The following is a 72089-nucleotide window of genomic DNA, read 5'->3' as shown; positions in this document are numbered from 1 at the left end:
CTGTCCGAAGACCAGAAGGACCTGATGAGGTCACCGTGCACACCACACGTGGAACGGAGGGTGGACGCGCCGACACCGAGGAGGTGTTTGAAAGCCGGAGTAAAAGGCACATTAAGTCTCATGCGGTGGAAGACTGTGGTAAAGGAACGCGGAATTCGGCGGGAACAATGTGGGGTCAACGGAGTAAAGCTCAGAGTGGGTGGTGATGTCACGTTGCCATTGAGACTGGGTCATGGGGCCAGTGAGGCTTGAGACGAGGTAAGGGCGGTCCCCCCAAGACAAGATGACGGGGGACACGCAGGGTGTATTGGTGCGCGCCTGCGGCTGCTCGATCTGCGTCCTCGTTTCTGCTGATGCCCGCATGGCCCGGACATCAGCCGATAGAGTGGCCCTGTGCGATTGCTTTTTTATATACTTGCAGAATGTCAATGACCGCAGGACTGAGGAAGCCGCGAAGTCTCATAGTTGCCACACAGTGCAGCGCAGATCTGGAATCCGTAAAAACGACCCAGGAGCGAACGGGGCTGTCAGTAATCTTCCGCAGGGCGAAAAGAATTGCATAAAGCTCAGCGCATGTTGACGATGTTTTATGTGAGAGATGATGGCCATCTGAAATTGACTTGAAGGGAATGACAAAGGCAGACGACGAGCTTCCACTCGTGGTTGAGCCTTCCGTGAAAACTGCGGTGGAAGCCTCATAACACGAGCTTATATCGAGAGTGAGCTGCTTCGTCACCCATGCAGCAACGTTGCCTTTCTTCCCTGTTAGCCGAGGCACCGACAGGGAGAGGCAGGCTGTCGGAAAAGTCCAAGGAGGAGTGCTGGGAGCTGTGGGTGCGACCACAAAGTCAGGTATACTAGTCTTCATTTGAGAAACACATAAGTGTACGCTGCTGTGCTTTCGTCTCCGGAGCTTCTTAACTAGCGGATGCCGCCGATGGTGAGCTAAAAGGCGGAGGTACTGCCGACACGTCTCCCCGTAGCGAAGAACTTCAAGCGGGCTTCCTTAGCCTCAGCAACGACCATATGGGTCTCTGCCGCTCGAGGGACTCCCAAGCACACTCGGAGACTGCGCGCCGGAGGCACTGAAGCTTATGGACTGAAGAAGGTGGAAGGTCATTCAACACATACACATACTGTATGCAAGTGACCCACTAACCAAAGCTCGGTGGACGGCCGAAAGCGACGCCATTGCTCTGTCCCATTATTGTAATGAAAAAAACAACAACAAAAAAAAACAAAAAAAACACAAGGACATCAGGTGTTGGTTCACTGTGTGCATGGCAAACTCCCGTAACGTCCCTCGCCGGTTTCCACCGGGTGTCTTAAAGTTTCAAAATGTTACCAACGAAAGACGCCGATTGCCGGTGGGCCAAATAGCCACCGATTTCTCCCACCGAATCTCCGAAAAACTAAGCATCGAAAACCGGGAACCTTAATCATGGCATAAATACCCAGGTAACACATCGTGCGCTACTATACGGCTAAAAATGGGCTAACCTGAGACTTTACGGATACCGATAAATTTAGACGTCTACAAGCTGTCCATAACGCTATACATTATTTAGACGTTTAAGTAGGGGTGGTCTACGTGTATTGGCCGAGATATTTCGCAGTAGACGTCTACCGTTAGAAGACTAAAAGCATGTCACATGTTGGCCACATTTAGGCTTGCATCACAAATTTATGCAACCAGTTTCACAGAAGCTATAACACAACGTTGCCTCTGTGCTCTGCGAAAAGTGACCAAAGTAGTTTGTTTTTGCTGCCGTCATGACAGAGCGACTATAAACCGTGTGTCTTGCAACCGTGAGGCTCAACGTGATTAAATTCAATAGTTATTCGCACTGACCCCATGAACAACCGGGTCTGAATAAAGTTACAAGCAGGCAAAAGAAAATGGGACTGCGCAAGAATGCTGCAGTGAGACGGAAACATGAATGCGGGGACGCCCTCGGTGCGCCAGTTTGGAAACAGCGTCCGCAGAGGGAGCGGCGCAACGCATCCAGAGGAGGCACAGTAAGCGGGTTTCGCCGCCGCGAGAATAGTGTTGCCGCAGGCATTTCCCGCCAAATTCCCGCTACTTGCTTCATTGGCTCCGGTTCCCCACGTGACCGTTCTCGATCATGATTGGCTGACTGTCATTTAACCGGTGGTTCGGTCGCGTCCGTTTCTTCCGAGGTGCTGACCCGTCTGACCGTTTTCAGCTGGCGTCTATATGGGCAGACGGCGATTTCGTTTCATGGATTTCGAAGATGGTTCGAGCCAGAGCCCAACGCCGGAATGAAAGGTAAGCAGACAAACGTATGATGCATGTCAGTGGTTGGACGTTTAATACTGCCGCCTAACAGTGTGCATAACTGAGGTACGCCTTGTCCCGTCATCACTTTCTGCCGGTCATCAGTCATGACCTGGGTGATGCGCTATTCTGTATCGCGTTAATAGTTGCGTTTTGTTCTGCTATTCGAATGCGTCTGATGTGTAATACACTGGTGTGCAGCATGTATCGCGTACGCCTGGCTCTCCGAGTTTTATCATTAGTCGACACGTCACTACGTAACGGTAGCATATGTCTTACATAGCGTATAACGTTGCTTATGCTCTGCTTTACCATATCGTTATGGTGGGCTAGAAGGACTGGTGAGCCGTTCGGCGGTTGTCATATGTACCCGCCGATGTTCCTGCCGAGAGATGGCGCCAAGCGTATCTCGGCGCTATGCGATCTAATCGCCTCTGGCGGCTCATTTCAGTGCTACTCGTCACGTGATTACACACCTGCCGTTAACCCATGAGCGTGCCTTTTCTTTGCTCTGCATGCAAAATGCCCCTTGAGTGTCACCTGCAGGAGCAAACGAATGGCACACCCAGATATCAGTGCTGACATTCGTCGGCGCGTCCCTATCAGCCCTCGGGTCTGGGACACGTGTACTTTGATAACGATAAAGACGTGTTCGAGCAGCCGGTTCTGCCTTTGGGTAGTGATATTCGTGATATGTGCTCATCGTTCCCTTCATCTGAGCGACCTTTACGTACAGGTTGCGAGGTCCGGTGACGGGGGATTGTGATAGAAATGTTTAAGTCGGTGGTGGGCTATAAGCGTGAGATATACGTTAACTGCAGCTAACCAACGGAAGCGATAGAATTGCTGATTACAGTCTGCATATGAGCAGTCAGTAGAGGGAAGGAATCCGGAAGACAAAGGGGACGACACGAAAATATAATGATTTATACATTTATTTAAGAATACTGGTCCCAGAAGGAACCTGGGAAGGAGTAGGGAACGTACATTAATTATATAATATATACACGTAATACACTCGTATAGTGGCGACAATTCGAAAGAAACCCGCAAAAGAGACGCAGCAAAGGGGTCCCAAGTTACCTTCGCGAACGTGACGATCGGTAACACGAGTGTTCTATATACCGGTAGTCTGACCTAAGCAGTAGCATAATGAAGTGTTCTTCTGAGATAGGAGGGGCTTTCTCTTGACTGTGATGCCTATTAAGCGCACGTGAAAATTCCATCTAAAATCGGACGGGACGGCGACCCCAAGATATTTGTACTAAGCTCCCTTGCAAGTATACTATGATGTTGGCAAAGCCATTGTTCTACATATAACAGCATAGACACAGTTTTGTCGGTGTTCAAATTGATTTGCAATTTGTAACACCACTCGTTGATGTGTTCTAAACTGCTTTGCAAAGGTGCGTAATATAAGGCGAGCAAGGTGAGCCATAAGCAAAGCACACAGAAAAAAAAGAAAGAAAACAGAGAGAGAACGATCGGCATATTGAGGACGCACGTTCAGACATCCCTATGTTTTTCGGAATATATCGCGCGATATGTTACGCAGTCATCAGTGAATAAACATGCTTTACAATTAATGTTACTTAACATATCGTGCATATAGACAAGAAACAGCAAAAGTCTCAAGACTGACTCCTGTCGTATACCCCAGGTGTATGGGGTTCGATCAGACAGGGAATCAGTCCCGAAGCCAATCCATGATCTTGGTATTATGTGTCAGCCTTCTATAGGGTACGTACACGGTCAAATGCCTTGGAGAGATGCAAAACCAATATTTCAGTTTGTAGGTTATTATATAAAGCAAATGCAAAGTCGTGGATGAAATCAAACAGGCCCATGACAGCGGAGTAGCCCCCACGAAAGATATGCTGCAAGGAATGCTGTTACTTGATCATGATGTTAATTGTTTGGAAAAGATGTGCATTAGCAATTCACAAAAGCTGGAAAGAAGAGAAAATTCGAAACCAAAGTCGGGACTCCTGCCTTTCGTATCGGTTTTATACGAGCGCATTTCCATTCGTTCGGGACAGTCCCTTCGTCCAGCGATATCTGGAAAATAATTTTGAGGAATTGCCCAGCTTACTCGGCGTACCTTCTAAGAAAATCATTCGGAATATTGTCTTGCCCAGAAGACCACAATATCGCGTCCTGAAGTAATCAGTCCCGAGACTTTTTGGACTGGCATACCCTCTTTTTTCCTTTGCCAATCTACCCGCAGAAGATTTCTTCATATTTACCTCCCACAGTGGCGTAATAAGAAATAGAGATACAAGTGCTGCTTTAAAGCAGACTTGTACGTATTTGGAGTATTTTATTTAAAATACTGTATTTTAAATACAATTTGCGGTATTTTGGTACTCTACTCAATACTTTTTGTTTTGTGTATTTGTACTCTATTTAAAATACATTTTACGGTATTTTCTACTCAATACTCTAATTACATATTTTGGATCTCTCTCTCAGACTTTCTGTGTCTCGTCTTTCCATTATCTTGCTTGTTTAGTGGGAATTTCCTGAGTCCCTTGGACTTGACCCGGACACTGGCCCTTCTTGGAAGTTCCCATTTAGAGATCTTGCCCCGTGTGTACTAATCCTTGGCCAGTCAGGGTTCTATTATGTGTGCGTGGGCCATGATATGATGATGCCGAATTCTGACCTCGCCGAGCAGGGACCTGTTAGAAGTTTGCTTTGTTCTGCGTCACATATACTTAGTGCAGTTATGTGGTATCTCTTTGTCATCTTTTTGGGACTTGTGTTTAGTTGACTCCTATCACACAGCGGCGGTTAGCGTAGTGCGTGGGGTTTAGGTGATTCATGTCACGTAGCGGCGGCCTGCCGCATTTACCAGTGACCGGTGACTTTTTGTGTTCAAGGATAAATAGTATCTTAATTGTATTTCAAATACTTTTTGAAGTATTTTGTACTCTATCTTAATTACATTAATTTTCATGTATTTATACTCTATATTAATTACTTTCTAACGTTACTATTTATTATCTTATCTTAAATACATTTTTGAGTATCTTGTACATGTCTGCTTTAAAGTAATGTCATACTAATAATAATTCGGAAGTTTAAGTTGTGCGACAACGGTGATAGATCTATTAGGAGTTTCCCACAACTTCTATATAATCTGTTCACTGCTGTGCGTCATTTTGTTCCTCTTTTGCTCGATACTTTGAGTAGTCATATGCCAAATTTGCTGGGAGTACGCAACAAAGACGTAGCTATAATATTTCTTTTTAGTCTCACTTAATTTCCTCATTTCCTCCTTCAGTGCCTTCGTCAAACCTGAAACCAGGGTTAGTCTCCATAGCCGTCTAATTTTGTTTATGCGACGTTTAAGATGCTAAGCTTCGCGTGTCAGCCATGGTCTTTGAGTGTAAACCTTGTCTTTTTCGTTTTCTCCGTTTTTTTCCTTTATCTTTCCTTCCTTCTCTTTTTCGTTTTTCCCATTTTTTTGGAATAGCAAGCCGGCTCTTTGCCTGGCTAGCCTTTCCTTCTTTTTTTTCTTAATAAACATATTTCCCCCCTCCCCCTGTAAGGCTTCTTGTACACGAACTTTCTTGTGGACATGTGTACAGTGGCCTTGAAAAAATTTCAGGCCATGTTAACATTTCTCGAGATGCTACAGATCCAGTTAAAATGTGTACAAGGATCTGCCCAAGGAATATCGTGGAATATCTGGATTTTAGGTCTGTCATGCTTAAATTTTATATGGTGCATCTCAAGAACCATCTTGTGATCTGAATGTCAACCAAGTACTTGGCAGTCCCATTTCCAGTGAAGGGTGTTAGGCACCAGGAACAGATCACGTACTGAAGCAGAAGACTCTTGACTTCTAGTGTACCTCATAGCAAAAGGCAATATCAAGTAGTGCATTTTCATTTGTGAAGTCTCAAACTCCGGTTGGGGTTTCCTAATTTACACTTCAACATGGGACCATATACTGAACAATCATGACATCATATCCTTAACCGTGTTAAATGTCAATAGGTTTCATCTGTAACTATGTTACACCCTTTTTAACATAACCTGATGATGTCGGTGATGAGGTAATAGGAAAAGATGGGGATATGAGTCGCGACAGAGTCGGGGCCACCCCAGGACGCCTACAAGCGACGAAAATGCAAACAGATGCACATACGGTGAACGAATCAATTGCAAAATGTAGGACAAAGGTCTCAGAACGAGTGAGGGTAGTATGACACAAGCAATATGGCGGGGGGGGGGGGCGCACCAAGCGGGCACTTCGCAAGTCATAGGGCACATGTGTATTACGCTTTTCAACTTGAATCTTTATAATCTATAATGACGGCATTAAGGCTGCCGGTTGTGGGCCACAAACCCAGGTGGCAAATTTCCCCGTTTATCATCATCAGTGTATTCGTTAGTATTGTATAATGTCACGCTAGCAGCACTCTTAGGCCGCTCAATCAGTGGATAAAATGAGTTTAACATGACGTTCTAGGAACCCTTTGTATAACATCAATTCCATTCAAGCATTTTCGGTTAATAATACAAGTGTGGCATTTTTTCTTCTCTCTCTGTCTATATATATATATATATATATATATATATATATATATATATATATTCCCGTCGAAGGCAGCGCTGACTGCCGAAACGTCGACCCCTATCCCTATATGTGTTAATAAACTCCCCTTTTTGTTTTCCTGTAAGCTCTTTGTCGTCTTCTGATTTTCCCTGCTTATATATATATATATATATATGCAACAAAATAAGGAGCAAGGAAGAAGGAGCAAGGAAATAGGGAATATATCTTTCGCGATATATATATATATATATATGACTCGGTCGTTCTACTGGTCAACAGTAAAACCGTGCGTGCAGAGAGAATACTACTGCGGTGCTACAATTTCGTTTTTTATGGCCGATACCATGTTCCTTTATAGTTACATAGGGAGCAAAAGAATTACATAACAACTAAGATGTGCGGCGAGGTACACTGTATGAAAGCGCCATAGTTTAGCTAAATGACAATTTAGTTGAACAATCTACCATCGGCCTATGTTCCGTGACAAAGTGTTCCCAGCTTCCTGTACACAGCAACTCGATATTCTAGACTGAAAAGAAAGAGTGAAGAGAAAGAAACCATCAAGGAGGCGAGCTCTCGGACGCAGTAGCGGCTCTTTATTTTGTTTTTCGACCCGTCTGTCATCATCCAACGAAGATAAGACATGCGGTCACGTGTTTCGCAACATTCCGATATCTTTCACTTGCAGGGATCGTCGGCTAGGCAGACGTGACGGTAGCAAATGTCACGTGGTTTAGTTACAAAGAACTGCGGATGCTAGTAAACAGTCAGTGCGGCAAACCAACGTAGTGCTGGTCCAAATATATTCACTATAAAAATAGCCAAGCACACATACACCGTCACACACGGCACATGTTGGACTAGTTCAACGAGAACCCGCTTGGTTCGCAGCGAGCGCATAGCGCCGGAGCTCAGGAGCTTGGCTTCAAAACAGGGGCATCGCGATTTCCATGTATTGAATATGGCGGTAAGCACACCAGTCTTTCTAGCCCACCATAATATCGTTAACAGGTTCTTTCTTTCTTTCTTTTTTTCATCATTCAGAAATCGACATCCGTTCGTGGTCCTGCGAGTAACGGAAAAGGTTAGCCAGAATATAATTGTGGGCCGGTTCCACGTTAGCTCAGACAGGGAGGTCCCATGGACCTCTTGCATTTTCATTTTTTTATATATATTTAGAAGCTCATCGTGCATGATGATCAACATGGGTAAAATTAATCATTCCTACCGAATACTTTCCGTGCAAAATATCGAGAAATCCAGCCCTAAATTCGAGTGTTGCAATTTTGCCGTGTTTGCACGCGTATATCTCCTAAGTTTTAAAAGATATCGTAGTTAAAATTTTTTTTGTGCTTTTGTATACCTACGGGTCGACTGCAAATTTTGGCGCACAGGTACAACACTGTGTTGTATAAAAAGCGGCCAACATGCTCTGTCGCGCAGTTTTGTTCCAACTTCGACCCTTCTTGCTCTAGCTGTAGATACCTATCTCCGACACGTTCGTACGCAGAGTAGGGCCGCGTTTTAACGCGCTAATCAGCGGTATACGCCTTTTGAAGAATTTTTTTGCGTTAGATGAAAGGCCTAACATCGGGCCATATTCTGCTTTTTGAGAAACACACGCGCAAAATCCATGCCGCTAGGAAGTATATGCAGGATAGATATATCAGAAGAAAGAGCATTAAAAGCTGAGTGAGCTGATACCAAGTATGGCCATCAGGGACATCTATAGCCAGATATATCACGCGTCGAAATTGGGACAAAACTGTGCGAGAGTGCATGTTCGTCATTTTTTATAGCACACACCGTTGCACCTGCGCGCCAAAATTTGCTCTCTGACTCTCTGCTCTATATTGCGATTCAAAGGCCAGCCTCCAAGCTATAACATCATTCTTGGAAAGTGGCTGTACCAGGCTCCAACAGCTCCCCATAGAGCCCATAGTTTGAGATAATTCACACAACACTGGGCACAGCACCAATGAGAGTGCAACGTTGTAGAAATTATGCAGTGCCAGTCGGCCAATCAGGAGCCTTAAAGGTCAGCTACGCCGATTTCCCGATGTGTTGAAACGGTTGTGATATTCAGAACGAGCACATCCAACTGCCCCCGAAACGTACCTTCGTTTCTCAATTTTGTCTTCCTATTACGAAAATTAATTAATCAAAGAAACCAAAACAAGCCATGGGCGCAGCCATTTTTGTGACGTAGATGGGATAAACCTGCTCCATCTACGTAGATAGAGAATCGTGCGTCTGATTGGATGAAAGCTGAGGCTTTCTCTGACTTCCCTGGCGTCTTCTCCCGTTTGCGAGGAAATCCAGTTATGGCCGCCGGCTACGATGAATGTTTCGTCCGAGGTAATCCCGAGAACTATTGAACGATGGAAACAACAACCGCGAACTCACCTCAACATCATTTGCGGCGGGAAATTGTGATTATGTGCTCGAGAACTTCGCAGTTCAACCGTTCAGCTGCCATTCATGTCAACCCGTACGCTGCTTTTACTACAAGTGCAGGAATGGGAGCGACTGAGCAACAACGTGAGACTTGGTGATTGTTTGAGCATATACCTGCAGAGGACTGGTCTTCAAAGAAAGAAGGCCGTATTTCTGCCCATGCACATCGTGCGATTGCCAGGCTTGTTACACGAGATACATATATTGTGCAGCATCATAGCACGACTGCAATGAACGACGTAGGAATGTATCGTGATCACTCGAACTGCATTCGTTGAACCATTCGTCGGTTATATGAAAGTGCTCATTAGAGTTGCCCCGCACAAAAAGTGTTGGATGTAGTTTTGTAGTGTGTTGTTTATCTCGTAGAGCGCATCGCGGCATGTAGGTCGAGGGCCCTTATACGTATTTTTTGCATGTTTACTTGAGTATGCGCATTGTTCTATACCACACAGCCCATATTTCATTCATAATAGTTTTGCAAATAAACACGTACGGGTCGATCTCATATTGCTTTTGAGTTAGGCATAGTGTCTTCAGATCAGGGTATGTGTATCCTGTTTGCTGGGCCCAACAGATGTTATTAAGGGTAGTGCAACATTTCCCACTTCTTGAACCATGCTAACATTGCCAGAATAAGGAACATTACACTGTGCTGTGTATTCCACACTCAGTTGTCTCGCGACATAAACCCCCAATTATTATATTGGGTACTCCACATGTTCAACCAGTCAGCACTTACCATATCCTATTTTTTTTAAACATGTGCTTAAAATTGCACAACTGCCACTCAAGTAACTTTGCCACGAAATTAGTCAGTGACAAAAGGTATATGTACTTTATCACAAATTTAATAACCTTGGTGGAAATTATTGATGGTGTCCTCTGCCTTCTACGGTGCACTTCATAACAAAATACACAATAGTCCAAATGTTTTCCTTGTCCACAAATGCCCTGTCAAAGCTGAAAGACTCTTATCAAAATGGGGAAGCGGGCTTGCTTGTCCAGAGAAACAAATATGAAACTGCAGTGCTCAACGTAAATAACTGCATGATCAGCAACTAAGGCTAGTGATGCTCAAGACCTAATATTTCTAGGTTAAAAGGAACAAAGGAGAAAAGACCACTGCAGCGTATTAATGTTGTTTCAAAAGTATAACACCACAAAATTTGTGAGAGTCAGTTGGTGTGTTTAGTTATGTTGGTCACCTCCTGCACCAATTTTTAATAAGATTCAAATGCGTTGCTACCAACCAGGACCTAAGCCTGACCTATGATCTAATAATAATAATAGTATCTATCTATGACCTATATGGACCTTCACCACTAGTTTGGTCTAGGTTTCACACGTGGCTTCTAGTGAAATTCAAAGCTGCTCTGTAGAGCTGACAGGAGACTTGCAGAGTAGAGAATTTTTTATTTATATTTTCCAAAGAACATGTAAAAAACAATGTGCTGTACCAACTGTATTCAAAGAAATACAAATATACTTTGTTTTAGCTATGTGCATATTAGCAGATTACAGGTGACCGATGACACACAATGTGCGTCAAGGGTGAGAACACAAGAACACTACCACTGCAGGCACTGTCCTGAAATTCTAAGTCACCATTTGTCAGAAAGCAATGACCACGCACAGCCTAAGGATCATATTGAGCTCCTTCCATTATTCTTTTTATTGACAGCATGTTGGCTGCCATCCAGTCCATGAAAGTGACCCTTATCGTTGAAAGAATGGTTCAACAGCAAGCGAGCTGGTGATAGTGTCCATGATGGCCAGACCTGAAGAGGAGATACAAGAAGGGACATAAACACGCTATGTTGAGACATTGTTTATGTCCCTTCCTATCCCTCGTCTAAGGGTTTTTCGCTATGGACCTTCATGATGTTTCCTTCCGGAAACTTTACATATTTTTATGTACAATTGTGAAGGTACAAATGACACAGTACTTTTCTTGAAATAAGAATCCATAGAAGGTACACAGTCATCTTCAGCATTGCACACATCTATGGTACATGTTAATCACCTTGGAATGTCACAGACATGTCATGGAGGCCGGCACGTGATTAGTGGTGTTGAGCAGACAACGATTTGTCATATTTTAGGCACAAAAAGCAGTGTTGGCACCTGCATGTTGAGCCAGATGTATCTCTACATACTTTGCCATGACACAAATATATGAAGCAACAAATGTACCCTCTACTTTATTATGGTTATTAGTCAACACTGCCAAGAATGTGGGAACACAGTCTTGTACAACCTACACTCTTCAAAATGACCTTCACACACGACACACTGTAGGTCAACGAGACTCCAGAATGATGTCCTCTCCCTCCCCATTGGCTGAAAACATTTTTCTTTTACTTTGCATAAGGGGAAGTTAGTACAAGAAACGCACACGTTCCTTTTTTGAGCAAATCAGTATTCAGAGCGTTACCATACTGTGGTGGGCCTGCAGTGCATTACGTGGTACAGCACATACTGCAAAAAATTTATGTCCCCCATTCTAATGACAGTCTTCTCCAGTTTTTCAAACTGCCATTTCCCATAGTGCTTTATGGTATGACACAGCATTTCTAAATCTTTACTGTAGTTTACCGATTGTAGCAGAAAAAGATACCACTGTTTCCGATCACAGGACGCAAGCCATAAGTGCTATACGGCAACAGTACATGCTGCTGTCTAGCAGTTGTTTGTGTTTGGACATGGTATGGTGCATGCAGGGTAAATTGCATGGTTAAAATATCCAAACGTGAACAACTGTTAGATTACATGATGTAGAATGCTCTATAGTACAGTAAAACCTCCAAAGTCGGACACGTCCCTACCTCGGACAACTCCCCATGATTTCATTGCACGGGCAGGCTCCCATTGAAACTACATGGGGACGAAATTCTCTATGTCGGACACCTCCCTATCTTGGAAGTAGGATAGGATTTTCCCTGCAAAGTCGGACAAAACCCTGACCAAATTACCTCAATATCGGCCCATCTTTGCACCAAAAAGACCCAAAAAGAGACAGTGGCCTTGACTTTTGTCCCTTTTTCCCCCTATACTGGTCTCAGCATTTTGTTGCTTTAGTTTTTAGAGTCCAAAAACAAGTGCTGTCAGTCTACATTGTAATTCCTTATGTGAGCACTTGTCTTCAGTTTGTCTAGAGCCTTTGAACGAGCACTGCACCAAAGCTATGAGAAGTGGGCTGACGCTTCAGAGACAACTCCTTGCTGCTCGAAAAGCTCCAGAGGTAATGCCATTGAGTAGAATCTGAACGGAATTGAATATACTAAAATCAGTAATAATTATTAGTGAAGAGCGGGTAGAGGTACCACTACCAGGTACCACTAAGGACCTTAAATTGAAGAAGAGGGACATTTCTCACAGCTGTGATCTCTTCCATTTTTTGTTGCCATCATATTCTGTAACTCGGACACCTCCATAAGTAGGAGACGCTTCGGCTGCACCGCGGGTGTCCAACATGGGAAGGGTTCACTGTATTTATGTTCCGTGTCATGTGACCACAAACAATATATGCTTTTGCTCATGCTGCACAGCAAGGCGAATTGAGCTGCATGTGAGGATAATAACATGAAATCCGAGGCGCGGAGGAAAAGGCATGACTTTACGGTCTCTGTGTCAGTTGTTTTCATCTTGTAATTGTGTACCAGCTCGCCTGTACCTGAGAATAGGTTTGATGCATTGTACACGCACCATAGACATGCAGTATGTGGTGTGTTGTGATAGTAATGCCACTGCCAATTGAAGAATAATGCTCCAGGTGGATTGTTTCGGTACAATATTGAACTATGCATACCAAGGGGTAGGGCATCTGCGTGACAGGTTTACCTGGAAGTAAGAATGTAAATGTTAGCTGAAGTCATTGAATAATTAACATTATCAATATACTGCTGCAGATGATACAAACAATAGCACACAAGCTGCTCCGATATGTTCTGCAGGAATGTCTCTGTACTCACAATATTAGTAGAGCAGCTACAGAAAGCCATAAAAGAAGTTTTTGTATATATGATACCACTTGAATGCAACAAAAGCTGCTGCTGCACTGCCAGAACACCACGGCGGACAGATTTACCTTACTTCACCTGAGAAAAAGTATCTACTGTTGCACACATGATGCTGTTTGAATGTCTCGAAAAACATAATTTATGACATCAACTGGAAGATTTCGATATACCTTAGTCAAAACTGAGAAAAAGTATGTGCTGTTGCACACATGAAACTGCTTGAACTGCCCTTGAGCGCTCTGGAAGAACACCTTATTTGTGACTAAAATACAACAGCTGAGCCAACATCGAATTTATACCTTACTCAAAATACACAAGATGTGCTGCCGTGCATATGATACGATGATACTGCTTAAATGTACTCTGAAAGCGCTGGCACCTCAGGCATGGTTGCTCTAAGCTAGCGAGCAACAGCAAGGGTATACGAACACAAGAAGTCGAGCACAAGTGATGGAATGCACTTGATTAATCAGAAAATGAAATGTCTCAGTACCAGGTGTCACTGTTCCGTCAACAAAAACAGATGAACTTTGAAGGGGCGTCTGGTTGGCACTGGTGACAGCCTTCAGCTTGAAACCCAGACGGTGATAGTTGCGACGTGGAGTGCAAGCTTTTCGGTGGTGCCAGAATGCCTGCGAAATCATTTAACAAATAAGGCAATTCCAAATCTGTACTGAGAATACACCCGCTGGGGCGTAATATCTAAAGGATGAAGCAGTAACTGACAGATAGCGTATTTTTCTCTTCTACGCGATGCAATTTGCACCGCATGACTGACTTGTCTAACATTAGGCGTCTTACCTTTATCTGCTGCCTAGTCCTGCCCCTGCAATCTCCTGCTGCAGATAAGGTTGGCACAGCATCCCGGACGAGACATCTTCGGCTTCTTGTGAAACAAGTTGTGTATTGCTTCCGTAACATTCGTATGAGCCAGATGAACAGATCAAATCGCTGCTTTCGAAGGTGGCACCCAGTCGGAGTTGTAACCGATTGTTGCAGTCAATAGATTTCTCTTTCGCCTTTCGGAAAATTGTGGTTTGAAACATTGGAACTGCATGCTGAAGTGTTCTTGCAGACGGCAGCAAAACGCTCACGCATTCTCGGCACGCAGCACAGAACACGAATCACACCAGGAAGTCTGTACTGGCCTAGCAAATGCTTTGCAGTCAAAGGAAGCGAAACTCACGTTCCTCGTGGGTCCAGAAATATACTGGCTCCCTAATAGCTAACTGTTTATCACTTCCCCAATGTGAATCTGCGCAGCAGACGGCTCGGCAGAAGAAACTGGCCGGCTTGGCGGAAGAAACCAAGCCAAAAGTCATGCCAAGCCGGAGCGCGGGCAGACCACGAATGTGTCGTCGACACAGGGTTTGCGGGCCACAAGACGGGATGTCAGTGAAACTAAAAATTCACTTTTTCGGAAAACGGCGAGGAGTTTGGGATAACTATTTTGCATACATAATCAGTGTTTCCTGATGAACACATCGTGTGAGTACCATTCCATTCTGTAACACTCGAAAATCGGCGTAGCTGAGCTTTAACTTTGGCTGACCTTTCGACCGGTTCTGGCTACCATCGACTTCTACTGGATTTCACGCTACCGCCGTTACCCGATATTCAATAATAACTGAAGCTTCAGAGGGGAATGGTCACAAGTCGACTGGCGGTCATCCTTGCTTCATGAGATTGACCCGGAGCCGAAATTCCGTGTTCTGTCCAGCATACCGCGACCTATACAAACACTTTTGCATCGGTTTCGTCTTAACGTTCCGTATGGTCAACAGTTTCTTCATGACGTCGGCAGGGTTAGTTCAGCAAACTGTCCAGTGTGTGCATCTGTGGAAAACACGGAAATAACGTTATGCACTGCACATGATATGCATCCCAAAGTCTGCTCTAGCCCGCTTGGACAATAGAACCTTCGATACAGTCAAGGTGCTGTGTGTATGGGAACCCAAGAAGAGAGAGGTGGCATTATCAGCGCTTGTTAACTTCATAGTGAGCAGTGATATGGAATCTGTATTTTAGGACCGCATTCTAGGCATGTGTCGTCGAGTTCCCAGTTCCTGTTAGTTTCTTGCAATTCAGTTCACTTCCACGGGATGTAGCTACGCATGTGCACGTACAGTTCGGTGACCGAGAGGGATGGTGTTTTTCTATTCTTACCTTTTCGTCTTTTCAGTTTTCTTTCTCCTTTCATTCATTTCATTTCCTTTGTGGGAGTAGCAGAATACGTCAGGTGACGAATTCAATATCTCCTGTTTTTTTTTCTATAACCAAACTCAAACTCCTGGAATGATGATGCCAGTGAAGGTGAGGTGGATGATCGCGATTATGATGCTGCTGCTGATGACTAGTGGTGGTGGTGGTGCTTCCGACAGAAAGCAAGTACACACACACACTGAGATGTCACAGAACGCGCGAACACGCAACACGCAAACAGTCGAACAGCAAAATCCACAAACACACATAGGCTCAAAACAATTGTTGTCTGCATCAATGTCCCGGAAAATTTTCACTATGGCGGAGAACGCAGGGTGTCCGACACTGTGATTCCGGGGTCCAAGTACTTTCGAAACGCTGAGCTGACGGCCGACCACTGCTGCCAGCTCCGACTGTACAAGGCGACGAGCTTCTGTGTATCGTACGCAGGGCACCAAAATGTGCTCTACAACTTCCACAACACCGACACATGGAACAGTTTGGGGAGGCTGCTTTCCCGATCATGCGTAGGAAGCTCGGGATGTATGGGACCTTCAGACGAAAGCGGTGGGTTAGGGTCTCCATTGACCTCGGTAGTGAGACAGGGATCACGAAGGAAAAGTCTCGGTCTGTGCTGGTCAGTGGCGGCCTTCCAGAATAACTGTGCCACAGGCCTCTGCTTATGCTCTTCGTCAAAGTAGACAACATTAAGTGAGTGTCAGAGGGAGTAAAATACACCTTACGAACCGGACCGGACTGATGTGCCCGGGAAGCCGCTGCATACGCTGCGTCATTCCCAAGCCTGCAGGAATGGCCAGGGATCCATTGAAGGATGACGTCGTGTCCTTGTACTACACACGCGTTGTAAGCCTTAATGGCGTCGTGTACAACTGAAGCAAGACATGCTGATCCGCCCGGCGCTTGTAATGCTCGCAATCCGGTGTGTGGATCACTGTAAACAGTCCATGATTTGGGGTCTTCATGTTTCTATAAATTACATCGCCATGATCATCCCGTGAAGTTCTGCGGCCGTGGACGACGTGCGATGAGACAATCATGCGCAGCCCTCAATGCAGAGCTCAGGGATGACATATGCACACGCGGATCCTGACTCATTTGTAGTCGCATCCGTGAAAATGCGCACTCTGTCCCTTTGACTGTGCACTACCTGAAGAGTTTTCTGACACACAACACTTAACGGCACGAACTTTCTTCCCGTGAGACCCGGTACTTTCGCGAACACCCGAGGCTGTAGCAAAGTCCAGAGAGGGCTGGAGTGCACTGGCAAAGGCTTATGCGGGGGGACATAAGTGCGGCACGGCATTGATGGAACGTCGAAAAACTTCATGTCGAAATAGCTCTTAAAAGCGGGTGCCGGCGAAACCTCGTTGTTAGTCGAACGTAATGGCGAAACGATTCTACCATCCGTAGCACAAGTGGGGTCTGCGTCGCCGCGACTACAACAACTGCATTGCACGCTGCTCTGGGAACTCCAAGGCAGATCCTGATGCTCTTTGCCAACGCACGTTCTAGAATCATTACCGACGACGGGGCTAGATCGTGAAGAACTGGGAGGTAGAACGTGAGGAGAGACCGTACCAATGCAGTATGTAGGGTAAAGATTGGTGTACATGATGATCCCCATCGACAACCTGCCAAAAATCGTAGGATATTGGTACGAGCATGCAACTTGATCTTGATGCTTAGGACCTCAGGTCTCCATGAGAGTGAACGATCCACGATGACTTGTGGAGGAATGATCGTGCACGATCATTGCGGGGGAGGATGTTGAAACATTTGAATGTGTGTGTAAATACAGGGTGTCCCAGAAAACGTGTCATTGAATTATAATAAAAAAACTACACCACCTAGAGTCATGCGGTCAATGGCATTTGTTCTTACTGGGGTTTTTGCCACCTCCTCATGTGAATGTCGTGTAACGTAAGTTTAATTATGTAAATTTTTGCGAGATTAAGTCGGAAATTTGCCTAGTAAAGGTCACTTTTTTGCCCCACCAATGTGAAGAGCGTGTCTAATTTAGTCAAATTAATGATAATTGACAGGGATATTCAGGAGCTATCCCATCGGAAAAATAGCCGAACATCATGTTCTACGGACGTCGCACAGAATAGCGGACGATGAATTTTTCAGCGCAGTCTTTGTCAGTCCGACGAAAGGAGGTTGGAAACCCAGCCCTCCCCGACATCGGAGAAAGAGATAAAACAGGCACGGCTTATCACGTCCGACTTTCGCTGGGATAATGCTTTCCCTCTTCCAATTTTAGGAGCTGTTACGTTTTCTACTATCACTCTGTGGGCTGGCTTCGGAACCTCCTTTCGTCGCACTGAGAGCGATTGCGCTCAAAAAGTCATCGCGCGCTATGGTCCGGTGCTCCCAAAAGCATGATATTCGGCTATTTTTTCCGATGGGATAGCTCGTGAATATAACTGTGAATTATCATGAATTTGAGTGAATTCGGCACGCTCTTCATATTGGTGGGGTAAAAAAGTGACCTTTACTTGGCAAATTTCCGAGTTCAGTTCGCAAATATCTACATAATTAAACTTGGAGTACATGACATTCACATCAGGAGGTGGCAAAAACCTAATAAGAACAAATGCTGTTGACCGCATGATTCTAGGTGGCATAGTTTTTTAATTATAATTCAATGACACATTTTCTGGGACACCCTGTATGTATAAGCTACATTGAGCTTGCAAAGGACGCAGTAAGAAAGCGACGTTGGGACAACAACGAGAAAAAAACGGTTGTTGGTTGGTTAAATAAGTATTGTATAGTTTTTGACGTGTACAGCCTAGTTTTTCTATGTTGTTGTTCTCTATGATGTGCCGTAGCTTGCAGAACCTTTCACTTAGATGGTGTGCTGTATGATGAGCCGTAGCTTGCAGAACCTTTCACTTAGATGGTGTGCTGTATGATGAGCCGTAGCTTGCAGAACCTTTCACTTAGATGGTGTGCTGTATGATGAGCCGTAGCTTGCAGAACCTCTCACTTAGATGTCGTGCTGTACGATGAGACGACGAGCCGTAGCCTGCAGAACGTCTCACTTAGATGTCGTTCTGCATGATGAACCGTAGCTTGCAGAACCTCTCAGTTAGATGTCGTTCCGTATGATGAACCGTAGCTTGCAGAACCTCTCAGTTAGATGTCGTTCTGTATGATGAGTCGAAGCTTGCAGAACCTCTCACTTAGATGTCGTTCTGTATGATGAGCCGTAGCTTGCAGAACCTCTCACTTAGGTGTCGTTCTGTATGATGAGCCGTAGCTTGAAGAACCTGTCACTTAGATGTCGTTCTGTATGATGAGTCGTAGCTTGCAGAACCTCTCGCTTAGATGTCGTTCTGTATCATGAGCCGTAGCTTGCAGAACCTCTTGCTTAGATGTCGTTCTGTATGATGAGCCGTAGCTTGCAGAACCTCTCGCTTAGATGTCGTTCTGTATGATGAGCGGTAGCTTGCAGAACCTCTCACTAAGGTGTCGTTCTGTATGATGAGCCGTAGCTTGCAGAACCTTTCACTTATGTGTCGTTCTGTATGATGAGCCGTACCTTGCAGAACCTCTCACTTAGGTGTCGTTCTGTATGATGTGCCGTAGCCTACAGAACCTCTCACTTAGGTGTCGTTCTGTATGATGAGCCGTAGCTTGCAGAACCTCTCACTTGGGTGTCGTTCTGTATGATGAGCCGTAGCTTGCAGAACCTCTCACTTAGATGTCGTTCTGTATGATGAGCCGTAGCTTGCAGAACCTCTCACTTAGATGTCGTTCTATATGATGAGCCGCAGCTTGCAGAACCTCTCACTTAGATGTCGTTCTGTATGATGAGCCGTAGCTTGCAGAACCTCTCACTTAGATGTCGTTCTGTATGATGAGCCGTAGCTTGCAGAACGTCACACTTAGATGTCGTTCTGTATGATGAGCCGTAGCTTGCAGAACCTCTCGCTTAGATGTTGTTTTGTATGATGAGCCGTAGCTTGCAGAACCTCTCGCTTAGATGTCGTTCTGCATGATGAGCCGTAGCTTGCAGAACCTCTCGCTTAGATGTCCTTCTGTATGATGAGCCGTAGCTTGCAGAACCTCTCGCTTAGGTGTCGTTCTGCATGATGAGCCGTAGCTTGCAGAACCTCTCACTTAGATGTCGTTCTGTATGATGAGCCGCAGCTTGCAGAACCTCTCACTTAGATGTCGTTCTGTATGATGAGCCGCAGCTTGCAGAACCTCTCACTTAGATGTCGTCCTGTATGATGAGCCGCAGCTTGCAGAACCTCTCACTTAGATGTCGTCCTGTATGATGAGCCGTAGCTTGCAGAACCTCTCGCTTAGGTGTCGTTCTGCATGAGGAGCCGTAGCTTGCAGAACCTCTCACTTAGATGTCGTTCTGTATGATGAGCCGCAGCTTGCAGAACCTCTCACTTAGATGTCGTTCTGTATCATGAGCCGCAGCTTGCAGAACCTCTCACTTAGATGCCGTCCTGTATGATGAGCCGTAGCCTGCAGAACCTCTCACTTAGATGTCGTTCTGTATGATGCGCCGTAGCTTGCAGAACCTCTCACTTAGATGTCGTTCTATATGATGAGCCGTAGCTTTCAGAACCTTTCACTTAGATGTCGTTCTGCATGATGAGTCGTGGCTAGCAGAACCTCTCACGTACATGACGTTCAGCATGATGAGCGGTAGCTTGCAGAACCTCTCACTTAGATGTCGTTCTGTATGATGAGCCGTAGCTTGCAGAACCTCTCACTTAGGTGTCGTTCTGTATGATGAGCCGTAGCTTGAAGAACCTGTCACTTAGATGTCGTTCTGTATGATGAGTCGTAGCTTGCAGAACCTCTCGCTTAGATGTCGTTCTGTATCATGAGCCGTAGCTTGCAGAACCTCTTGCTTAGATGTCGTTCTGTATGATGAGCCGTAGCTTGCAGAACCTCTCGCTTAGATGTCGTTCTGTATGATGAGCGGTAGCTTGCAGAACCTCTCACTAAGGTGTCGTTCTGTATGATGAGCCGTAGCTTGCAGAACCTTTCACTTATGTGTCGTTCTGTATGATGAGCCGTAGCTTGCAGAACCTCTCACTTAGGTGTCGTTCTGTATGATGTGCCGTAGCCTACAGAACCTCTCACTTAGGTGTCGTTCTGTATGATGAGCCGTAGCTTGCAGAACCTCTCACTTGGGTGTCGTTCTGTATGATGAGCCGTAGCTTGCAGAACCTCTCACTTAGATGTCGTTCTGTATGATGAGCCGTAGCTTGCAGAACCTCTCACTTAGATGTCGTTCTATATGATGAGCCGCAGCTTGCAGAACCTCTCACTTAGATGTCGTTCTGTATGATGAGCCGTAGCTTGCAGAACCTCTCACTTAGATGTCGTTCTGTATGATGAGCCGTAGCTTGCAGAACGTCACACTTAGATGTCGTTCTGTATGATGAGCCGTAGCTTGCAGAACCTCTCGCTTAGATGTTGTTTTGTATGATGAGCCGTAGCTTGCAGAACCTCTCGCTTAGATGTCGTTCTGCATGATGAGCCGTAGCTTGCAGAACCTCTCGCTTAGATGTCCTTCTGTATGATGAGCCGTAGCTTGCCGAACCTCTCGCTTAGGTGTCGTTCTGCATGATGAGCCGTAGCTTGCAGAACCTCTCACTTAGATGTCGTTCTGTATGATGAGCCGCAGCTTGCAGAACCTCTCACTTAGATGTCGTTCTGTATGATGAGCCGCAGCTTGCAGAACCTCTCACTTAGATGTCGTCCTGTATGATGAGCCGCAGCTTGCAGAACCTCTCACTTAGATGTCGTCCTGTATGATGAGCCGTAGCTTGCAGAACCCCTCGCTTAGGTGTCGTTCTGCATGAGGAGCCGTAGCTTGCAGAACCTCTCACTTAGATGTCGTTCTGTATGATGAGCCGCAGCTTGCAGAACCTCTCACTTAGATGTCGTTCTGTATCATGAGCCGCAGCTTGCAGAACCTCTCACTTAGATGCCGTCCTGTATGATGAGCCGTAGCCTGCAGAACCTCTCACTTAGATGTCGTTCTGTATGATGCGCCGTAGCTTGCAGAACCTCTCACTTAGATGTCGTTCTATATGATGAGCCGTAGCTTTCAGAACCTTTCACTTAGATGTCGTTCTGCATGATGAGTCGTGGCTAGCAGAACCTCTCACGTAGATGACGTTCTGCATGATGAGCGGTAGCTTGCAGAACCTCTCACTTAGATGTCGTTCTGTGTCATGTGCCGTAGCTTGCAGAACCTCTCACTTAGATGTCGTTCTGCATCATAGAAACCTTACGAAGAGAGGCTAGAAGGAAAGACGGGGAGGAGGATCGGAGGAGAGCAAGGATCTTGAACGGGGCTCTTCCCTCTCTCAGTGTATGCGCTCGGAGGCAGCCATATTGAATCAGCCGAGGAAACATCGCGTATTTCTAACTCGTGAAAGCAGCCACAGTTCCGAAAACTGTTGCAACACTTGCTCGGTTGCTCCTCTGCTTCCGTTGGCTATGTATTTTGTCAGTGTCCGCTCCTATCAAGGCTTCTGCTCAAGGCTGCTTGGTCTGGTTGAGGCAGCGGTGGAAACGGCGTCCGCATGTGGCGTCCGTGTCGTGTCCTTGTTTCTTCCTGTGTGTGTGTGTTTTCATATATCTCACAGTTTCATGGATTCAGGTTGTGTGTTACTGCTCCAAAAACATTTTTGGTGGTATGTTTGCTGTTTGCTTACTGCATTCCTTTTTTGCATGCGCCATGGCAACAGTAGCTGATTCAATATGGCGCTCCCCTCTCCCGTACATCCCAGGTTCGGAGGTTTCTTTCTAGCATACTCCTTAAGATTTCTATGTTCTCTATGATGAGCCGTAGCTTGCAGACCCTCTCACTTAAATGTCGTTCTGTATAGTAACGTTTCTTCCTCGCCGGGCTTCTTTCATAGCCGTTGCGCTGCCCCAGATGTGGCTGACTGGTATCCACTTGGACTTACCCATATATGGTCATTTTCGCAGCTTCGGAGGTAACGGATGTCGTTGCAGTCGTCTCCCCAGAAAGCCGTAGTATCCTAGTCGACTGCGCCAGTTAAGTTTGTTCGGGGGCTTTGAGTGTTGTCCGTCCCGATGATGTAGACACTACAGACACATTACAATAGAGTACGTCACCAGTCACCAGTCACCTTTATTTCCAAAAGGCCCGGAGCAGCCCTACGTCAGTGGCGTCGATAGAGCATCTGTCCTCGTTCTCCTTTCCAGGCCGCGGTTCTTTTGAAGTCCCTATAATCGGAACTCGGTCTGTGTTCCTCGGAACGCTCTTAACGGGCGTCTCTTGGCTAGGTATCACCATGATAAGCAGGGCACAAGTTACTCAAGGTGAGTCCCATCAACGTGCACTGTGGAAAGACACATATCAGGACAGCGGAAAAACACTTAAAAGGACCGAAAACTGAATACAAACCTATCGAAACTTTGGCCCGAATTCTCGCTCCGCCCTGAGGGCTAAGTGCACGCGCAGGGGCCCTTCGTCCATTCACGAAGCATGGACAGAAGGGCCCCTTCGCGTGCGCTTAACACTGAGGGCGAACCGAGAATCCGGGCCTTTATGTTCAGCGAATAGCTTGAACCTTCAAAAGTTCAATAACAAAGAACACCACTGAAATCGCTGTAGTTTTTCTTTACTCGAATTTTCCCATGAGAGCATGTCCAGGGACCTAGTAGGAAACCGAGCAGTCTGTGAACAATTGCGTCACCCCGCGCCATCTGTCGAGGACGCATGTAATACGTGTGCTTCCGCTCGCTAATCCGGCGAAAACGAAAATGGCAGTGGGCATTTGTGACCACTTTCTACGTCAAGAATGTCGAACCTCTTGAACATGAGTGCGCTAGAATTCCGCATTCGAGAACTATCGGTCACACAGAACTTCTCTTCGTGCGATAGCGTGCTGGAAAGTGTGTGCTTCGCAGCAGAAGCGGTAGAAGATTCCGCGTCCAGAGATTTACCGGAGTCACATTCGTCCTCACCAGTAGCTGACCGTGCCGTGAACACGGACTGGTTTGTGAAATTTACATATATCAGAGAGAATCACTTACACTCTTAGAAAAAAAAAACTAGTAGAATCCTAGTAACCACACTCATTACTAGGTTTCCACTAGCTTAATACTACCCCAAAATGTGAAACCAGTAAGTACCTAGTAACTGCGCCTCGTACTAGTTTCCTACTAGCCTTTTACTAGTCCTAAAGATGAAAGACTAGTTATGTTCTAGCAACCTGACTCGTCTAGTAACAGTAACTGGGCAGTGTCTTCGAAGTATAGAAAGATTTATTAACCTATTGGTTTACTTATTTATTTTCCATATGTTACATCTTGTGGGAGCCTATTCCCACTCTCGGGGGCAAAGCCCGTCCATTCGATTCCCGTGGAAAGCGAGTCACAACTACAAACACAAGATATACTAAACAACCGCTATTTTAATAACAGTCTCTTTCTTGTCCACTCCCACGTCCACACTGACCACAAAAACCCTTCGTCATCCTCCTTTTTACCCCCAGTCCTTGACCTCTTCGTCGTCCTCCAACGTCCCAACGTCTTCGTCCACTTCGCCCCACAATCTATAGCAGGAAACATTGGGTACTCGTAAGCACATAAATTGATAGGCTAGCATACAAAATTACTAATTACTAGCTAATTACATACTAACCGATTATAAGAAGAATTCGAACCAGCGTTAAATCAAATTATGCAAGGAAATATTTTTGTTGTTGTTTTTCATGCTGTTTGGTGGTATATCCTCTCAATTTAAATGTGGATAACTGCAACGCATCTGGCTAGCTGTCTGTATAGACATACACATCAGTTTGCATTCATTTCAACAACGCACATGAAGACACAAAATAAAAGCACAATTATGAACCTAAACCTAGGCAGTATTTGCAATCCAAAACTGGGCAAAGGATTCCATGTTTCAAAACGACCTCACATCCAAAATAGAGGTCATACATGTGATAGGACGCAATCTCCGGTGGTCTTGTAAGTCTCTGTTTGCCAGTGGCTTCCAGAAGGTACGACCATCGATGACGTTGGAATGCTACAGCCTGCAACTCAGACACCAGCATGAAGAGGTTCCCACAATAAATGTATAGGCTCCGTATCCGGCCAAACACCAGAAGCGCGTCTCTGCGTAGCATAACAACATTACCACACCTGAGGGAGCTGTAGTCAACGTAAGCTGAGCCGACTTCCCACACTGGTACGTCGGAAGAAAAATGTGCTTTTGCACACCGTGGGAGGTCCTCAGGATCTATAGGCTTTGCATGTGTAGTTGAGATGGCACCATCAAAGTCAAGGGTTGCGAAGTCAAAGCATTGCAAAAGTTGGTGTCGCTCCAAGACGGACTTGCTGATGTTCCTGAAATTCTTCGTTCTGAGAGCTATGGACTTGACATACAGGTGCTTCGCCTCGCATCTCATACACCAGAATTGTTTTAATGGACCAAGCTCATCGATCAGCCTGGGATAATGTATTAGAAAGTGTAGTTTTGGTGTCATGGCCCCAGGGTAGAGATCTACAAAAGTGGTCAGAAAAAATCTGACTTCTTCCTGCAGATATGCAAGGTGATCACGCGGAATGGCATCTACAATTCTTCTGAACTCGAGGTATATATCCCGGTGCCTGCTTCTTTCCGGGACGGTGTCCCCAAATATTAATCCAGATAACCTGAACCACGCGATGCGCTGCCTTTGTAGCCACTGCGCTTTTCAACAAAGCTCTTGCTCACTGGTTCAGGCTTGTTTTGCCTGTCGTTATACCCATATGGAAATGTTGTAACTCTTTCCAGGTTGGAAATGGCCAGTTCCTTATCCCGGAGTAAGCCGCAAATTACTTGCTGAATGACATGTACCACTGAACCTTCCAAAAGATCATGCATCACGTCGGGGGGAAGTTGCAGTGTGATATCAAAGTTTTCTATTCTAAGTAGTGGGGACGCGCCTTGCACCCCCAGTTCCCCTGAGCGAGATCGGTCAGTTACATTGGGAAGATGTATTTGGTGCAATGCTGGTGTGCGAATGGTCACGTCTCTCTCATGCGGAGCTGAGTTCATCTGTTGAAAAGAAATGCTACAAAAGCGACATGGGTAGCCGCTGCTGAAACAACAGGTTATGCCAGCTAGCTTATGCATTGAGAGGTTATCCCCGGAAAATGCAACTACCACAGCAGTAACTTTGACAAAAGCACCGTCTACCTGTACTTCAAACCCAGCGCGTTGAAGGTGAATAAGGTCATCCAAAAGAGGCTTGAACATTGTCTTCAAACCATACTTTGCAACGTGCTGATACCTTGTAACCAGTACGGTATGTATCATGTGTAGTTGTGACCGATACCGATCGTGGATGTTAAGGACAATAAAATACACAAGAAGCAGCTTATGTACGCCTCGCTTGGAACCAATGGGTTAGCTACCTCCAGTTCGTCACTAACATCAGAAGGATCAGTGTAAATTGAGACCCATGCCGAAGCACGTCAGACAGATCTTTGTAGATCTTTCCACCTGTAAATTTCCTCAGAGACGGCGACTGCTCACGTGAGGGTTGCGATTCCACATGATTACGGAATGCGTCGCACCGAACCATATTCCGCAAAACAGCCGCTATAGGAACATACTGAAACAAATCTGTACTGCTGAGCCGCTGTGGTTCTGGTTTTACGTAGGATAGGTGGTTCTTGGCGAACTGCTTGCGCTGGTATTTGCTGGTCGTTGCATCGAACACCTCAGAAAGAAAGTCACAGTTGAACAGCGGCTGTAGGTCTTCGTGGTTGGGGCATAGGCACCCACATTTTTTTGTCTCACGTGCAAAACACTTGAGAATATCCCTGAGGAAGTCTGAAAATGTTTTCTGTTGTTAAGTGCGGCAACTTGTGTACTTCTGCGGCGCGGAAGAAAAACATGCGCAATTTTGCCTGCATCTGCTGAATAAATGACGAGACACACCATTCACCTCCTTCCTGTCCATTAGAAGCATCTACGTTTATGGGGGCAGCATTCCTCGTATCATTGGCACTTACATCTTCGTCGAGATCGTTTTCCGTTTCATGACTGTTCCCCACGTTTGCAGTGCCCAGTGTGGCGGCATCCTCCACGAGCATATCGTAGGTTTCGACGTCCATCATCTCTTTATGAGACCGGTAAACATGTCTTCTGTATGATTCGTATAGCTTAAAAGTTCTCGCACATCCTTAGACACCACACATTATCGTGTAACTGAACTCATGGCAGTGATCTCTAAAGCGCGACAACAACCTGGAAAACCTGGCAGACGAATATGGGTACAGCGCGGACAATAGTGCGTGGTCCTGTAGTGTTTGCACAAAGCACTCAGAAGTCACACGACTACAGAAAGCGCATTTTGGAACGTACTTATCCTTCTAGATCAAAAACCACGCGCCGAATCATGCAGCTCCCAACAATACGATTCCAGAGATCATCGGTTCCTTCTTCTTCCTTCTGCTCGACAACAGCGTCTCGCCAGCAAAACTTTCGCTGTACGTTAGTATGAGGCATCTTTATCAGCAATATCATGATGTGAACATCAATATCAACACCAACAATATTACTAGGAAGCCAGAACGCAATTTTTCTGCAACAAAGATACACGCCGCAACATGATCAATCGCGATGGTCAGTAGCGCCGTCACTCGGCCTGCTATTTTAGATTTGATGTGCCGTGTCATGCATTGCGGCGCAAGCGGGCTATTACAAGGTATATCTAAACAGGTAGCGTAACTCCGATAGGCCCCTGTGTCTTCAGTTGGACGCCATTTAAAGACCGCCAGCGCCATCCATCCATTGCGCGTACTACTACGTGTGTAAATAAATGACGTAGGAGAGACGTCACTTGTGACGACACCATTACGTAAGCAGGTCGCGTGCCCCGCGCACCCGCACGCGCTTTGCTTAATTACTTTGCTTCGCACGTTGTTCGGAAACCACGAAGCTTTTTACGAACGCAACGACACAGGAACCAAGACATTGCAAAGGAGGGACAAAAAACAGGAAATTCAGGTAGGAGTGTAGTAGCTGCTATAATAAGATATAGCAATTACAACAAGATGCCCAGTTGTTAACTGCTCATTTCGAACATGAAACAGCATGTGATGACCAAATGGAAATGTTGAGTGAAAGCTTCTGCAAGGCTATAATTGTGGAGCAATCTGTTTACAGTTGCTTCCACGAATACAATACATTGTACAATACATAACAGCTAGCGCACGTCTATGCATATTGATCACAACTCACTAGATATGTCCACGCTTGAATTTTAAGACTGGTTTCATGGGAATGCTCTCATGAAGTTTAGAGAAACCGGTCTGTATACATCACACATGCAAGTGAAAGTAGCAACTGATTTATAACATGGCTTTCACAAAACTTGTGTAAGCTATCACCTGCAGCATTTCTAATGGAATGCAAATCACCAGCACACATTGTAATACACAACTAGAAGAGGACTTCAACCTGTACATGATGTGCTTGAGAAGACACAGAATCTCAGAATCAGAAGACACAGAGAAGACTGCAGTATCTGCACATGGTTTTGACTGAGCATGTATAACATATGTATCATTTAAAGTGAAATGAACATGCAACACTCTATACTAAAACCAGTGCAGAGCAAGACCTCATTTGCAGAATAAAAAAGCCATGCTACTGACATGATTGTGAAAATTTTTTCCTACCCAATTTTCACTGCAATCAATTGCAGGTACTTGGCGCTATGCAGGCGATGCTACTGCATAGCGAGTGACACAGATTTTGGATGAGTCAACTTCTAACCCTACATTCGTATAAGATTTACAAGGACACATTTCCAGTGCAATGACACAATCACCAGTCAAGGAGGTAGTTTTAAAACTGCCACCGAGGAACATATACTGACTATGCGGTAACACTGCATTTACAAAAGGAGTAGTCAAACGGACTGTTATAAAAGACCATACTGATCACGTCTTGAGTGCAACTACAAATGAGCAAATCAAGCAGGTATCTACAAGTTGCTATGCAAAAACGAAAAAGCGCTGCCTTATGTCTTCAGTGCAACTAAAAAGAACACGCCATGAGAATATTTACAATATGTGACACAAACTACGACTTCAACCTTTCAATATGCCGTAGAGACTTCAAACGTGGTACACTGTCCTTTAACTCTGCATTCTTCTGTCTTGCAAACCAAAACAAACGGACCCTAAGGAAACTCTGGAATAGTTCTTTGTACACTGATGTACAACACAATGTCAATGTCTTTGGTACAAGGATGTCGAGGATTTCTGATAGTCTGGTACTGACTGCTTGTACAGTGAGGAATTTACCAACATTGTCCTTAAAGATTCTCTCACATGAGCCCACAAAGTCTGCAAACGCAAGAACAGGCACAGACAGTTTGCCGAAGTTTGTATTGTCCGGGTTCTTGACACTGAAGCAGAGAAGCGCATGGCTACTGTCCTGAAAAACTGCATTTTCTTGCAGTAGGTCACATCGCTTTTCTGAGGAACAAGCATGTGTCTGGAGGAATTTCATCGCAAGCCACCCAGCAAAGTAAGTTGTGCAGCTGGACCCAAATGGTGATGGAGACTCGCTAGGTGCCATTATGATGTCATCAGTGATGTGTGTGGAAGCAGAAGCACCGAGGTTTCCCAGGAACCTGCTGCCAATAGAGAGTGTTGCAAGGAAAGCATCTGCATCGTCGGCGCAGTTGGATCCGCGGGTGGTCTTAAACAGCTGACCGATCAATAAGTGCTCCACTGCTGCCTGGGACTGGTGATAAGTGGAGTCCACGTTGCTGCCACACTTTGTGCGGATAATTGAAAAGGTGTTCTCTAGGGCGTCTTGATTGAGCCTTCGGGTGAGCACATACTCAACACTTTCATTACACAGATCTTGACACAGCTGAAGCACGGAGGTGATCGTCAAGCAAAACCCCTGGATACATGGTGGCTGCCTCTTGAAACCAAGCACAGTGATTCCCTTGAACTCAGAGAGGCATTCTTGAAGGAACTCTGTATGTATGGACCCCTTTTGCATGGCTGAGGCATACTTTGTTTTACCATGTAAATGGCTGCTGTTTAGTGCGTCAAAGAGATGATCGACACACTCTACAAAGCGGGCTGTGTGAATGGCCTCCGGTGGCACCTGCTGGAACGTAGCAAGCGTGAAGAGGGAAGCTGCTACATGATTGCTGAAGATGTGTGCTGCCAACTTGACTTTCATTTTAGAGACAAATGACAAATTGAAATGTCCTTCTGTGAATCGTGGCATAGACCGTATTTCAAGTTTCTTGTCAATGTCAAAGGCATCTTTAATATGCTGTCCCCTCACTATGTGAGCCCCAACCTGAAAGTCGTATTTTAACAGCATATTGCGGAGACACTTTAGCAGGTGAGGGGGATCAAACATAAAGTACAGCTTCTTGCCACCAATGCACACATATGGCTCAGATGGAGTCACCAGCTTTGTAAACAGTGACATATTTTGACTTCCCTGGTCACATATGACAGCTCTTGGCTGGAGGCCTGCCTCCACAAGGCGGTCATAGCACTCAAATAGTTTTTCCTGTAAATCTGCTGCAGATGTGGCCTGATATGCAAAGAAGTACCCCAGGACCTGCTTCCATGGCGTGCATATTCCTCTCGCCATGAAGACGAGTGCTTTGTTGGCCAGCTCCGTCCGCACAGTGTTCCCACAGGTCCCAAAACCTTCGAAGCAGTCCAGTGCAGGGTTGTACAGCAGCTCCCTCTTAATGTGCATCTCATCAAACATAATGGTGCATAGCTTGTCCAATTCTGTGAAACTGGATGCCTTTCGTTTCACTGCAGCGAACACGTCACTGGAAAAGCCGGGGCGTAGTGGGATTCGTTTCATCCACAACTGCAGCGACCTGATGGCAAGTGGAACAGCTTACGACAGAACCTGTAGCCACGAGGACTATCAAAGTACAGGTTCAGCGCGAATGTTTTGTTGGGTGCTGACCAGCGTCGTCCACCTCTCCTTCCATGGTTCATCGTAATCTGTGCTTCGATGAATGCAGCCACTGTTCCTGAAACGTGCTGCCTCACGCCTTCCATTATCTCCTGGACTGCTTTCGATTGCTGGCGTCTCTTAAGGTCTCTCTGCAGCTTCCTGTTGTGGACCTGAAGTCTGTGCACCTTCTTCCGCAGCTCGTCCAATTTCGTCCTCCTGCTCTGGGATGCTATGCGCTCACTGTCTGGTACCACATGCTCCTGAACTGGGCACTGCTGAGCTGTGTGTAGGAAGGATCAGAAATGAAGGTCATTCCTTGCAGTTATCAGAATAACTAGTCAGGTTCTATGGCATACGTACATGCTGTGGTGACTTCGACTGGTGCTGCAAAGAAAGCTGCAAGACGTCGCTTGCTGTCAGGAGCATACCAGTCTGTGTTGGCAAGGGTGGTGCGATTGAAGCATAGCAGTGGTCGTGGAGACTGGACTCGTGCTGCTCAGCACTCACCGGCGGACAGGGTTGCAGGGCTTCAGTCCCACTTCCTGTTGTGCAAAAGATGACAGATCGTTAGCTGCTGCCCTGACTTAGCACTTGAAACCTTCACGACCTGAGTGCAACTGTGATGTACATATCTCTGCTGTGTCGGTGCCTCCTGTACCAGCTGCTTCCACAGCCTCTGCAGTTTCTGTGCTGAGGGTCCTGCTCGGTCCTGCAGAAGGCCAGCAATGAATACATGGAATAATCACAGCGGCCACTCAAGCAACACGCTGTCAGAGTATAAAAGCAGTCACTCACTGTGTTCCCCCTGACCACAGCTTACCAGCTTCTGGAAAAGTACGCCTCAGTGTTGGAAATGCATTCCATCTCAACCTTCCTGTGCGCAAAAATGCACTTGGAGGGAAGTGCTGTGAACACAGGACGCGAGAGTAGAGTGTAGAGGGGAAGAGTCCTGGAGTTCCACGCCGCAAAAAGCGAGCCATGCTCTACATCTGCAAAACAGTGTTTGTGTCAAATAGATAGACTATTGCATTTTAGATGTCACAGAACAGAAAGCCTATGCAACAGGAAGGCAGGAGGAGGCGAAATATTGTGCCATGCTATTGTCAAGTATACCAACACCAGGTGCAAACATGCAAGCGAAAGCAAGCAAGCCCAACATCATGCTAGTAGCCCGTGCTGCGCAATGCTCGCACGCACTGGTCATATCCACTTTGGTGTAAGCAGCAAGGCACATGCTTAAACTTCAACATGTTTACCAGTTTCCTTAATGTGGGAGCTCAGGTCCCCAGACAGATGTTCCCGTAGCTTGAGCACTAGAAATCAGATATTGTATGCATATGCCGTCCTTATTCAAGTGTGACGAGAGACGCGCCAGTAGACTGGTGTCGACGCACTTACAGTTCATTCAATAGCTCACCTGGCAACGTCTAGAGGGAAACGGTGGAATGATATACCGCACACGGTGTCGTCCGCATTGCACCTCTGGACTTCAAAAAACAAGTCCTGCGCGGGTACCTCGGCATGACGCAGAGTTCCCCTGGACCTGCTATAATAGGGAGCACTTTTGAGGATATTTCACACACAAGCTCAAGCGTGTTTATCTTACCTTGAGGGCTTTGGCAGCGCTTTTAGGAAAATTAAAATTCTTTCTCTCAAGCTGTTTGCTATGTATGTTCAGCGCGTCGGAAAGTTCGAGAAGAGAGACTCATAACTGCGCACATGCGCAAAATCCGCAGGATCCGGAAAACTACTCTGGCGGTTGTTGAGTTCGTATATGTGCACAAGTGAGCAACAGATAGTTTTTCCCACATTGAAATTATGAATAACTTATTAGTACACACACAAGCAATGCCCACGACGTAAAATATTTTTGTTTACAATAGTACCTCTACTACCAACACCCAGGATCGCTCGCGCCTCGTGTTGATAGCCTTGTCGATGGGTCTGGTTTGGTATTCTCGCTAGTTTACGCTACCAGTTTAGATTTACCTTGACGCAAGTGTTCAAGAACGTTGCCAACATTCTAGACGAATGATCCGCCAAAGTAGCCAACCGATTCAGCTAAATTTTGCGAAGAAGCCTCTAAAATCAGGGCTGGAAACCGTTAGTTTTTTGGAGTTCTTGTTCAATGCAACTATGATAACGGTTTGAACCCATATTAATCGCATGGCGGTGGTGAACCGGGCAAGTTGGTACGAATCCATCGTAGTAAACTAGGGGGCGCGGACAAAAGCTCACCGGATAAAAGCTCACCGGACAAACGCTCACCAGACAAAAGCTCACCGGACAAACGCTCACCCATTCAGCGTCGAAGCCGGGCAAAAGCTCACCACATCTGCAACGGCGTTTTCTCCCCGAGCGATATATATTTTGCGATTGTATTATGAATGATTAATAATATAAATTGATAAACTACTCTTCAGTTGAGGTTTTCCTGGAAAAACTGAATGAGCAAAACTGTGTATTACTTTTATTATTTTATTTTTTTATCTTTTTTTTTTTACGCTTCAGAGGCGGATGCAGCTTCCCACCGCTTCCAGGTGCCTCAGGAGATCTCCATGGTTTAAATAGTCCTGGCAAAGGTGCTTGAGCCTCGCTTGCAGGCGGACGATCTCTCGCCTCACCCTCTTCGCTGGGGGATTTCCGATAGTTGCCTGGAGCAGTGTTGTGTTGACAACAGCCTGATCGTCTTGTAGGCATTCAATTAACTTCCAAACGCTTGGGTGAGATTGTCCGACTAGCTTTGCGGAGCCGTTGTTCCAAGCTTCGCAGGCGTTGTTTGTTCGGTCTCCATCTTGAAGTGTTGCATCCAGCACGTTCCACACGTGCGGTGGAAAATGTGGACGCCTGCGACGCATTCTTGTTAGGAGGCTGCCGCTTCCCGCCGTGACTGTTCGGAAGGTCCTATTCACGTATGTGGCGTCAAAGTAGTCCAGAAGATCCACCATGTCTTCGGCTGCAATGCGACGTAAGAGCTCGAGGCCTTCTGGGACAATAGAGCAGGGCACAAAGGCCAAGGCATCCAGCATCCCACAGTGCTTCTTGAACAGCTCATCGTTCTTGTACCTCTCGATTAGGCCCAGTTCGCGGAGCTACAAAAAAAAAACGGGAAAGAGTCATTACTCTCACAACTGTGTGCACCGAAGCGAAACCATGTATATAAGCACCGGACGAGGGGATGCCGTGACACCCTGTATACTATATCGTGAACGGCAATAATAGGGACGTAATAATTACCTTCCGGTGAGTGCTTTGGCACAGGTGGAAGAAGAAACCCCTTGTGATAACTTGTTGGCCGAATACCTCTTTAAGTGCATTCATCGATGCCACCTCGTAGTCTGTGACAACAACCTCAGGGTCTGGAATAAAGCCGCAGGCCTCACATGCGTCCTGGATGGCCGTGAACAGCTCCTTGTATGTCGCAAGGCTCTTTCCTGGCAAAAGAGCATAAGCGCAGGCCACTGCGCTGTTTCCAATGGAGCATTGTATCACGTAGAGTTGCTTGAAAATGCGAGGGCAAACTGAGAAGGTTCCATCCATGTGCCATGTGCGGCTGGCGGAGAGTGCTCTCAGCTGCTCCCTGCTCGCAAACAGTACTATACGATCCTGATGGTGGTTATCGTATCGTAGGAAGGGTTCCGGTTGCGGTCCTCCTGTTGCCTTCGATACCCACTTGCCTTCGATATGGAGTTCTTCTAAACTTTGTGGCTCAGGGGGTCGCGTTTTGGATCTCTGTCTGCGTAAGTCGCGGCGGACGGTCTCGAGGTTTCCGATCCTTTCTCGCACAGTAGTGGAGGAACCTCTCAGCGCCCCTGCTAGCAACCGGCTCGGCGGTTCAGAAGATTGCCTGGCGCTTTCCTTGAGCACTGACCTCACTTTCGCCACGTCCGTCGCTCCCTGGTCTTTATCGTGGCTGTGTTCGCACACAGACCAGTATTTGGTTACCTTGAAATGGATAAATAGCTGATGAACAAGCATGTCGTAATGCACGAACGTACGTATGCTGCCATACTACAGATGAAGGTACACTTACAGCAATATCCGTAGTCAGGGTTCCTTTGCAGCTCCTGGTGCTTTGAAACATGCATTGCCAATGAACCCAATCATTCTTCGAAATCTTTCTGACGTACTCATAACCGTCCACAAGAAGTTTGGGTTTCCCCATGTTAGAAGTGACGACCTTCATAGTGAACCACATGCGTGTCTAACACGGTGCCGGAGGTTACCGCCTCCTTTTGTAGGTTTCATCATCTGTGCCTTTTTCTTGCTCCTTTTCGTCACCCTTTGTGTGCATGTGTTCTTGAGTGCCGAGTGCAATTTTCCAAGAACAATCACGGGGAGCGAAACGAAGAAGGTCCAGATTATTGTACTTTCCAAGACCTCTACGCGAGCAAACTGCGTTTTCTACACGGAGTCCAAGGTCCTTTTGAGACACCAATCCGGAATAGGGGGGGGGGGGGGTACTAAGAGTCAGAAACCAGGGAAGTAAAGGTGACTAAGGACAAAACAAGGAACGAAGAATTATTCCGCGTTCCATGACCTTTATCAGAGCACATCCCTATTTTTACGGAGTGCCCACGACCCCTGTGGGACACCGACCTACGGAGGGTTTTTCCGGGGATCAGTCGTCGAACAAGCAAGTTGTCACTTCGGACTGCTCATGATGCGAGGCACAAATAGAGACGACATAGCAAAACGTATGAGTGATAATGATGATGCATGTGTGATGGGAAATACGAGGAAAGGTCAGCCAGTGTGATACCTGCTCCTGTGGGGGACAAGTGCGTCCTGGGCGGGCCGAGGGAACAGTGTCGGCGACATTGGTCTGAAAGCGTCTGAGGAAAACCCGGGAAAAACCCGAGACGGCACAGCTGGCGAGAGGGATCGCTTCCCAGTCTCCACACGGCAAGCCAGCGCAAAGAATAACATAGGTAGGTTCTCATTTGTGTTAAATGGGCAGTTACAGGGCATAATAAAACAAGGACAAAAAGGCAAACTTACGAGCTGCATTTAAATTTTACAACTTAAAAGCTGTCGTTATAAAGGCTAATTGTTTGGTTCAAATTTTAGATGGCTAAAAAATTCCTCGTCATTGAAACATGCAGATTTTGTCTTTCAGTTCGTGCCCGCTCACTAGTCTAACACGCAAGCGACTAGCCCATAATATGTAATTCGCGTTTGGAATATGCGCTTTTCGCCGTACCATGCCGTATCATCATTCGCTGAAATACTATATTTCTGCGGACGCGCAGTAAAATTTCATTCTCATTCCGGCACTATTAATAATTCATAACACAATCAACCAATATATCGTTCAGTGAGAAAACACCGTTGCAAATGTGGTGAGCTTTTGTCCGGCTTTAACGCTGCGAGGGTGAGCGTTTGTCCGGTGAGCTTTTGTCCGGGATTCGTAAACTAGCACTGCAACGAAGACTGACAGGGGAGAAGACAAACACTGTGCTAGACTTCCAACATCAGGAAATTTATTGACACCGAAACATGTTCCTTTTATGAATACCTCCGTTGTAATCATCCACGTGTCACATTTGAGGTCTACACATCAAATCCCTTTGTCCCACTTCTCCAGGAACATTACCGTAATTGCACACGTATAAGCCGCACCGCAGATAAGACGCAGGACCCGTTTTTAGGAATTCTTTGAAAATTTTCGGACAGACACGCCGCACACGCGGATAAGCCTCGGGCAATACGACGCAACTCATTTGTATAACAAAGGAGACCATAGAGAAGTTCATAAACCCCGTGGTCCATACCCTATGGTGTACAAAAAGGAGGTCAGTTCTTGTTCTACCAAGATCGGATTGTGCCCTTGTTGTGTGCTTTTCATGAATCGACAGGTTAGTGGCGTTCAGAAGACATGAATCACACTGCTTTTGTTAAATCGCACTTTCGTTAAACTGCTGCGGGAAGGCGCCAGGAATGTCAGTCATTCCAATGTGGACGCTCACCTGTTACGCATTGTTCGTGCATTGGCAGGGCGGTGCTGTTCCGGAGTCACTATTATCCCTTTCAATAAATACAGTGCGTGAGGAAAGTACCAGGGAAAAATAGTCATGAGATAAGCCCCACCGGTGGATAAGCCGCAGAGCACCCGTAAGGAAAAAAAATTGCGCATAAGCCGCGGCTACTACGCGTGAAATTACGGTCCCTCCTTATGACGTCACGGATGCCTGGCTGACGCATAGTGACCCCATTTTCTTATTTGAAAGGCTTCTACAATCTCTCTGATGCGCTGATCCGCTGCAGTGCAACCGCACTTACTGCAGTGGACGGCCAAGTGGCCTGACGGGGTTCCTCTCAAGGAGGCAGCGTGTCTCTCAGCCTTAAGGCATCGACCCGTTTGTCCAATGTATGATTTTCCGCATGACAGCGTGATGTCATAGACAACATTAGTTTTGCATGCGGCATACTTAGTAAGATGTTTTATGCTACACAGACTGGCATTTCTGATGCGCACTGCTAATTCTGATCTTACACAGTTTTCCAATTTTTTCGGGCCCAGAGAACGCAACCGGGACGTTGTATCTCCCAGGGGTCGAAACCGGAACTGAACCGCAACCGCAAAAAAAAACAAAAAAAAACACGTTATTTTTTGCCGAACCGAACCGTAAACATTTTTTCGCTCTCCTTGAACGAACCGGAACTGAACCGAAAAAAATTATGCGGTAACCGGTTCGGCAGACGGTATCAACGCCTACATACCAAGGTATATCTAAACAGGTAGCGTAACTCCCATAGGCCCCTGTGTCTTCAGTTGGACGCCATTTAAAGACCGCCAGCGCCATCCATCCATTGCGCGGACTACTACGTCTGTAAATAAATGACGTAGGAGAGACGTCACTTGTGACGACACCATTACGTAAGCAGGTCGCGTGCCCCGCGCACCCGCACGCGCCTCGCTTAATTACTTTGCTTCGCACGTTGTTCGGAAACCACGAAGCTTTTTACGAACGCAACGACACAGGAACCAAGACATTGCAAAGGAGGGACAAAAAACAGCAAATTCAGGTAGGAGTGTAGTAGCTGCTTTAATAAGATATAGCAATTACAACAAGATGCCCAGTTGTTAACTGCTCATTTCGAACATGAAACAGCATGTGATGACCAAATGGAAATGTTGAGTGAAAGCTTCTGCAAGGCTATAATTGTGGAGCAATCTGTTTACAGTTTCTTCCACGAATACAATACATTGTACAATACATAACAGCTAGCGCACGTCTATGCATATTGATCACAACTCACTAGATATGTCCACGCTTGAATTTTAAGACTGGTTTCATGGGAATGCTCTCATGAAGTTTAGAGAAACTGGTCTGTACATCACACATGGAAGTGAAAGTAGCAACTGATTTACAACATGGCTTTCACAAAACTTGTGTAAGCTATCACCTGCAGCATTTCTAATGGAATGCAAATCACCAGCACACATTGTAATACACAACTAGAAGAGGACTTAATTTGCACAGCAAACAAGCTTCAGCCTGTACATGATGTGCTTGAGTAGACACAGAATCTCAGAATCAGAAGACACAGAGAAGACTGCAGTATCTGCACATGGTTTTGACTGAGCATGTATAACATATGTATCATTTAAAGTGAAATGAACATGCAACACTCTATACTAAAACCAGTGCAGAGCAAGACCTCATTTGCAGAATAAAAAAGCCATGCTACTGACATGATTGTGAAAATTTTTTCCTACCCAATTTTCACTGCAATCAATTGCAGGTACTTGGCGCTATGCAGGCGATGCTACTGCATAGCGAGTGACACAGATTTTGGATAAGTCAACTTCTAACCCTACATTCGTATAAGATTTACAAGGACACATTTCCAGTGCAATGACACAATCACCAGTCAAGGAGGTAGTTTTAAAACTGCCACCGAGGAACATATACTGACTATGCGGTAACACTGCATTTACAAAAGGAGTAGTCAAACGGACTGTTATAAAAGACCATACTGATCACGTCTTGAGTGCAACTACAAATGAGCAAATCAAGCAGGTATCTACAAGTTGCTATGCAAAAACGAAAAAGCGCTGCCTTATGTCTTCAGTGCAACTAAAAAGAACACGCCATGAGAATATTTACAATATGTGACACAAACTACGACTTCAACCTTTCAATATGCCGTAGAGACTTCAAACGTGGTACACTGTCCTTTAACTCTGCATTCTTCTGTCTTGCAAACCAAAACAAACGGACCCTAAGGAAAATCTGGAATAGTTCTTTGTACACTGATGTACAACACAATGTCAATGTCTTTGGTACTAGGATATCGAGGATTTCTGATAGTCTGGTACTGACTGCTTGTACAGTGAGGAATTTACCAACATTGTCCTTAAAGATTCTCTCACATGAGCCCACAAAGTCTGCAAACGCAAGAACAGGCACAGACAGTTTGCCGAAGTTTGTATTGTCCGGGTTCTTGACACTGAAGCAGAGAAGCGCATGGCTACTGTCCTGAAAAACTGCATTTTCTTGCAGTAGGTCACATCGCTTTTCTGAGGAACAAGCATGTGTCTGGAGGAATTTCATCGCAAGCCACCCAGCAAAGTAAGTTGTGCAGCTGGACCCAAATGGTGATGGAGACTCGCTAGGTGCCATTATGATGTCATCAGTGATGTGTGTGGAAGCAGAAGCACCGAGGTTTCCCAGGAACCTGCTGCCAATAGAGAGTGTTGCAAGGAAAGCATCTGCATCGTCGGCGCAGTTGGATCCGCGGGTGGTCTTAAACAGCTGACCGATCAATAAGTGCTCCACTGCTGCCTGGGACTGGTGATAAGTGGAGTCCACGTTGCTGCCACACTTTGTGCGGATAATTGAAAAGGTGTTCTCTAGGGCGTCTTGATTGAGCCTTCGGGTGAGCACATACTCAACACTTTCATTACACAGATCTTGACACAGCTGAAGCACGGAGGTGATCGTCAAGCAAAACCCCTGGATACATGGTGGCTGCCTCTTGAAACCAAGCACAGTGATTCCCTTGAACTCAGAGAGGCATTCTTGAAGGAACTCTGTATGTATGGACCCCTTTTGCATGGCTGAGGCATACTTTGTTTTACCATGTAAATGGCTGCTGTTTAGTGCGTCAAAGAGATGATCGACACACTCTACAAAGCGGGCTGTGTGAATGGCCTCCGGTGGCACCTGCTGGAACGTAGCAAGCGTGAAGAGGGAAGCTGCTACATGATTGCTGAAGATGTGTGCTGCCAACTTGACTTTCATTTTAGAGACAAATGACAAATTGAAATGTCCTTCTGTGAATCGTGGCATAGACCGTATTTCAAGTTTCTTGTCAATGTCAAAGGCATCTTTAATATGCTGTCCCCTCACTATGTGAGCCCCAACCTGAAAGTCGTATTTTAACAGCATATTGCGGAGACACTTTAGCAGGTGAGGGGGATCAAACATAAAGTACAGCTTCTTGCCACCAATGCACACATATGGCTCAGATGGAGTCACCAGCTTTGTAAACAGTGACATATTTTGACTTCCCTGGTCACATATGACAGCTCTTGGCTGGAGGCCTGCCTCCACAAGGCGGTCATAGCACTCAAATAGTTTTTCCTGTAAATCTGCTGCAGATGTGGCCTGATATGCAAAGAAGTACCCCAGGACCTGCTTCCATGGCGTGCATATTCCTCTCGCCATGAAGACGAGTGCTTTGTTGGCCAGCTCCGTCCGCACAGTGTTCCCACAGGTCCCAAAACCTTCGAAGCAGTCCAGTGCAGGGTTGTACAGCAGCTCCCTCTTAATGTGCATCTCATCAAACATAATGGTGCATAGCTTGTCCAATTCTGTGAAACTGGATGCCTTTCGTTTCACTGCAGCGAACACGTCACTGGAAAAGCCGGGGCGTAGTGGGATTCGTTTCATCCACAACTGCAGCGACCTGATGGCAAGTGGAACAGCTTACGACAGAACCTGTAGCCACGAGGACTATGAAAGTACAGGTTCAGCGCGAATGTTTTGTTGGGTGCTGACCAGCGTCGTCCACCTCTCCTTCCATGGTTCATCGTAATCTGCGCTTCGATGAATGCAGCCACTGTTCCTGAAACGTGCTGCCTCACGCCTTCCATTATCTCCTGGACTGCTTTCGATTGCTGGCGTCTCTTAAGGTCTCTCTGGAGCTTCCTGTTGTGGACCTGAAGTCTGTGCACCTTCTTCCGCAGCTCGTCCAATTTCGTCCTCCTGCTCTGGGATGCTATGCGCTCACTGTCTGGTACCACATGCTCCTGAACTGGGCACTGCTGAGCTGTGTGTAGGAAGGATCAGAAATGAAGGTCATTCCTTGCAGTTATCAGAATAACTAGTCAGGTTCTATGGCATACGTACATGCTGTGGTGACTTCGACTGGTGCTGCAAAGAAAGCTGCAAGACGTCGCTTCCTGTCAGGAGCATACCAGTCTGTGTTGGCAAGGGTGGTGCGATTGAAGCATAGCAGTGGTCGTGGAGACTGGACTCGTGCTGCTCAGCACTCACCGGCGGACCGGGCTGCAGAGCTTCAGTCCCACTTCCTGTTGTGCAAAAGATGGCAGATCGTTAGCTGCTGCCCTGACTTAGCACTTGAAACCTTCACGACCTGAGTGCAACTGTGATGTACACATCTCTGCTGTGTCGGTGCCTCCTGTACCAGCTGCTTCCACAGCCTCTGCAGTTTCTGTGCTGAGGGTCCTGCTCGGTCCTGCAGAAGACCAGCAATGAATACATGGCATAATCACAGCGGCTACTCAAGCAACACGCTGTCACAGTATAAAAGCAGTCACTCGCTGTGTTCCCCCTGACCACAGCTTACCAGCTTCTGGAAAAGTACGCCTCAGTGTTGGAAATGCATTCCATCTCAACCTTCCTGTGCGCAGAAATGCACTTGGTGGGAAGTGCTGTGAACATAGGACGCGAGAGTGGAATTGTAGAGGGGAACAGTCCTGGAGTTCCACGCCGCAAAAAGCGAGCCATGCTCTACATCTGCAAAACAGTGTTTGTGTCAAATAGATAGACTATTGCATTTTAGATGTCACAGAACAGAAAGCCTATGCGACAGGAAGGCAGGAGGAGGCGAAATATTGTGCCATGCCATTGTCAAGTATACGAACACCAGGTGCAAACATGCAAGCGAAAACAAGCAAGCCCAACATCATGCTAGTAGCCCGTGCTGCGCAATGCTCGCACGCACTGGTCATATCCACTTTGGTGTAAGCAGCAAGGCACATGCATAAACTTCAACATGTTTACCAGTTTCCTTAATGTGGGAGCTCAGGTCCCCAGACAGATGTTCCCGTAGCTTGAGCACTAGAAATCAGATATTGTATGCATATGCCGTCCTTATTCAAGTGTGACGAGAGACGCGCCAGTAGACTGGTGTCAACGCACTTACAGTTCATTCAAGAGCTCACCTGGCAACGTCTAGAGGGAAACGGTGGAATGATACACCGCACACGGTGTCGTCCGCATTGCAGGCACCTCTGGACTTCAAAAAACAAGTCCTGCGCGGGTACCTCGGCATGACGCAGAGTTCCCCTGGACCTGCTATAATAGGGAGCACTTTTGAGGACATTTCACACACAAGCTCAAGCGTGTTTATCTTACCTTGAGGGCTTTGGCAGCGCTTTTAGGAAAATTAAAATTCTTCCTCTCAAGCTGTTTGCTATGTATGTTCAGCGCGTCGAAAAGTTCGAGAAGAGAAACTCATAACTGCGCACATGCGCAAAATCCGCACGATCCGAAAAACTACTCGGGCGGTTGTCGAGTTCGTATATGTGCACAAGTGAGCAACAGGTAGTTTTTCCCACATCGGAATTATGAATAACCTATTAGTACACACACAAGCAATGCCCACGACGTAAAATATTTTTGTTTACAATAGTACCTCTACTACCAACACCCAGGATCGCTCGCGCCTCGTGTTGATAGCCTTGTCGATGGGTCTGATTTGGTATTCTCGCTAGTTTACGCTACCAGTTTAGATTTACCTTGGCTATTACGCGCGCGCAACTTCGTTCTTTGTTCTCGGTTCTTCCTCGACGTGCTCGCTTTTGTTTGTTTGGCAACGGCTCAACCAATATCGGTGAGAGAATGTCTAGTGACATTAAACGATCGGAGGACTATAATTTTTATCGGGGGCGAGTTCAAACTTCCAGATGTCCTTGCCGCTCTAGAAATGAGTGAGGAGGAAAAGGAGGCGGCTGGTCGGGCGACCGCTGAGGTAAGTCAACCCACATTCAGTAAATTAGAATTTCATAATTGTTTGTGGTTCCTCAGTTCTTCAACGTGCGTTTCAATACCCTTGTGGTGACACACTCAGAGCATGTCTTTTCCGACGGGGAGGAGGTGCGTTTGTGTTACATGGAGACAGCAATTTCGCAAAATAAGTCATGCCTTTATTGCGCTATTTAAACGCGCAGTGAAGTCTGTAGCGTCTACATCAAACAATTATGACCTTCCCCAAGTGCCTCTGGACATTAAAGTCGGCATAGGAAACCTGGCTGCAGTTGGATTCCCCAGCCTTCTAAAATCCCGGGTAGTCTCGTGGGTCACCACCGACCTTATGACTTACAGCCTGTAAGAGTAATGGAAAATAGTTCACTCCACAGTAGCTATGTAGACTGTCGTGTGTGTGTATAGATTGAGCAGTGGTGCTTTACTTAAAAAAAGAAAAAAAAAGTAGCCATATTTATATGAGAATCGCACACCTGTAGATTTGTTTATGGTAATGTCGTCGTCTTCAGGCTATATAATGTGAGGATTAGTCCAGGTATCCAGGACACTTATATGAACAAGCAGCACTGACCTTGTTTTCAAATTTCCCGCACTGTGGGACACAATGGGAAGTGGCTACGTAAGTTTCTAAATATCATGGTGGAACAGAATGATAGGAGCCAAGGCAACATTTCCATGGGTATGTGGTAAAGAAGACGGGCACAACAAACAAACAAGTGGGCGGGATCAGGCTGAGCCTCCGATGGTGTCCACTTGCTCGTTGTGTCCGTCTTCACGCCACACGCAAAGAGGTGTAACCTTCCTGTTGTAGGGCAGATAATTTGTGGGTTCCCCCTCCACCACTCGTTGGTAACTCTAACGGCATGTTCAAATTACAGGATTCCTGGAAGGTGAGGTTTGCTTTTAAGATGGGGAATGTGAGAAAGTCTATCAAAGACGAGCCAGATGTGGACAGAGCACGCAGCAAATACGGTCGCAAGAGACCGGCTAGTGAGACTCAAGCTGCCCAGGCCAAAAGACTGTGTCGGGTGAGGCTGTTACAGTGGCGTCGCTCGAATTGTATTCGTCTTTTGGACATTGTAGTGTGCATCACTTACTATATCTGCTTCAACTTTGAAAGTTTTGGCAAGGAATACAGTGATGTGATTGCTGAGCCATATGGCCAACCGTGCCTCCATGTGTGATTTTCTGGGCACCGGTCTCTAGCTTTCACATAGGGATCGTTATCGCTATATTTAAAGTTTGGGCAGCCGCTGTGGTGGGCTCGCGCAAGAGCTCGTGACGAATAACGGGCCAAACTGATGCATTTAACGCGCGTTACGGGATAATGACAAGTTGAAGATCGGGCCCCCGTCCTTCAGCACGTGGCTAGTCAGCGGGCTGCGCAAGTCATCGCGGGACAGTAGCAGCGTCTCCTGTTCTTATAGTTTCACTTCCGTTCTGCATGCGCTAATCTGGTATACTGCTGTTACGAAGCCTTTCCTGACATGTGTTGTTCGAAGCGTGAAACTGCTTACAGGTTTGTCGCCTTCTTTTTGTGGCCAGGCATAGCAAAGTGAGAGAGATAAGATCTCCCAGTCCAACCGGATTATGAATATGACAGAATGGAAGACACACGCCCCGTCACTATCACTCTATCTTTCATTTTTTAAGCCAATGTCGTGTGTCCGTGCTGTATTATCTTGACTAAGTGTTTCACATGACATCACTAACGCGATAACACGAAAGTTGTGTGAGAACCCTCGTAATGGATCCTCCACTAGTTTGTGTTGTGGAACGAGAAACCTGAAATAAGTATTGGTCATGTTCAGCCTCTATGGTTCTAGCGGCACGTGAAAGCGAATCACATTACTAGGAATATTGGATACGGTATAATTTAAGGTCACAAAGCACTGCATATTTATTGTGCTTAATTCTTATTTGTGGTATATTCATATGTGGTGTGGAACACGAGATAATATTGTGTGATAATATCGCATAAGCTCATTAATCGCAGGCTTTGGATCTGACACCAAATCATTGCACTGCAATGGAAGATGATGCCCATCATGCAAATACGGTGGAAGCAATCAAGTGCAGTCTCAGCAGTGTACCGGAGCCCAATATTGAGCAGCTGATGGAGCAAATGGGAAGCACGTTCGGCACCGACGGCAGTGGATAAAGGACGCATTACCATCACTGGCGGGATGTCCTCATGGAGTACCCTGCCTTGAACCGTGCAGATATGGTATGCATCTTAAAGCTCAGCCCTACAGATTTTAGAGTGTCATCAAATTCAATAGCAGTCACAATGTATGTTCTTCGGGAACACTGATTGTGCTTACACCCGATACTACACCCGAACTGTCCCCAGTATTTTTTTAAGTGTCACCAATGTCCTGTGTAGTCGTCTGCAAACACTATGTTTGAATATAGTATTTGCTTCTCTGACCAAGCCAATCCGCAGCATCCAAAGATACGAAGGAATAGAATGATGTGTGTCTCCACGAGATTCTGGGAAAGCTGTAGCCGTAATTCACTGGAAAGTATGAGAAGTATGAATCTGCGGCATAATGTATGTATCGGTGTATGTCATAAAAAAATTGTTCACACACAAGTATGTATGTGATTGGGTTAATCAAATTTATGTGATACAATGCAGTACCGAGGAAAGAAAGGCACACTTCGAGGACAGTTCAACGGAGGTGTTTAGAATATCAACACCTTTCGGCACACCAGGAAATCTGTACAGCTGACCTTAAAGCAAGAATGGTGCACATGATGCTAACATGCATGAATTAATTGTAGCTGCACAAAGAATTTACCAGCATAACTGGCGTAGCTGCTGAGAAGGCAGTGCTAATGTTTATCAACCAGTATGGGGAAAAGTGCGTCCAGAAGGCTCACAAGCAGAAGAGCGCCAGGGATGCAATCATGGACACAGAGGCCCAACTTTCTACACTAGATGGTGATGTAAAAAATGTATGTAATAGTTCAATCTAGATTTGGACCACTAAAACAAGTTTTTTCATTCATGTGCTTTTGAAAATTGTTTTCAAAAGGTATTCTTCAATCCAAGCTGAGAAATGTTGGGTTTTCTTGTTCCTTTTTTAGATTGCTTCGCCATCGGAGTCATGACAATTCTGCCCAGACTTCTGAAGGACCACCCTTATTTTCTCAGGGGCCCTGTAAGTGTTGTCTCACATGATTTTCTTTAAAAGAAGGCTTGCATTCGCTCTTTTGTCATTCCCTGTGTTGTACATTCCAAGTGTCATGCACAAATTTCCATGTGTGTTTTCTTATGTTATGCGAATGTGCACTGTGACATTTTTTGCCTCTCATTGTTTGGTTTGCCAATGTTACACATGTATACATTGTGGCAGTACCTTATACATCGTAATTAAGCTTGCAATTTTCCTTTCAGGATGCTTATCCCGCTTTAGTCATTGAGGGTGACCCACTCCATGAAGCCACTGAGGTCATGGTAAGGTTCGAGGACCTTTCTATACGAGCCTTAGACATTGTGGATGGCATCGCACTCCTGTTCGCAATCTGCTGGACGTTCAACGTCCAGTATTCACCAAGGAACAAGAACACGCTCTCGGTATTAGAAAAAAATGTTTGGCATTCATTCAACCTTGCCAGTGTCCAGAACAGCTGCGAATGTACTGAAGGCTTTGAAAGATAATACTTGAAGTTTATATGTAAGTTCGATATTTCGTCTTATGATTACTGCAACTAAATAAAGTGAAACGCTTCGAAACTGCGGTTTTTCGCAGCTCACTGTCTATTTGTAATTAGCACTGCAAACTGTGGAGGAAGCTGAGCATATTATACGTAGTGGGACTTTTAACCTGTTTACAAGGGTCAAGCTCGTTCCTGTTACTAGAACATCGAGCTAGTACCTATTACTAGAACATCGAGCTAGTACCTATTACTAGAACATCGAGTTAGTATCTGTTACTAGAACATTGAGCTAGCACCTATTACCAGAACATCGATCTAGTAACTATTACTAGAACGTCAACCTAGTAATATCTACTGCCCTGATAGGGTAGTAATCACGACAACCCATCACTTACTAGTTGTCACTTACTAGGTGCCACTTACTAAGATTCTACAAAACTTTGTGACAAGCACTTACTACCTTCTTTCTAGTAGTGTCCACTAGATTTTTCTAAGAGATAAGCTAAAACAAGCGCTGTTTTTTCGTCGTGCAGGTGTTCATGTGGGAAATGCAGACCGATGGATACTACGGACCAGTGTTTTTGCTGCCGAGAGGTAGAGAATGCGTGTGAAAAGCAGAGAGACAATTCCATCACAACTAACGAATATTTCGAAATACTGTGCCTTGACACCGAAGTCTTGCAAGTGTATTTTACATACATCCGAGAAACCGAAGAGCATGGTAACATACGCGGCAGCGCCGTGTGGTATTTACGCGCTACTTGAACGGCAAACTGGACGGAAAACCCTTATTTCCGCAGGACATTCCGTTATATCACCTGTCGGCTATTCACAAGAAGGATATGGCGTGCTCTGAGAAAGTACAATAGAAAGTATTCTTCCTGCCTTGGTCGTGCATGCTATTAGAGATGCTTTCCCCATCAGTGTGCAGACTTGTAGAAATGTATATATTGATGTCAGCGAACTTTCATTTCTTGCTTGCTGCAAGTTTTCTTATTGCTTATTCTTTGCAGTCACAGCATATTATAATTATTATTTTTTCCCTGGAGGGTTAAGTAACCCTCCTGGGGGCATATGTATATTTGTATATTATGCTCATGTCTTGTATATATCAGCGTCGTTCAGCTGAACTGTGTTCATAACCATTTAATATGCTTCTTATTGACCAGGTTTCCAAATGCCAATTAATGTTTGAACCGAGATTGGGATTTAACACCTAATTAACTCTGGTTTGCTAAAAAGCGTACTTGTAACTGATTCAGTTTCATGTCACCAACTAACATTTGTAAAGGAGGACTTGAGGGCTGACTTCAAGTATTAGCAACCCTTGATCTGGGTTCAAAGTTAACCATGCAGCATTGGTGTGGGCAATAGTACTCCAAAATGGCTACATAATTAATTCCGTAAGTTCTCCGTTACTGTAATTGAGATGTACTTTTGTAAAGTACTTTTGACAGCCCTGCATATTGAAACTGGCTTCAGTGTACACGACAAACGTATCGTAACATTTAATTGAAATATAATATAAGAACAGAAGCAACATTTTGTCAAAACTCAAACTATATATCTCTTTTTTATTGTCCAGGGATTTAGGAGACAGAGTAGGACTTTCTGCCTCTGATGTTTTGACGTACTTTGTAGAGTTGTAAAACCTGCAACAAAATAAACAAGAGAAGTATAAACAGTTTTGTCTTTCCCTTTTGAATTTAACAAGCAATTACCATTTGTGCACTTTTGTATCCTCCATTGATGAAAAGAGTACAGGAACAATAATGCTGCAGATAGATCCAACAATGACAATGATCTTGATGAAGATGAGAACTTTTCTTCACGAGTGCCAAGTCAAACAAAAGAATGTACAATGAAGGTTGTACAAAAACAGCAAATCTCCGTCGACTAAAATTTTAGATATGTGGATGTTACCACATCGTGTAGTTTCCAGCCAAAGGTAGGACCACCCTACGCTTTTCACTGGTGGCATTGTGCAGAGGAAAACTCTTTGAAGTCATTATCTGCGGCATCAAAAATATTTGGCATGTTGATAAGGAAAGGCAAGGTTGTTTTGTTGTTGTTGGTAGGTTGTTGGCATGTTGGCAAATTTCCGAGTTCAGTTTGCAAATATTTACATAATTAAACTTACAATACATGACATTCACTTCGCGAGGTGGCAAAAACCTATTAAGGACAAATGCCGTTGACCGCATGATTCTAGGTCACGCAGTTTTTTTAATATAATTTGATGACACTTTTTCTGGGACACCCTGTACAGCCGCGTTTACATGAATGCGACAAAGGCGTATCGTGTCTACTTATCTCAACGAATCCTCTCAGACTGGGTCACGTCAACCAATCCACTTGTCTTAATGCGTGCGGGGAGGGACGATACGATGCGGTTCTGTCGCATTGATGTAACCGCGGCTGATGTTGAGTTGAGCTGTCGTCTGTGTGTCGTGTTTCTTCGTTGCCCAAGCTGATACTCTACTCATCATGGCTTGTAAAAGAGGGGCTGCAGAAACGACTGCTGTAACGACGAATGGTGTCTCTGACATTTGTCGCTACCTATTAAATGCATGCTGAGCTCTCTGCGAACTCCCCGGAGGGACGTAAAATCACGGATGGAACTGGGAAAGACAATTACACACACTACAGTTCATGCGCCCCACCTGGGAAATCCGAAAATGCGCTGGAGACCGCAAAGAGGGGACACATGCTGTTTCCACAGAATTGTCTACCCTCCCCACAAAGCACATCCACTCCTTCAGAGAGGATGATCCAGTCCTTGATCACGTCTCCCTGAAGGAATTTCGGCTTCCGTGAAGCTTCCGTGAAAGCGGCATCGGGACCAGCGCAGGAAGAAAGAAAGATGACAAAGATTGCTTCCACAAATGCTCTGCCACGTGTGAGACAATGCGCAGCCGTTCGGTTATCAACTAAGGGTCGTCTCATGTGTTACGACCCAAGCAGCACAATGTACTGAAAGTCAAGTGCAATAGGGGTGGACGGTATGAGTCTTATCAATGTCCTTTAGTTTCACGAATCAGTTCAAGGCCTTTCACCTACCTGTCCACCCCTATTGCACTTGACTTTCAGTGCATTTTGCTGCTTGGGGAATGGCGCCGTGAACACGGTAATCGACATTTCGTTATTCACTGTACCGTCCTTCGGGAACAATCACGCCAGAACCGCCCGAGGTAGTCGATATTCCTTTTTGTCTTCAATTCCTTGTTAGCATCGCCGGGCAACTATAGCTTTGAGTTATGTATATATGTGGATTGATCCACAGACGGTAGCAGGGTGTAACTATGTATGAACCTGGCCCAACTGCCGGAGGAACAGCGCCGCTGTTCAGTCTGAAAGGTCTGCCATAAATCGCAGGGAACACCTCAGACAGGCCAGTTGGCCTTGGGACTGCATCCTTCCTCCCGATAGACTTTACCACGATCTTATTAATAAAAGCAAGCTGTTTCAACCCTATACTCGAACAATATGTAGTCGTTTTACGCGTAAGCGGACGCATCGCCAATGTCTGCGGTGATACGCAGTATAGGATTTTGGGTGGTTTGAATCACATGTGGTCGTCCAAATCTCCAGACCAAATCTCGACGCAGGAAGCGATGTATACGTTCCTACCGTCTACAGCATTCTCCTAAGTTCCAAATGAGACGTAAGGCGATCTCTAGTATTCGACGAAACGCTTCCAGGGGATTGTTGTCTCACTTCTAAAGAATCGTCAATCAACAAACTTTTCTAGCTAGCGAATTCTGTCCAGCTTTCCTTTTATGGTATTTTCTAAGCCGTAAGTAATAACTTTACAATGACTGCGGTTCGTTCTGATTGTACGCCGAAGGTAATTTATTTACGTCGTTCAGGCGTCCACTTTGTTACGGCACTCAACCCTTGGACAGCAGTTGGGGTAAGGAAGATCGGCGCTTGTGACGACACAACCCTCTGGAGCCACGACGGCATCGCAGGTCAAAAGGTACGTCATCGCTTCCTCAGTACTGCAGAGAACGGCGGCGCATCTGTCCAGTGGATGCACCTCGCCGTGCATCAGCTTAAAGGGACCGAAAAGTGAATATAAACCTATCGAAACTTTATGTTCAGCGAAAAGCTTGAACCTTCGAAAGTTCAAATATCAAAGAACTCCGCTGAAATCGCTGTAGTTTTTCTGAAATCGAATTTTCCATAATTGCATGTCCAGGGACCTAGTAGGAAACCGAGGAGTCTGTCAACAATTGCATGACCCCGCGCCATCTGTCGAGGACGCATGTAATACGCGCACTTCAGGGCGCTTATCCGGCGAAAACGAAAATGGCAGTGGGCATTTGTGACCACTTTCGACGTCGAGAATGTCGAGCCTCTTGGACATGAGTGCGCTGGAATTCCGCATTCGAGAACTGTCGCTCACACAGAACTGTTGTTCGTGCGTTAGCGTGCTGGAAAGTGTGTTCTTCGCAGCGGAAGATTCGTCGTCCAGAGATTAATCGGAGTCACATTCGTCCTCAGCAGTAGCTCACCGTGCCGTGAACATGAACGGCTTTGTGAAATTTCCATGTATCAGGGAGAAGCACTTGTGTAAGCCGAAACAAGCGCTGTTTTTTTCGTCGTGCAGGTGTTCATGTGTGAAATGCAAACCGACGGATACTACGGATGGATACTACGGTTTTTGCTGCCGAGGGGTAGAGAATGCGTGTGAAAAGCAGCCAGACGATTGCATCAGAACTAACGAATATTTCGAAATACTGTGCCTTGACAGCGAAGTACTGCAAGTGTCTTTTACATACATCCGAGAAACCGAAGAGCATGGCAACATACACGGCAGCGCCGTGTGGTCTTTACGCGCTACTTGAACGGAAAACCCTTATTTCTTCAGGAACAGCATATTATAATTACTAGTTTGTTCCTGGAGGGTTAAGTAACCTGTGGGCATATATGTATTTGTAGGTTATACTCATGTCTCAATTGAGTCTCATGTGAGGAGTAAGTAAGATAATTTTCATCAGTGTCATTCACTTGAACTGTGTTCATAACCTTTTAGTATACTTAGTGACCACATTTCGAAATGTCAACTAATAATTGAACCAAGATTGGGATCTAACACTTAATTAACTCTGTTTTGCTAAACGGAGTAGTACTTGTAACTGATTCATTATCACGTCACCAACTGACATTTGTAAAGAAGGACTTGAGGGCTGACTTCAAGTATTATTAACCCTTGATCTGGTTTCAAAGTTAACCATGCACCATTGGTGTGCATAGTACTCCAAAATGGCTAAATAATTTATTGCATAAGTTCTCTGTTACTGTAATTGAGGTGTACTTTTGTAAAGTACTTTTGACAGCCCGTCAAATTGAAACTGACTTCAGTGTACACTAAAAATGCATCGTAACATTTAATTGAAATATAATATAAGAGCAGAAGCAACATATTGTCACAACTCAAACTATATCTTTCTTTTTTATTGTCCAGGGATTTAGGAAACAGAGTAGGACTTCCTGCCATCTGATGTTTTGACGTACTTGATAGAGTTGTAAAACCTGCAACAAAATAAACAAGAGACGTATAAACAGTTTCGTCTTTCCCTTTTGAATTTAACAAGCTAGTTACATTTTACCATTTGTTCACTTTTGTATTCTCTGTTGGTGAAAAGATTACAGGAACAATAATGCTGCAGATCGAACAATGACCTGTCATCTTGATGAAGATCAGAACATTTCTTCAGGCATGCTAAGTGAGACAAAAGAAATGTACAATGAAGGTTGTACAAAAACAGCAAATCTCCGTCGATTAAAACTTTATATATGTAGATGTTACCACATCGTGTAGTTTCCATCCAAAAGTAGGACTAAGCAAGGTTGTTTGGTAGGCTGTTGGCATGTCGATGTGCTATACCGTTACAGCACTCAATATAGATGAGGGGCAAACACAGTAGACAGCGTGATGGCTCTCAAACTCAAGTGAAGATTTATTCAACAGAACAAGAAACCGAGAGCATGAGTATAGAGAAAGGCAAAACCCATGCAGTGTATGGTGAACCACATTAATCTCTGAGAAGGTAGGATCGGAAGAGCAATAAAGAGAAATGACAGTTGCGTCCGAGATAGGGGAACTCTGCAAATTTAGGACCAATATGATGTGGTAACCTTGCATGGCTCACTGCAGCTCGGACACACATTGAACAATTCCAGTAGTGGGACTTCAAAGACAACGAATGTTTGCTGTTTCACTGGGCATTCAAGTGTAGAGGATGCATCTCTAGAAAATTAATTAGCGTTCCTTAGTCATAAAGTCACAACTACATCTCAACAGGAAGTATTCTTGTACCATTCAAACAAGCTAGTAGTTCTCACCAGTTTCTTCTCCCCTTGTTGACGTCATACGAATGTTCTGCACCTGTCCAAAGACTAAAAAGAATGTCACAAAGTCTGGAACACGTAACAAATCTAGTGCTTCCATCTGTGGACTTTGCATACCTGTTTTCAGCTATTTCTGGAATGTCAGTGCCTGGATCACACACACACACGAAACAGTTTTGCGCCACTTCAACACTGGAAGGCCCCTAAAATTAAATTTGTTGATGTTGACAATGTTGAGTACGGGACAAGTAGGATAACATAAGTTAAATGGAATACGTCGTCGCTGTATTATAATTTATACATGTGTGACGCCTGTACATACCTAAGACGTTGTGTTGAACTCGTCACCTCGGTGAAGCAAAATCACTAGTTACTGAACGGCAGTTTCCATCGGACGTCTTCGCAATTCGCCTTCTACGGCATCTTCTTAGTCATCGGCAGCAAAATGAGCTCAGCAGACACGACACGACTGCTACATCTAATAGCCGACTGTTTCGAACTACATTCGTTTTCGCGCACTCTCCTCTTTAATCTTGTGGTAGAAAACGCCCGCCGCCGATGGTGAACGAACATGATTTTTGCATCCCCGAACACCAAAACTACACTAGGCATGTTTAGGCCTCTCGAATAGTTCACACAACAACCACGAACATGTCATTCACTTCTCTTCGCGCGACCAACACGACCACCCACGACGTAAACAAAAAACGCGATAACACAGACGGCATTGCAGATGGCGCGGCGGATCGAAGCTCGTAGCGGCGAAGTAGCTGAATGCTTTATTAACGTAAAAGCTATGGAAGTGAGCGTCATTTTTAAAATGGTGTTTAGCTGTAAGATAATGTGCGTCAGCTTTGTTCTCTACAAAATTAACTCTCACGTGGTAAGGGTTGACCAATCCCTGGGAACCCTGGACCTGAAACCCAAGTTGCTCTTTTTCGCCGTTCGCTGGCAGCACCGTCCATGTTCCGGCAATCTTCAAAATATTTATACGTAAAAAATATGCGGAATTGAGACGTAATGCTTTCTGAATCTTATCAAATAACGATGTTGTGCACGACAGTGGGCAAAAATATGAAGGTTATTTTTCAGGTTATTTTTCACTTTTCGGTCCCTTTAAGATCCTCGAAAATGCATTTTCCTGGCGAAATAAAGAAACAAAATTGGCAAACTATAAAATATTCACGAACGAGCCGAGGGGACATCCATCTAGGGACAAACACAACACACACACAGTCTCCAAGAATCTAAGGGAAAAACTCAACAATTAATTCGCGGAAAAGCCAACGAGTGCGAGTGGAAGAAGTTCAACCTGGACTCTCTTGATTAGCAGTCAGGGATGCTGCCTTTACACCACATTGGCATTGCCTTCTCGTGAATTAGAGAGCCTGAAGTAGTCGGGACGGAAACACTCCTTCCCGCTCACACTTACACGGTTTCTAACCTATACACACACATTCATACACGGGGCAGGTGGCTACTGAAAAAAAGAATACGCAAACGAGCCCAGGCTAGTTCCGCGTTGGTATAAAAATCCTGCGTCTTAAAGGAACCCAGGAATACTTCTTTATTCCGTGCTAGCGTCACGACGCAACTTTGGCCATGAGAGGCATACAGCCGAGAACATATGGAAGGACGGGGTTAATAAGCGAGGTGGACCGGTATCGTTCAAGAAATTCCGTCTCAAAACGTAGAAAAAACGTCAGGCAACACAACAGGTGGGAGGATTCGAACCTATCGTTTCCCAGTCTGCATGACTTTGAAGCATAAGACGAGCAAGCGGATGCTCTGTCCACTCAGCAATGCCGCTGATATTTTTTCTTCGGTTAACGCTTTCGTTATCACGCCGTTAATAACCAGGAAACTAAGAAGACACCACGGAGAGGAAATCTTCCGAGGAGAAGCAACGTATCAAGCACACGCGTTCTGAACCTTTAAAATACACTTTTCTCGACGGCATTACCATGAACACCACTCACCGTTCTCGAGGGCGATAGGCATGGAATGAGCATCCACGAGTCCGTTGAAATGGCAGGCGAAGGACGCGAGAGAGAACAGGACAAAAGGCGTCACGGCGAACATGGCGAAACGTGTGCGTTTCCTACGCAAGTGACCTGCCGAACATGCGGCAAACTTCATATGGAAATCGGTTATCGGAAAGCTCGGCAGGATATCCCGTTACGACGTCGAAGGCCACGAACGAGCGAAATATGGAAGAAAAAGATGAGCCTAGCGCTGCTTCTCTAATCAAAGAAACGCACTGCATGATACGTGGACTCCTCGCGTGTTGTAAGGCTCGCATGTCGCAAAGCATTTTTCTGCTGATCTATCAATAATATGCTTCTTGAACCGTCGTGTATTGCGCCAAACCACCAGCAATTTCTAGGTTCATTGATGACCTGACTCTAACGTACTGGCAATCGTTCCACAGAAGCACGGAAGATAGTTACAGACGGGCGTTGAAAGCGTGTATAACATTCATGTCAATAACATGAATTGGGGTTTAACGTCGCGAGACAACTGAGGTCACGACCGACGCCGCATCGGTCTGTCTGTGGATTGATTTTGCCCACCTGAGAGTTCTTTAACGTTCGATGAATGTTCATCACACGGAACCCCGTCTTTAACGTCCGTCGCGGTATGCAGCGTGTTTAAGGAACTTGTACCGTGTCACCAAGTTGCTGGCGTCCTCGCCAGGGTTCGAACCCGCGACCTCGTCATCAGAAGGCGTCATCAGAAGGCGAACACTCTACCGACTGAGCCACCGAGGCCGGTCTTTCATGTCAAGCCACTAAGGTGATGACATAGGCGAAGTCAAACAACGAGAAACGACAATTTCGCAAAGAAAGCTATTACTTATTCATTGTGATCAGACTGCAACGCGAAGACACATAGGAGGGACGGTATTTGTCTTCTAAAAACAAACGTTCTACATTGCCACTAAATACTGCGAATTTTTTTCTCGGCTGGATCAGGGCTCTTGGCCAACGTTGAGGACAGGAGCCAGTGTTGGAAGCGACGAAACACCCCTCTTGCACCCCTACGGTTCCGCAGCCCTAAAAGAGCAACAACAGCTATTTTTGGTGGTAATTAATGGGATCTTCACCGCCAGAGGCGAAAATGAAAGAGTAAGCTGCCCTTTTCGGCGTTGCAGACGACAGATTTGCAGGTTCAGTTGCACACAGTGGCGTAGCCAAAAACAGACTTAGGGAGTGACTCTGACGGGACATTACCATGGGGGAGGATAATTTCAAATTCGTTTTCCTGTCCCAAATGCACTACCAAAGGTATGATTTCGGGGGAGTTGAACCCCCCAATGGCGTTGCACTTCTTGGTTGTGACTTATCCTACAGCCCTCGTAGAGGCGTACTGGCAGGTGCAAGGGGTGCCTCGAATCGTGGATCAGTGTCACAGAAGTCTGCATATTTTGCTTAGTGAACAGAGTGATATAGTTATATTTCTTTCCAGTATCTTTTGCATGAACAAGACCAACGGAATAATAGTTGAACCTTTGTGCTTAATCTTGCAGTCAAGATTGACCTTGGGCTATCAGGCGATGCACCTTATCTCCTTCCATTGCGCCGGATACTGTTTTAGCATAGATGGTTGAGCTGTTAGCTTTATGAAATTATGATACAAGATTTAGAAGCAATTCTTGAAATAGTCTACAAAATATTTTCCTTATAGCGCCACTGGTCTGTGCGTGGCAAGTAGATGCTTGACATTGTCAATTGAGCGGAACGAGTATGTGAGAATTTTAACGTATTATTTGTTTAGACCTAATGGAATGACGATGGCTAACCTCACCTTCTGAGTATCCAACTAGTACACGAAGCACAACCTGTTGCACATCCCTCTTTTTTTTTTTTTTTTGTATAGAGAGGACTTCGTCTACAAGAAAACAGTTTGCATAAGTAATAATATTGTAATATATAATATATACAAACGTGTATTTGTAACGACTGCAGTAGTTTAAGCACAACAGAAACTGTTCTTGCTTATGTCCGCCAGGTCTGCATCAGCGGCAACGTAAAAGCGGAATTAGCATATCTGCTGTGCCACACAGCGGCAATATCTAATCCATCCAATATGGCGAAGATTCTGCATGACTGGTTTCGTGGGAGCTGCTTCAACATATTTGTCGGCTAGCACCCATACTTGGGACGTTTATCTCGCAGCCGAGCTTTCCCTTGTCAAAGTTGGTCGATCAGGGTATAGTTTCTTCATGGAAACAGGGGGGCGGGGATGCAGATGCACAGAGGGTTCCAAACGGCATATGTCACATTCTAGGAACTCACGACGAGGTGGGGGAGGATTTTTTACAGTTCCTTGCAGAACAATCCACCGTCGTGACCTCTGACACTGTTGTGGCACCTGTGCCTGGTTCGCCTCAACGGGCTTCCGCAAAGACAGAAAGCAAATTTGAAATTGTCCTCACGGAAATCCGGTTTCTGAAGGTGGAAAACCGTGAACCACGCCCCGAAATCAGTGTCCTTCCTAACGTAAATCACCGGTAAACATGGTGTGTAAACAGACCATGTTGTTCCGCACTCACTTGCTGTTGCTCTGGCTTCGTTACCACAAACTCCTTCTGTTACAACTTACTCACCCATACTCACCCACCCATACTCCCTTTCCGTGATTTTGTTATTGCTATTGCGGGTACTCCGAACCATGTAAATCTTTTACAATTTTTACCATGCCATTTACCACCTTGGCACTGGTGGCCCACATGTTCGTATAGTGTGTAGCAGCCGACAAGCTGTATTATTTCCCGAAAACCGACTTCCTTCGCGGACCCCGCTTCTTCACAGACACACGCCGTGCCAGACCGATCAAGGGAATCCGCGACGCTGTAAATTTCTTCGAACTCGCGGGGTCGCCTGGCATGCGTGGTCTGCCTCTCGGACGCGGTGTAACCTGACACCCGGTTTGCGCGTCCCGAGGAGGGCAGTCTGGACTGGAGTTCCGAAGGAAGCGGACGCTAAGATAAACACGGCTCATAATGTAAAGAAGTTGTCCTTCTTCTGTGACTCCGAATTCTCTATCTTACAACTGGTGACCCTCCACACTTCGCAACAAATTGGTGACTCCGGACTTGGAACTTTTGTGCACCTTCTCTACACTCTTCTCTGCTTATCATCATCTGCCCTGTGATTCTGGATTATGCTCCACTTCGCCTAGCTTCTTCCGATTTCTACTTCGTCGTGTTCGCTTTTTCATCCGCCACACATCGCCATGCCTGGTGACACCGAACCCACCGATGGTAGCGCAGCCCAGACTCCAGCTCACGAATATCATATTCAAGCCGGAGTTTGAAACTTCCCCAGTATTGGCCGTCTGATCTTGAGTCGAGGCACAATTCCGTGCACGTGGAATTTGCCTGCAGACCACCAAATACGGACATGTAATTAGTGCTATGCCACCGGAGATTGCTGCAGAAGTGCGCGACATTATCTCGTCACCTCCTCCGCACAACCCGTACGACAAAGTGAAAGAGGAGTTGATTCGACGGACTGCAGCGTCGGAGCAGCGACGCCTTCAACAGCTCCTCATCGCTGAAGAACTAGGTGACAGAAAGCCGTCGCAACTTTTGCGACGCATGCAGCAACTTCTTGGCTCCAACACACTGGACAACACGATTCTGCGGGAGTTGTTTTTGCAGCGCCTGCCGTCGCAAGTGCACATGGTGCTTACAGCAGCAGGCGATATCAGCATCAATGACCAGGCACGCCTCGCTGACCGTATCTTGGAACTTTCGGTTCAGTCAACGACTCCGATCGCGTCGGTCGACGCAGCTGCAGCGTCGAGCTCAAGTACCGGTGCGTCACACACGCCACCCCTTCAACAGGTTGTGCCAGTGTCCGATTCCATCGCAGCACTTGCGACCAACGTCGAGCAAATACAGAGCACTGTGACACACTTGACAAACATTGTCGCAAATATGCAAAGATTTGGCCGTACGACACGCCAAAGTGGTCCAACACCATCGCGGTCCCGTCGCTCTCGCTCAGCTTCACCGGCCGCCTACAGTACCACGTGCTTGAACCACCGTACGTTTGGAGATGCCGCCCAACGCTGCCGCTCACCCTGTGGAAGATCGGGAAATGCCACTCCCAGCCACTAACGACAGCTGGTGCTGCCGGGAAATGTGGAAACCGTCTCTTCTTCGTTGCTGATAAGTGCTATGGTACGAGGTTCCTTGTGGACACTGGTGTTGACGTAAGCTCCATCCCACCGACCCCACAAGACCGTCGTTTGCGCTCTCCAGAGTACAAGTTGCGCGCAGTTAACCACTCTGCCATCGCCACTTATGGAGAACGTTCGCTGACTTCGTAGAACATTTCAGTGGATATTCGTCATTGCTGATCTTCCCCACGCCATTCTCGGTGCCGACTTTCTCAAGTTCTTCGATGTTCCTTGTTGACGCACGCCGGTAGAGGCTGGTGGACAATTCCACCACCTTGAGCATCCGCGGCGTGCCATCTTCGTACTCCTCCATCGGACGTACGTTTCTCCTCCCTTCGACATCTACTCGATTCTCATCTCTTCTGAGAGACTTTCCTGATATTGTGCGTGCAACACCATCTCCTATGCCAGCGCGTCACAACATCACTCACCACATCGTGACGAGCGGTCCGCCTGTACACGCTCGCCCAAGACGCCTCCATCCTGAACGTCTTGCGATTGCTAAGCGCGAATTCGACCATATGTTAGAGTTGGGTATCGTTCGCCCTTCTTCCAGCCCATGGGCATCTCTCCTGCATATGGTCCCCAAAAAGAATGCTGGCGACTGGAGACCGTGTGGAGACTACCGTGCGTTGAACAACATCACCGTGCCAGACAGATATCCAGTCCCACATATCCAAGACTTCACGTCTCATCTACATGGCATCAAGGCCTACTTCCAAATCCCGGTAGAGCCATGCGGACATTCCCAAAACGGGCATCATAACACCTTTCGGTCTTTTTGAGTATGTCCGTATGCCATTTGGCCTCTGTAACGCCGTACAGACCTTCCAGGGATTCATCGACGATGTGTTACGCGAACTCGACTTCTGCTTCACGTACGTCGATGACATCCTGGTCGCCATCACATCAGAGGAAGAGCATGGACATCACCTTCGCTTGCTTTTCCAACGACTGCAGAACAACGGCGTGGTGATCAACGCCGCTAAATGCATCTTCGGCGTAGATGCATTGGAATTCTTTGGTCATCGCATTGATCGACACGGCATAACACCGCTGCCAGAGAAAGTCGACGTCATCAAAGACTTTCCCCTACCACTGACCCGTCGAAAGCTGCGAGAATTCTTGGGACTTGTGAACTTCTATCGACGGTTCGTTCCTCATTGCGCCCAAATTCTCGAGCCTCTTCACAACCTCTTGACGGGCTCACGCAATCCAACCAGTGCCGTGGAATGGAACCCTCTAGCGAAAAATGCGTTCGACCAAGCAAAACAAGCCCCTTCCGACGCCGTATGCTTGGCACACCCTCGTCCTGGTGCTCCAACGTGTCTCATGGTTGACGCTTCTGACAAAGCTGTCGGAGCGGCACTTCACCAACGAGATGAGTATGGGCATTTGCAGCCACTCGAATTCTTCTCCAGGAAGATGAAACCTGCTGAAACCAGATACAGCATATTCGGCCGCGAATTGCTCGCAGTGTATCTGGCTGTCAAGCATTACCGTCATTTACTGGAGGGACGCCAGTTTACCATCTTTACTGACCACAAGCCCCTCACATTTGCCATCGAGTCTGGCAGTTCGAATCATTCACCACGAGAACTTCGCACATGTGTCCTTTGTGAGTGAATTCACCACCGAGATCCAGCATATCGACGGAAGTAGCAACGTCGCGACGCGTTATCGCGCCTCGACGTCAACGCCATCGCTGCTTCCCCGTCTCCCGCTGTCGATTTCACTGCCATGGCCACAGCCCAACGTGAGGACGGCGAGTTGGAAGCCTTTCGAAATTCACCTTCCATCAACTACCAGGAATTCGCCCTACCTATGTCCGCAAAAACCCTCATTTGTGACTTGTCGACGAGAACGCCACGTCCGTTCGTACCTGCTGCCGACGCCAAGTGTTCAACTCACTGCATTCCCTTTCTCGTCCCGGGATTCGTGCAACGCAGCGTCTAGTCGCAACACGCTACATCTGGCCGGGTATCAACACCGATGTTCGCAGCTGAACACGTGCGTGTATTTCTTGTGAGAAGTCCGAAGTGCAAAGGCACACCGTCACACCCTTGTCATGCTTCCTACCGCCAGATAAACGATTTGACCAAGTCCACATCGATATCGCTGGACCTCTACCATCATCTGGCGGACGCAGTTACATGACCAGAATTCAGGGACACCTCCTCTGATGCAGGTTCTGCCTGATAGCAGAAGAACGTGTAAGAAAGCCAACTTGAAAGGAAAGTATGCGGCAAGGAGGAAGGAAGATGGAATGAGACGTGGGCAGACGAGAAAGGGTATTTGTACATCAGATATCGCGCGCGGAGCCCGGCTATAGCAGCAATTGCCCAGCGCAGAATGAAAACATGATGAATCAGCTTTGATAAGCTTTGCCAAACTTTTCTTCGCTGTGCTGCTGCTCAGAGTTCTGGGGTGCTGCTCGTAGCGTGTGGAACGGGGTGATTGCTACTTGTAAGGCTAGCGCTGGTCCATTTTTTGTTCTCTCTCTGGGGGGAATGGGGATGCCGTCGACGAAGACCAATGTGTGTCCTGGGGCGACTTCTGATGGAAATGTGCCGACGTATGTGTGACAGCGTCTGAGGAAAAGCCCAGAAATTATCCTACATTATGCTGCAAAGAAATTATACTCGATAAGCTAAGAAAGCGAATTCCGTAACCGCACCTCACATTGTTACTTGCACCTTGTTACTCAGTGATCACTGTATCGTACGCTTCAGTTTGTTCTTGGCCTTATCATGAGGACACTTCAATGCTGAATTCCAAATTTTGCGTCTTAGTCTATTCCCGGCACCATCAAGAATGCTTGTCGGTTATCAACTCCCTCCCTTAGCGAAATAAAAATAAGAAGATAAACAAGCAGAAGACTGCTTATTTTCAGAACATCTAGAGGTGAAAGCAGAGTCACGTTCGGCACAAGAAAGTGCCGAAACCAACACTTCCTAAATAATGTCGGGCATGCACGCTTACGTCACCTATATGGAGGCCTGCTTCGAGCTTTCTTCTCGTTCGTTTTTTTTTTTTTTTTTCATTTACTTCATGGCAGCATCCACAATAGTAACAGCAGGCCTTCCAATGCGACGCAAGGGAGAGGCCTTCTCCATATCCTGGAGGTGTTGCTCAAATAGGCGCTCGAATCAAAGACAAAAGGAAGAAAGATGCCCAAGCAGCACAATGTCTCGAGTGCAATAGTTGTGGACGGCATGTGTATTATCAATGTAATTAGTGCGGCCATTAATTATTTTTGTAATGAATCTTCATAATTCCTGAAAACAAGCTGAGCGCGCAATTCCAAATTGGGAGAACACAACCCTGAGAAGTCTAGTCAGCAGGAATTGAAACAGTAACACTTCTCTGTGCCCTTAAAAAATGAGCGAAAATGTACTATCGTCGAGAGTTGCCGAGAGTTCGGCAGCCGCTCTTTCCTATCACCTTCACTGTCACCATTTGACGATACTGACATCACGCTGTTCCTCAAAACATGGGGGGCCCCGCTTGCTAGCGTCCTCGTTGTTTTTCTCTCGTTAAAATCTGATACAACGCAGACATTTATTAAGCAGCGGAATCGGTGATTGCCTTTTTGTTATCTGCCAGGTTTTTACAGTAAGGCATTTGTAGTTTTATTGTGTGACGTTTATGGCATCACATCGCGAACTGTGTTGTGCAGGTCAAATGAGATAACGCGCAAAGAAAATCAAGTACGGCACGTTTTATGATAATGTAGACTGAGAAACAACATCGCTATTTCCCTCGCTCCAGGGACAAAGCGGGCTGTTCCATGATTCAGGAACGACCTGTTGTCAGTTGAGAAGTGGTGACACCGAGTCAGGGAGAGGAGAAATTGCCGCAAAACCCGAACAGTGTTCAATTATTTTGTATGTTTGCACATTTTTTTACTAAAGCGCAAAAAGGTTCTGTGATTTCGGTTCTTGCGCCGTAGGCCCCTCAGGGTTATGCTCTACATCTTTGCAATTACGCAGTCAACGCATTTTCACTAATGATAATGATTTATCGCGAATGTTAGTTAACGGCTGCGCTATTTGTTTATACGCCACCACCTTTGAATTGGTCGCATACGGAATAGATACATTGAACGACTTTTGCGAGAAAGTCATTTTGAAAGTCATTCGCGGATTTTATCAAATCCATTCAGTCTTACTCACCTACCCTGTATGCAGGGTATCCCAGCTAAATGTGATCATATTTTTTTAAAAGATATATCTATCACTTCTTCCGAGATGAAATCAATTTGAGATATAGCGTATGCTCAAGGGCACTCCCTCGGAGGGCATTAGCAGACTCCTAAGACAATGTCTTAATTCTTTCAATAATTAACTTTTTAATTAGAAAAGCTACGAAGTTGTTCCAATAAGAAAATCTTATCTCTTCGGCCACCAGATACCAAAGCCGTTGTCAGAACAAAAGTCTGTTCGATATATCGCATGAAAACAATTCGTGAAGAAACACCTTTTTTTTTCTCTTTTTTTTATTCATTGTGCATCTTCGAAAACGCGTCTTTCGATGACCCCCGATGCGAGAGAGTGAAAGAGCACAGTGCCGACTCATGCGTGGAAGATTGGTTAACTTGCGGAAAGAAAACAAAAAAAAAATGTATGGGGGTGATTCTATCGGAGCTGGGCTTATCTTGAGCTGCATTTTCCGTCTTTTTTTTTTATCTTTTCCACGGACGCAAGAGGCGACAGTGTGTTCTTTCATTCTCTCGTGTTGGGGGCGAAGGAAAGACGCCACTCTAGAGATGCGTAATAAATAAAATAAAGAAATGGTGTTCCTTCACAATTTTTTGTTCTGCGAACGATCTATCGAACGGATTTTTGTTCTGAAAACGGCTTTGGTATTTGGTGACCGAAGAGGTCAGATGTTCCCATGGGAACAACTTCGTAGCATTCATAACGAAAAAGTTAATTATTGAAAGCTAGTTAAGACATTGCCTTAGAAGTCTCCTAATGCCTTCCTAGAGAGCGCCCTTCAGCATATGATATATTGCAATTGGTTTCATCTCGGAAAAAGTTATAGATATACTTTTAAAAAATATGGTAACATTTAGCTGGGACACCATGTGTATGACAATAAACACGCATGGTATTTTTAACATATTCATTATTTTGCTATAAGAACGAGTTAACCCGTAAGGAGGTTACGGCCTTGCACAATGCTGCATGAGAACGAAAAATTTGGCGAGGTACAGAATAAGGGAAGTTTAAGCTACATGTCCGGAATTTATGTTAAATGATTGAAATACATCTACACTGCGAAAAGCATGCGTAGGAATTTCTTCACTTTAATTCCAATTAACAATAGAGCGAGTCAAAGCTGACCCGCATAATTGGTTCCGTCGTCAGATTGACCTCGAATGAAAATTTGGTGAGTTGTGTCTTTACAGGGAACAACGGACGTTTAAGCCACAAGTTTGATCTACATTACATAAAAAAATCTACATTACAAAAAACATGCTTGTAACTTTGTGCATCCTATTTAGTTTTACCATTATACAGCGCGTCCAAGTTGGCTTTCACCAGGACCCCGTCGTCATATCGATCTCGATGAATGAAAATTTCATGAGTTCCGCCTTGACAGGGAACAAAGGACGTTTAAGCCACATGTTTGAAATTGATGGTAAATGATTGACAAGCGTCTACATTACAACAAACACGCGTAGCACTTTGTGCATTTCAATTAGTTTCGCCATTATAACGCGCTAAAGTGTACCTGCTTGACGATTTCGTGTCAGGTCGACCTCTATCAATGAAAATTTGATGAGTTCCGCCTTGACAGGGAACAAAGGACGTTTAAGCCACATGTTTGATATTGATGGTAAATGGTTGACATCTACACTACAACAAACACGCGTGGCACTTTGTGCATTTCAATTAGTTTCGCCATTATAACGCGTTAAAGTGTACCCGCTTGACGATTCCGTGTCAGGTCGACCTCTATCAATGAAAATTTGATGAGTTCCGCCTTGACAGGGAACAAAGGACGTTTAAGTCACATGTTTGAAATTGATGGTAAACGATTGACAGGCATCTATACTAGAACAAATACGCGTGGCACTTGGTGCATTTCAATTAGTTTCCCCATTATAGCGCGTTAAAGTGTACCCGCATGACGCTTCCGCGTGGGGTCGACCTCTATCAATGAAAATTTGATGAGTTCCGCCTTGACAGGGAACAAAGGACGTTTAAGTCACATGTTTGAAATTGATGGTAAACGATTGACAGGCATCTACACTAGAACAAATACGCGTGGCACTTGGTGCATTTCAATTAGTTTCCCCATTATAGCGCGTTAAAGTGTACCCGCCTGACGCTTCCGCGTGAGGTCGACCTCTATCAATGAAAATTTGATGAGTTCCGCCTTGACAGGGAACAAAGGACGTTTAAGTCACATGTTTGAAATTGATGGTAAACGATTGACAGGCATCTACACTAGAACAAATACGCGTGGCACTTGGTGCATTTCAATTAGTTTCCCCATTATAGCGCGTTAAAGTGTACCCGCCTGACGCTTCCGCGTGAGGTCGACCTCTATCAATGAAAATTTGATGAGTTCCGCCTTGACAGGGAACAAAGGACGTTTAAGTCACATGTTTGAAATTGATGGTAAACGATTGACAGGCATCTACACTAGAACAAATACGCGTGGCACTTGGTGCATTTCAATTAGTTTCCCCATTATAGCGCGTTAAAGTGTACCCGCCTGACGCTTCCGCGTGAGGTCGACCTCTATCAATGAAAATTTGATGAGTTCCGCCTTGACAGGGAACAAAGGACGTTTAAGTCACATGTTTGAAATTGATGGTAAACGATTGACAGGCATCTACACTAGAACAAATACGCGTGGCACTTGGTGCATTTCAATTAGTTTCCCCATTATAGCGCGTTAAAGTGTACCCGCCTGACGCTTCCGCGTGAGGTCGACCTCTATCAATGAAAATTTGATGAGTTCCGCCTTGACAGGGAACAAAGGACGTTTAAGTCACATGTTTGAAATTGATGGTAAACGATTGACAGGCATCTACACTAGAACAAATACGCGTGGCACTTGGTGCATTTCAATTAGTTTCCCATTATAGCGCGTTAAAGTGTACCCGCCTGACGCTTCCGCGTGAGGTCGACCTCTATCAATGAAAATTTGATGAGTTCCGCCTTGACAGGGAACAAAGGACGTTTAAGTCACATGTTTGAAATTGATGGTAAACGATTGACAGGCATCTACACTAGAACAAATACGCGTGGCACTTGGTGCATTTCAATTAGTTTCCCCATTATAGCGCGTTAAAGTGTACCAGCGTGACGATTCCGTGTCAGATCGACCTGTATCAATGAAAATTTGATGAGTTCCGCCTTGACAGGGAACAAAGGATGTTAAGCCACATGTTTGAAATTGATGGTAAATGATTGACAAGCGTCTACACTACAACAAACACGCGTAGCACTTTGTGCATTTCAATTAGTTTCGCCATTACAGAGCGTTACAGATCGTTAAATTGTGCCCGCACGACGATTCCGTGTCAAGTCGACCTCTATCCATGAACATTTGATGAGTTCCGCCTTGACAGGGAACAAAGGACGTTTAAGCCACATGTTTGAAACTGGTGGTAAATGATTGACAAGCGTCTACACTACAACAAACACGCGTAGCACTTTGTGCATTTCAATTAGTTTCGCCATTACAGAGCGTTACAGATCGTTAAAGTGTGCCCGCACGACGATTCCGTGTCAAGTCGACCTCTATCCATGAAAATTTGATGAGTTCCGCCTTGACAGGGAACAAAGGACGTTTAAGCCACATGTTTGAAACTGATGGTAAATGATTGACAAGCGTCTACACTACAACAAACACGCGTAGCACTTTGTGCATTTCAATTAGTTTCGCCATTAGAGAGCGTTACAGATCGTTAAAGTGTGCCCGCACGACGATTCCGTGTCAAGTCGACCTCTATCCATGAACATTTGATGAGTTCCGCCTTGACAGGGAACAAAGGACGTTTAAGCCACATGTTTGAAACTGATGGTAAATGATTGACAAGCGTCTACACTACAACAAACACGCGTAGCACTTTGTGCATTTCAATTAGTTTCGCCATTACAGAGCGTTACAGATCGTTAAAGTGTGCCCGCACGACGATTCCGTGTCAAGTCGACCTCTATCCATGAAAATTTGATGAGTTCCGCCTTGACAGGGAACAAAGGACGTTTAAGCCACATGTTTGAAACTGATGGTAAATGATTGACAAGCGTCTACACTACAACAAACACGCGTAGCACTTTGTGCATTTCAATTAGTTTCGCCATTACAGAGCGTTACAGATCGTTAAAGTGTGCCCGCATGACGATTCCGTGTCATGTCGACCTCTATCAATGAAAATTTGATGAGTTCCGCCTTGACAGGGAACAAAGGACGTTTAAGCCACATGTTTCAAATTGATGGTAAATGATGGACAAGCATCTACACTACAACAAACACGCGTAGCACTTTGTGCATTTCAATTAGTTTCGCCATTATAGCGCGTTAAAGTGTACCTCGCGTGACGATTCCGTGTCAGGTCGACCTCTATCAATGAAAATTTGATGAGTTCCGCCTTGACAGGGAACAAAGGACGTTTAAGCCACATGTTTCAAATTGATGGTAAATGATGGACAGCATCTACACTACAACAAACACGCGTGGCACTTTGTGCATTTCAATTAGTTTCCCATTATAGCGCGTTAAAGTGTACCCGCGTGACGATTCCGTGTCAGGTCGACCTCTATCAATGAAAATTTGATGAGTTCCGCCTTGACAGGGAACAAAGGACGTTTAAGCCACATGTTTCAAATTGATGGTAAACGATTGACAGGCATCTACACTACAACAAACACGCGTGGCACTTGGTGCATTTCAATTAGTTTCCCATTATAGCGCGTTAAAGTGTACCCGCTTGACGCTTCCGTGTCAGGTCGACCTCTATCAATGAAAATTTGATGAGTTCCGCCTTGACAGGGAACAAAGGACGTTTAAGCACATGTTTGAAATTGATGGTAAACGATTGACAGGCATCTACACTAGAACAAACACGCGTGGCACTTTGTGCATTTCAATTAGTTTCCCCATTATAGCGCGTTAAAGTGTACCCGCCTGACGCTTCCGCGTGAGGTCGACCTCTATCAATGAAAATTTGATGAGTTCCGCCTTGACAGGGAACAAAGGACGTTTAAGTCACATGTTTGAAATTGATGGTAAACGATTGACAGGCATCTACACTAGAACAAATACGCGTGGCACTTGGTGCATTTCAATTAGTTTCCCCATTATAGCGCGTTAAAGTGTACCCGCCTGACGCTTCCGCGTGAGGTCGACCTCTATCAATGAAAATTTGATGAGTTCCGCCTTGACAGGGAACAAAGGACGTTTAAGTCACATGTTTGAAATTGATGGTAAACGATTGACAGGCATCTACACTAGAACAAATACGCGTGGCACTTGGTGCATTTCAATTAGTTTCCCCATTATAGCGCGTTAAAGTGTACCCGCCTGACGCTTCCGCGTGAGGTCGACCTCTATCAATGAAAATTTGATGAGTTCCGCCTTGACAGGGAACAAAGGACGTTTAAGTCACATGTTTGAAATTGATGGTAAACGATTGACAGGCATCTACACTAGAACAAATACGCGTGGCACTTGGTGCATTTCAATTAGTTTCCCCATTATAGCGCGTTAAAGTGTACCGCGCTGACGATTCCGTGTGAGGTCGACCTCTATCAATGAAAATTTGATGAGTTCCGCCTTGACAGGGAACAAAGGACGTTTAAGCACATGTTTGAAATTGATGGTAAACGATTGACAGGCATCTACACTAGAACAAATACGCGTGGCACTTGGTGCATTTCAATTAGTTTCCCATTATAGCGCGTTAAAGTGTACCCGCGTGACGATTCCGTGTGAGGTCGACCTCTATCAATGAAAATTTGATGAGTTCCGCCTTGACAGGGAACAAAGGACGTTTAAGTCACATGTTTGAAATTGATGGTAAACGATTGACAGGCATCTACACTAGAACAAATACGCGTGGCACTTTGTGCATTTCAATTAGTTTCCCATTATAGCGCGTTAAAGTGTACCCGCGTGACGATTCCGTGTCAGTCGACCTCTATCAATGAAAATTTGATGAGTTCCGCCTTGACAGGGAACAAAGGACGTTTAAGCCACATGTTTGAAATTGATGGTAAATGATTGACAAGCATCTACACTACAACAAACACGCGTGCACTTTGTGCATTTCAATTAGTTTCGCCATTATAGCGCGTTAAAGTGTACCCGCGTGACGATTCCGTGTCAGTCGACCTCTATCCATGAACATTTGATGAGTTCCGCCTTGACAGGGAACAAAGGACGTTTAAGCCACATGTTTGAAACTGATGGTAAATGATTGACAAGCGTCTACACTACAACAAACACGCGTAGCACTTTGTGCATTTCAATTAGTTTCGCCATTACAGAGCGTTACAGATCGTTAAAGTGTGCCCGCACGACGATTCCGTGTCAAGTCGACCTCTATCCATGAAAATTTGATGAGTTCCGCCTTGACAGGGAACAAAGGACGTTTAAGCCACATGTTTGAAACTGATGGTAAATGATTGACAAGCGTCTACACTACAACAAACACGCGTAGCACTTTGTGCATTTCAATTAGTTTCGCCATTAGAGAGCGTTACAGATCGTTAAAGTGTGCCCGCACGACGATTCCGTGTCAAGTCGACCTCTATCCATGAACATTTGATGAGTTCCGCCTTGACAGGGAACAAAGGACGTTTAAGCCACATGTTTGAAACTGATGGTAAATGATTGACAAGCATCTACACTACAACAAACACGCGTGGCACTTTGTGCATTTCAATTAGTTTCCCTATTATTGCACGTTAAAGTGTACCCGCGTGACGATTCCGTGTGAGGTCGACCTCTATCAATGAAAATTTGATGAGTTCCGCCTTGACAGGGAACAAAGGACGTTTAAGCCACATGTTTCAAATTGATGGTAAATGATGGACAAGCATCTACACTACAACAAACACGCGTGCACTTTGTGCATTTCAATTAGTTTCCCATTATAGCGCGTTAAAGTGTACCCGCGTGACGATTCCGTGTCAGGTCGACCTCTATCAATGAAAATTTGATGAGTTCCGCCTTGACAGGGAACAAAGGACGTTTAAGCCACATGTTTCAAATTGATGGTAAATGATTGACAAGCATCTACACTACAACAAACACGCGTGGCACTTTGTGCATTTCAATTAGTTTCCCATTATAGCGCGTTAAAGTGTACCTGCTTGACGATTCGTGTCAGGTCGACCTCTATCAATGAAAATTTGATGAGTTCCGCCTTGACAGGGAACAAAGGACGTTTAAGCCACATGTTTGATATTGATGGTAAATGGTTGACATCTACACTACAACAAACACGCGTGGCACTTTGTGCATTTCAATTAGTTTCGCCATTATAACGCGTTAAAGTGTACCCGCTTGACGATTCCGTGTCAGGTCGACCTCTATCAATGAAAATTTGATGAGTTCCGCCTTGACAGGGAACAAAGGACGTTTAAGTCACATGTTTGAAATTGATGGTAAACGATTGACAGGCATCTACACTAGAACAAATACGCGTGGCACTTGGTGCATTTCAATTAGTTTCCCCATTATAGCGCGTTAAAGTGTACCCGCCTGACGCTTCCGCGTGAGGTCGACCTCTATCAATGAAAATTTGATGAGTTCCGCCTTGACAGGGAACAAAGGACGTTTAAGCCACATGTTTGATATTGATGGTAAATGATGGACAGCATCTACACTACAACAAACACGCGTGGCACTTTGTGCATTTCAATTAGTTTCGCCATTATAGCGCGTTAAAGTGTACCCGCTTGACGATTCCGTGTCAGGTCGACCTCTATCAATGAAAATTTGATGAGTTCCGCCTTGACAGGGAACAAAGGACGTTTAAGTCACATGTTTGAAATTGATGGTAAACGATTGACAGGCATCTACACTAGAACAAATACGCGTGGCACTTGGTGCATTTCAATTAGTTTCCCCATTATAGCGCGTTAAAGTGTACCCGCCGTGACGCTTCCGCGTGAGGTCGACCTCTATCAATGAAAATTTGATGAGTTCCGCCTTGACAGGGAACAAAGGACGTTTAAGCCACATGTTTGAAATTGATGGTAAATGATGGACAGCATCTACACTACAACAAACACGCGTGGCACTTTGTGCATTTCAATTAGTTTCCCATTATAGCGCGTTAAAGTGTACCCGCGTGACGATTCCGTGTGAGGTCGACCTCTATCAATGAAAATTTGATGAGTTCCGCCTTGACAGGGAACAAAGGACGTTTAAGTCACATGTTTGAAATTGATGGTAAACGATTGACAGGCATCTACACTAGAACAAATACGCGTGGCACTTGGTGCATTTCAATTAGTTTCCCCATTATAGCGCGTTAAAGTGTACCCGCCTGACGCTTCCGCGTGAGGTCGACCTCTATCAATGAAAATTTGATGAGTTCCGCCTTGACAGGGAACAAAGGACGTTTAAGCCACATGTTTGAAATTGATGGTAAATGATTGACAGCATCTACACTACAACAAACACGCGTGGCACTTTGTGCATTTCAATTAGTTTCCCATTATAGCGCGTTAAAGTGTACCCGCGTGACGATTCCGTGTCAGGTCGACCTCTATCAATGAAAATTTGATGAGTTCCGCCTTGACAGGGAACAAAGGACGTTTAAGTCACATGTTTGAAATTGATGGTAAACGATTGACAGCATCTACACTACAACAAATACGCGTGGCACTTTGTGCATTTCAATTAGTTTCCCATTATAGCGCGTTAAAGTGTACCCGCGTGACGATTCCGTGTGAGGTCGACCTCTATCAATGAAAATTTGATGAGTTCCGCCTTGACAGGGAACAAAGGACGTTTAAGCCACATGTTTCAAATTGATGGTAAATGATGGACAAGCATCTACACTACAACAAACACGCGTGGCACTTTGTGCATTTCAGTTAGTTTCCCATTATAGCGC

General features: G+C 45.6%; 2 protein-coding genes, 1 long non-coding RNA gene and 1 pseudogene across 5 annotated transcripts; 3 read left to right on the top strand and 1 right to left on the bottom strand.

Annotated features, from left to right (window-relative positions):
• The first annotated feature begins 27455 nt into the window (after positions 1–27455).
• On the top strand, positions 27456–32198 carry LOC135391541 (uncharacterized). Its single transcript, XR_010422028.1, has 2 exons — positions 27456–27590; positions 29052–32198. It is a non-coding gene; the product is annotated as an uncharacterized LOC135391541 (long non-coding RNA).
• An 832-nt stretch (positions 32199–33030) lies between these two features.
• On the bottom strand, positions 33031–34707 carry LOC135392432 (uncharacterized; annotated as a pseudogene).
• A 7848-nt stretch (positions 34708–42555) lies between these two features.
• LOC135391540 (uncharacterized) lies at positions 42556–48021 on the top strand. Of its 3 annotated transcripts, none has more exons than XR_010422027.1 (6): positions 42556–42770; positions 43663–43812; positions 44781–45745; positions 45878–45951; positions 46188–46247; positions 46984–48021. XR_010422027.1 is itself a non-coding variant. In XM_064621832.1 (3 exons), exons 1-3 carry the CDS (start codon positions 42726–42728, stop codon positions 44943–44945), a joined length of 360 nt encoding a protein of 119 aa, XP_064477902.1. In that variant the 5' UTR covers positions 42556–42725; the 3' UTR covers positions 44946–45764. The 3 variants fall into 3 exon arrangements, 1 of the variants encoding a protein (XP_064477902.1); XR_010422026.1 differs by having other exon boundaries at positions 46188–46467; XM_064621832.1 differs by lacking the exons at positions 45878–45951; positions 46188–46247; positions 46984–48021 and having other exon boundaries at positions 44781–45764.
• A 10205-nt stretch (positions 48022–58226) lies between these two features.
• On the top strand, positions 58227–58934 carry LOC135392431 (uncharacterized). The gene has a single exon (XM_064623144.1). It carries the CDS (start codon positions 58227–58229, stop codon positions 58932–58934), a length of 708 nt encoding a protein of 235 aa, XP_064479214.1.
• The last annotated feature ends 13155 nt before the right edge of the window (positions 58935–72089 follow it).

Source organism: Ornithodoros turicata, chromosome 4, assembly GCF_037126465.1.
Source record: "Ornithodoros turicata isolate Travis chromosome 4, ASM3712646v1, whole genome shotgun sequence".
NCBI classification, from domain to species: Eukaryota; Metazoa; Arthropoda; class Arachnida; order Ixodida; family Argasidae; genus Ornithodoros; species Ornithodoros turicata.
The sequence above is the reverse complement of the archived record's forward strand: the minus strand, read 5'-3'. Positions and strand labels throughout refer to the sequence as shown.

Excerpts from the sequence above, each read along its gene's own strand:
- LOC135391540 (XM_064621832.1), top strand. The coding sequence starts at position 42,726 with ATGAGTGAGGAGGAAAAGGAGGCGGCTGGTCGGGCGACCGCTGAG. Across the intron at positions 42,771-43,662 it reads CTGGTCGGGCGACCGCTGAG|GATTCCTGGAAGGTGAGGTT; the intron begins GTAAGTCAACCC and ends TTCAAATTACAG. Across the intron at positions 43,813-44,780 it reads AGGCCAAAAGACTGTGTCGG|GCTTTGGATCTGACACCAAA; the intron begins GTGAGGCTGTTA and ends CATTAATCGCAG.
- LOC135392431 (XM_064623144.1), top strand. The coding sequence starts at position 58,227 with ATGCCACCGGAGATTGCTGCAGAAGTGCGCGACATTATCTCGTCACCT.